This window comes from Capra hircus, chromosome 24 (genome assembly GCF_001704415.2).
Source record: "Capra hircus breed San Clemente chromosome 24, ASM170441v1, whole genome shotgun sequence".
NCBI classification, from domain to species: Eukaryota; Metazoa; Chordata; class Mammalia; order Artiodactyla; family Bovidae; genus Capra; species Capra hircus.
In genome coordinates this window covers 50138470-50210558 of record NC_030831.1, presented here as the reverse complement: position 1 = coordinate 50210558, position 72089 = coordinate 50138470, and the positions used below count along the sequence as shown (strand labels likewise).

Genomic DNA, 72089 nt, shown 5'->3' with positions numbered 1-72089 from the left:
TTAAAGAAATGATGTAACCTCCTAGCTACATTTGAATGTGAAGTTGCTCAGTTGTGTCCGACTCTTTGCGACCCCATGGACTGTAGCCTACCAGGCTCCTCAGTCCATGGGATTTTCCAGGCAAGAATACTGGAGTGGGATGCCACTTTCTTCTCCAGGGGATCTTCCTGACCCAGGGATCGAACCTGGGTCTCCCGCATTGTAGGCAGATGCTTTACCGTCTGAGCTACCAGGGAAACCAGCTACATTTACTACTTTTCAATAATCTGCCTGCCAATGCAAGGGACATGGATCTTTCCAGACCATGCCATGCAGTGACTAAGTCTGTGCGCCACAACTATTGAGACTGTGCTCTAGAGTCTGCAAGCCACAGCTACTGAGCCTGCACACTGCAGCTTCTGAAGTCCACACGTCCGAGAGCCCATGCTCTGCAACAAGAGAAGTCAACGCAGTGAGAAGCCCTCACACTGCACTAGAGAGTAGCCCCCACTGCCACAACTAAGGAAAGCCCGAGAGCAGCAACAAAGACCCAGAGCAGACAATAAAGAATAAGAAGTTTTTTAAAATATTCTTTAAAAAGGAACAGGGCAAAAGAGTGCTCACAATGAAGAATTTGAGGTGCAACTTACTAAGCACCATAATTTCTGATAAACACTTCTCTTGCATGTTCCTTAGACTTATCTTCTGTCAACCTAACTTGAACAAAGTTCAGTTGACATTGTGTTGAATTATTTCTACTTTCTAATCATGAGAAATCTGTATGCAGGTCAGGAAGCAACAGTTAGAACTGGACATGGAACAACAGACTGGTTCCAAATAGGAAAAGGAGTATGTCAAGGCTGTATATTGTCACCCTGCTTATTTAACTTGTATGCAGAGTACATCATGAGAAACGCTGGACTGGAAGAAGCACAAACTGGATTCAAGATTGCCGGGAGAAATATCAATCACCTCAGATATGCAGATGACACCACCCTTATGGCAGAAAGTGAAGAGGAACTAAAAAGCCTCTTGATGAAAGTGAAAGAGGAGAGTGAAAAAGTTGGCTTAAAGCTCAACATTCAGAAAACGAAGATCATGGCATCCAGTCCCATCACTTCATGGGAAATAGATGGGGAAACAGTGGAAACAGTGTCAGATTTTATTTTGGGGGGACTCCAAAATCACTGCAGATGGTGACTGCAGCCATGAAATTAAAAGACGCTTACTCCTTGGAAGAAAAGTTATGACCAAACTAGACAGCATATTCAAAAGCAGAGACCTTACTTTGCCGACTAAGGTCCGTCTAGTCAAGGCTATGGTTTTTCCAGTGGTCATGTATGGATGTGAGAGTTGGACTGTGAAGAAGGCTGAGTGCCGTAGAATTGATGCTTTTGAACTATGGTGTTGGAGAAGACTCTTGAGAGTCCCTTGGACTGCAAGGACATCCAACCAATCCATTCTGAAGGAGATCAGCCCTGGGATTTCTTTGGAAGGAATGATGCTAAAGCTGAAGCTCCAGTACATTGGCCACCTCATGAGAAGAGTTGACTCATTGGAAAAGACTGATGCTGGGAGGGATTGGGGGCAGGAGGAGAAGGGGACGACTGAGGATGAGATGGCTGGATGGCATCATGGACTCGATGGACGTGAGTCTGAGTGAACTCCAGGAGATGGTGATGGACAGGGAGGCCTGGCGTGCTGCGATTCATGGGGTTGCAAAGAGTCGGACACGACTGAGCGACTGAACTGAACTGAACTGAATCATGCATATATATACTCTTGGCACCAGTTTGAGTAACACTGTTGGGAATATATCCAGGAAGAGTCCTCAATATCTTGAGTAACCATCCCTTTATGCCACTTGTATTAGTAGATGTATTTATGCAACAATGACAATGGTTATTAGGAGGTGGAATGTTTCATAAAAGAAATCCTTTAATATCATGAAACAAAACTGCATTCTATAACACGTAGGTCTATTCAATGTACCACAGTAGTTTCATTTATGATTATGTATAACATTTATAAATTATGGAATCCTAAAAGTATTTTTAATAAGCAAGATTAGAAAGCTAAAGATGTTGGCTGAAAAAAGAAAAAACACTTTTTTGTAAGTGTCCTTAGGCAACAGTGCACAGCGTTAGTCTATCGGTTGTGTTTGGCTCTTTGTGACCCCATAAAACACGTGATTCGTTGTTTTGTTTTGTTTTCAGAAGTGTCCATTCCTTAGTCAGTGGGGGTCTTCCCTGATGGCTCACATGGTAAAGAATCTGCCTGCAGTAGAAGAGACCCAGGTTCAGTCCCTGGATTGGGAAGATCCCCTGGAGAAGGGAATGGCTATCCATCCAGTATTCTTGCCTAGAGAATCCCATGGACAGAGAAGCCTGGCAGGCTATACAGTCCATGGGGTTGCAAAGAGTCAGACACGACTGAGTGACTAATGCTTTAGTCAATGAAAGCTTCTTTTTATTATTTAACTAGTAATTAGAATTTCAGTATTTCTTGAAGCTTAATACTTTACAGATTCTTTGGTTAAAAGTTGATGTTGTGGAATCCAGAGTCGCAAAACACACCTCAGAAGACACTCAAGACAGTGGAGTACAGTTTATTACACCAGCGGGTGCAAGGGAAATCAGTTCCCAACAAGGACCCTAATGTTTCTGAGAGGCCCAGTTTTATACCCCCCCCCCACGTGACTGGTTACATGGTAGCAACCTCTTTGTTGTATGTTTGAGTTTTACAACAAGTAGGTGCTAGGAGAACAAACAACTAAGGTTAAAGGTGGGGAACAGTGATTATATGTCGAGGGGTGATATCTCCATGGTTAATCTAACAGCGGCAGCGTGACCTCAAGTACAATCTCCGTTGTCATCCATTGGGAGGGAATTCTCCAGGAGACCTGGTTTTCACCAGCAACGGCTCCCTCACTCTGGGGAAGGGTTTAGGCCCAGCTCACGTCAAGTCTTTAAGATGGATAACAGGCTTCAAGATGGAGTCTCCCCTGCTTTCCTCACACTGGCCCCAACAATGAGAGCTCCATGTAATTATAGTAAAATGTGCGTGTGCTTAGATGTGCAGCCGTGTCAGACTCTTTGCTACCCCATCGACTGTAGCCTGCCAGGCTCCTCTGTTCACGGGGATTCTCCAGGCAAGAATACTGGAGTGGGTTGAAAAACAATTTTTATAATCCTGCAGAGAGAATATCCTTTAATCTCAACATTAGTATATTTCCCAGAAGTAACTGGGAATGTTAAAATCATAGAATATTAAAACTAGAAGGTCCAGAGAGAAAGTTTTATTCAACCATCTCAATATATACAGAAAACCAAGACCTGGAGAGATGAAGTCACTTGCCCACCGCCACAAACTGTCCGTTACTGGATGCTCAGTAAATGTTTGTTTAGCGCCCTCTGCTGGAAAGCCTTGTTAAAGTGGGGACACTGCAGAGAAATAAGTGAAGTCGCTCAGACTCTTTGCGACCCTATGGACTGTAGCCCGCCGGGCTCCTCCGTCCATGAGATTTTTCCAGGCAAGAATGCTGGAGTGGGTTGCCATTTTCTTCCCCAGGGGATCTTCCCAACCCAGGGATCGAACTCAGGTCTACATCGCAGGCAGACTCTTTACCCTCTGAGCCAGGAATGAGAGGGACAAAAAAACCTTCCGGTCTTAGTAGTTTATATTCTAGTGGGAAGAGAGAGACAAATAAACAGGTAAAGTATATAAACCATCAGACAGACGTATGTGCTAAGAAGGAAAAAAAAGCAGCAAAGGGAAGTGTTACAGCGGGAGCTGTAAATATAATGAAATGTGGTCTGAGAAGGCCTGAAGGAGCAAATGACACTTGATTAGATATAAAGGACGGGAGGGGTAGGGTCACGTGGGTGAAGGATGAGGAACTTTCGCAGAGGCACCAGCCAGTGCAGCGCTCTGGGGAGACTCACACTGGGCCCGTCCAGGAAGAGCGTGGCGGCCACAGTGGCTGGAGTAGGAGACGGTACCACTGAGCGGAGGGACCACCAAGAGCCTCGCAGGCCTTCATGAGGATTCAGCCTTTGCTCTGTAAGAAATGCGGAGCTATTGGAGGGTTCTGAGCAGCGGAGTGAACGCATCACTTTGGTTCATGTGGCAAATAGGCTGTTCAGTTCAGTCGCTCAGTGTGTCCCAACTCTTTGCGACCCCGTGGACGGCAGCATGCCAGGCCTCCCTGTCCATCACCAACTCCCAGAGTTCATGTGGAGAACAGACAGTAGTAGCAGGGCAAGAATTAACGCAGAATCCAGTCAGGAAGCTTTGAGTTAATCCAAGAGAGACTTCTGGAACCAGGGTGGTAGCTTGTGAGAAGGGGTCAAATTTTTGAAGGTAGAACCAAGAGAGTAAACTGCAGAGGTGGGACTAGAACCATGTTTCTGAAGCTTAAGTTTTCTTCCCTTTAAAAAAAAAGTATTTATTTTATTTTGGCTGTGCTGGGGCTTCACTGCCGTGCACTGGCTTCTCTTATTGCAGCTACCGGGCTCCAGGGCACACAGCCTTCAGTAGTTGCAGTGCATGGGTTCAGTTACCCTGTGGCATGTAGGCGCTTTCTGGACCAGGGATCGAACCTGTCTCTCCTGCATTGGCAGGCGGATTCTTATCCACTGGACCACCAGGGAAGCCCCGGAGTGCTTTAAGTTTTCTTACTGATGCACCCTGCTACTGGATTTTTTAAGTTGGAGAGTATCCCCAAGAAATAATTTGATTTCTGAGTCACAGTTAGGATTAGAGTTGTAATTTTTAGTATGCAGTTGAGGCATAGCTGACACTCACTCTACCAAGAAAACTTTTGTCATTAGAATTGCCCGCTTTGTCATATTGACCCATTAGGACAAAGGGAATTTTAATTAGCTGAGCTTTGGGAGTTGGTGCATTGATCTTAGATTTAAAATATTAGTTTGAAATTGCACTACAGTTGTAAAAAAGGCAGGCAAGTGGGCTCCTCATTAAGTTAAACATGCATTTGAAATGAACATCTGTCCACGTTCACTCGTGGAGTAGATGACCTACCTAAGATTCTGTGAAAACATGGTTCATTAAAAGTGACATATTTTCCAGATATCAAGCTTTATACACTGTGCATCATTTCTCCATGCAGAAGTTATTAATAGATGCCCAACACATTGCTTCATGTGTAATCATGATATTTACATGCAGCATAACTCAAGAAATTTCATCTAATGCATTAAACTCAAACACCCAGTCTAGGCTCAGTGAGCAGTGCTAGGAAGCATGGATACAGGAACCTGAATTTCACAAGGATTGCTAACAACCCTTCCTTCCCAGCCCACAAGTTCTTATCTGTGTTTTCATGAAATGTAAATATCTAATCACTGTTTGTTTCACAAGTATTCTAAAGTTTATTAGGAAAAAAATGTTGACACATAAGATTAGAAAGAATGTTATAATGGAATGCTATTTTATCAGATTGAACAATTATTAACACTTTGCCGTGTATACTCTATGTATGGATGTATCCAATTATATTGATTGGCCATTTATAAACATATTGTTTTATCCCAAAATATCTCAGACATACCTGCAGAAAATAGGGATATTCTCCTACATAACCACAAGACTATTATCAGACCTAAGAAAACAGATACTAGTTCTTTCACAACATCCAATATACAACCTAAGTTTCCATACTGTCCCTGTATCTTTTTCTTCAAAAGGAAGCAAGGTTCATGGTTCATGTTGACTATAATCGTAGGCTCTTTTAATCTGGAACTGGATCCCTTTATTTTTTTCTGTTATTGACTTGTTTTTAAGAGACCAGATTACTTATATCTGGATTTGTCTGATTATTTCTTCATGATGACTTTTAACTTGTTTCTCTATCCCTTGTGCTTCCTACAAAAATGATAGAACCAAAGTCTGCATCAGATTCGAGCTGAATCTTTTTGACATTATTTCACAGGCAGTGCTGTCTATTTCATATCGTGTCTCATTAGGAGGCAGATAATGTCAGGATGTCCCATTATTGGTGATGCAAAGGTTGAGTAGTATTTTCATTCTCTCTCATTGTATGATAAATTATGCAAAAATGTAATATATTTAAACTACTATAATCATTTATTTTTCATGATTTCTGCAGGTCTGAATTCAGAGCACAGTAGGGGCAGCTTGTCTCCATTCCTGGATGTCTGGGACTTCAGCAAGAACACTTCAAGGCTGGGGGCTGGAATAATTTGCTCACATGACTGGTAGTCAGTGGCAGTTAATGTGACCTCTCCATGTAGCCTGGGCTTTCTTGCAATATGGTGACAGGGTTCCAAAGGCAAGCATCCCAAGGAAGAGACCAGATGGAATTCATATTCTCTTTAATAGCTAGCTTGGAAATCAGGCAGTGGCATTCCTCTCAATTTTACTGGCTGAAGCAGTTACAAATATATCTCCAGATTCAAAGAGAAGGAACAAAGCTCCTGCCTCCTGCTGGAAGAGTGTTGACATCACACTGAAAGAGCGCATGGGGTGGAGTATGGAATTCTCCCATCATCCATCCATTCCGGAAAATACAACCTGCCACAAGGAGTACAGTCAGATCTCTTCATTTAAAGTTACTTTTCCCCTTTGTAACTAGAAAGTAGGATAGACACAAGATTCACATCCAGACATTCAAACTGGATGAGGCCAATTTGAGGGGACACCCACACAGTCAAGAAATGTAAAAGGGGATAGAGTATTCTCAGGAGAGGTGAAAGGGGACAGGGGTCCTTAGGAGAGGTAAAATAAGACTGAGGTGGTGATCTAGCATGACCACTTTTAGCTAGCCCGTGTTACCTGGGAAAAATGTTTCAATTTACAAATAACCCACTTTTCCAGCACACAGAACCTATAAAGGAACAGATTAAAAGATTTCATCACATAAAAATTTGTAAATCACAAAATTTACAAACAGCTCATGACCCTTAATAGCATCAAAACAAACAACCCAATCAACAAATGTGCAGAAGACCTAAATAGACATTTTTCCAGAGAAGACATACAGATAGCCAAGAGGCACATGAAAAGATGTTCAACATGGCTAATGCAAATCAAAACATTATCACCTTACACCAGCCAGAATGGCCATTATCAAAAATCCACAAACAATAAATACTGCAGAAGATGTGGAGAGAAGGGAACCCACTTACAGTGTTGGTGGGAATGTAAATTGGTACAACCACTATGGAGAACAGTATGTATATACGTGCTAAGTTGCTTCAGTTATGTCCAACTCTTTGCAACCCCATGTACTGTAGCCGGCCAGGCTCCTCTGTCCATGGGATTCTCCAGGCAAGAATATTGGAGTGGGTTGCAATTCCCTTCTCCAAGGGATCTTCCTGACCCAGGGATTGAACCTGCGTCTGTAATATCTCCTGCATTGGCAGGTGGGTTCTTTACCACTAGTGCCCCCTGGGAAGCCTGGAGAACAGTACGGAGGCTCCTTAAAAAAAACTTAAAAATGGAGCTACCATATGATGCTGCAACCCCACTCCTGGACACATATCCAGAGAAAAACCTGATCTGAAAGGATTCATGCACCCTAATGTTCATTATTGCACTGTTTACAATAGTGAAGACATGCAAACAACCTAAAGGTCCATGGATGGATGAATGGTAAAGAAGACATGCTACAAACTGCACAATGGAATATCACTCAGCCATTAAAAAAGAATGAAATAATGTCACTTTCAGCAACTGAATGGCCCTAGAGATTGTCATACTGAGTGGTTAGAGAAGGAGAAATATCATATGACACGCTTTATATGTGGAATCTAAAAGGAAATGATATAAATGAACTTACTTACAAAACAGAAAGAGACTCACAAACTCAGAGAATTAACTTATTGTTGCCGGGGGGGAGAGATAGTTAGGGAGTTTTGGATGGACATGTATGCACTGCTATATTTAAAATGGATAACCAGTAAGGACCTACTGTATAGCACATGGCACTCTGCTCAATGTTATGTGGCAGCCTGGATGGGAGGGGAGTTTGGGGGAGAATGGATACCTGTATATGTATGGCTGAGTCCCTTTGCTGTTCATGTGAAACAATCACAACACTGTTTCGTAACTATGTATGTATTAGTTGCTCAGTCATATCCGACTCTTTGCAACCCCATGGACTGTAGCCTGCCAGGATCCTCTGTCCATGGGATCCTCCAGGCAAAAATACAGGAGTAGCCATTCCCTTCTCCAGAGGATCTTCCCGACCCAGGGATCAAACCTGGGTCTCCCACATTGCAGATGGATTCTTTACCACTGGAACCAACAAGGAAGCCTGTTAATTGGCTATATCCCGAAACAAAATAAAATGTTTTTAAAAAATGAGTATCTCAACAAAGAAGACTGAGTGAGGTCCTCGGTCACTATTGTGAGCCCTTCTTCTACCTAGGCTGGTAGGACTAGAGGGTGGTAAACCAGGCGTCAGCCTCTGCAGAATTCAGCTGGAGACAGTCAGCTGAAATTTGTTCCCCTCCAGGCTGTGAGACCTGCAGCAGAAAGCTGTGACATGAGGTTCAGGGCATAAAGACCAGAGAGGGCCATGCTACGGGGGCACTGGACAACACGGGTGCTTCTGGGCTGTGAGCTACTGATGCTACTGCAGAAGATGGGGGGCAAAGAAAGGGCAAGGAACAGGCCTGAGGGCAAAGAGGCCAGGACCACAAAGTCCTTTCAAAATTGGATTTTAAGAAAATGTTATTTTCAAAAGTAAGTAAGTAGAACAAGCCTGTCATTTTGCTTGAAAATGAAGTTCTGATCACTCAGTCATGTCCGACTCTTTGCAACCCCATGGACTGTAGCACGCCAGGCTTCCCTGTCCATCACCGACACCCAAAGTTTATCTCATGTCCATCGAATCGGTGATACCATCCAACCATCTCATCCTTTGTCATCCCCTTCTCCTCCTGCTTTCAATCTTTCCCAGCATCAGGGTCTTTTCCAATGAGTCAGTTCTTAGTATCAGGTGGCCAAAGTATTGGAGCTTCAGCTTCAGCATCAGTCCTTCCAATGAATATTCAGGACTGATTTCCTTTAGGATGGACTGGTTGGATCTCCCTGCAGTCCAAGGGACTCTCAAGAGTCTTCTCCAACACCACAGTTCAAAAGCATCAATTCTTTGGTGCTCAGCTCTCTTTATAGTCCAACTCTCACATCCATATGTGACTACTGGAAAAACCATAGCTTTGACTAGGTAAGTTTTATGACCAACCTAGACAGCATATTAAAAAGCAGAGACATTACTTTGCCAACAAAGGTCCATCTGGACAAAATTAAACATAGCTGCATTTAAATTAGGGAGAAAGAAAGAATAACAATAAATAAGCCGTGCCCGTAACATATTCTGGGGTCATCACAGTGACTGTTAACCAGGCCACTTTTTTCTCGGCTGCAAGGATCAGCCTGCCGAGCAGATGGCACAGACATAGACTGTGAGGATTAACTGGCCACCAGGCACCCATATTAAACATCATTTCTGGGTGTGTCTATGAGTGTGTTTTGAGATGAGATGAGCACTGGATCAGTGGACTCAATGAAACGACGACTGCCCTCCCCATGTGGGTGGGTGTCTTCCCATCCATCCAGGAAGGACCTGAGTAGAACAAAAGGTGGAGGAAGGAGGGAAGAAAGTGTTCCTTTATTTTCCTGCCTCACTGCTGAGCTGCAGCTTCTCATCTCACCTGCTCTGGCCTGGCTTCCCTGGTTCTCAGGCTGTCACACTCAGACTGAATCACATCACTGGCTTTCCTGGGCCTCTAACTAGCAGACAGCACATCTGGGGAGCCCCAGCCTCCATGATCACATGAGCCAATTCCTCATGATAAATCTCCACTATAGATAGATGGAGAGAGAGAGAGATGGATGCAGACAGATATAGACGCTCAGTTGGTAAAGAATCTGCCTGCAATGCAGGAGACCCCAGTTCGATTCTGGGGTTGGGAAGATCTGCTGGAGAAGGGATAGGCTACCCACTCTAGTATTCTTGGGCTTCCCTTGTGGCTCATGTGGCAAAGAATCCAGCTGCAATGTGAGAGACCTGGGTTCGATCTCTGGGTTGAGAAGACCCCCTGCAGAAGGGAAAGGCTGCCCACTCCAGTATTCTGGCCTGGAGAATTCCATGCACTGTATAGTCCATGGGGTCACAAAGAGTTGGACATGACTAAGTCACTTCCAATTCCCTTCACATAGACAGACAGACAGCCTGTTGATTCGGTTTCTCTAGAGAACACTAAGACACAGATTACACTAACAGTCTCCCCAAGTGTGGAAGTAAAACTCCATTAAATTCTTACAATCCAACCACCCATTTTCCGTGACCACTATCAATCTGCTCGCACATCATATCATCTTTTTCATCTGAATATACTTTTATTGCAATTTCATTACAGGTCGATGTTTACAGACTGATTTACACTGAAGGCATTTCAGGTAAGCTGTCCCTTAACCACATATGGGAAAGCAGAAAACCACATGGAAGAAAGTGAACAAGTGAAAGTCGCTCAGTCGTGTCCGACTCTTTGCGACCCCATCGACGACGCAGTCTATGGAGTTCTCCAGGCCAGGATACTGGAGTGGGCAGCCTTTCCCTTCTCCAGGGGATCTTCCTGACCCAGGGATCAATGTGCTGCCCTCATATCCAACTTCTGACTATAGCCTGAAATATCATCAGTCTATAGGATGGAATATAGACACTAATGACCTTTAATTCCAGAGAGCCTGGCCTTCCTTGGTCTTCTCTTCTTGAACTTTGGCTTCTATCTGCATCCCTCTCACTGGGACTGGCGGCACTGTCACTGAACACAAAAACTAAATAGGAACATTTCTTAGTTCCACTGTATGCCTACAACAGAGGCTCACATGGTAGGTGATTAAGGACTTACTGTAAGGTAGCAGATTTTTAAATATACATGCTTTATTTTTAGAAGAAACAAAAAAGGAATGAAAAAGCTAAAAAAATTATGTATTAAAAAATTACATGTAAGGAAACTATAGGAACAGCCTCTAAACCCTGTTAGCTGGTTCAAAAGCTCACAAGGACGTTATGTTATAACATATCGGGTAAGCCCTTTCCCTCGGACCTCTGATAGCCTCCGGCAGTGTCGTAAAATATTCAGTATCACGTGAAACCTCTTGTCGACTTTCAAAGCTGTGAACTCCTTTATGTCAGCTTCCACTACAAAATAATGACCTGAAAGTAAAGATATTAGTGCTAATTTTTATTAGGACAACTTTCAAGATGAGTCTTTAATATATTACGTTATGACTATGAATGGCATTAATGATTTTGACTATCATCAATGAATCAAAGTGAGAACGGGTATTCTTGCTAAAATAATTATTCTTTCAACTGAAGTTGCATAATGTTTACTATAGCATTTCAGCAGTGCAGCCTTGCTTATTTTATCACTGGCTATCTGCTGGTATCTTTTGAACAATCCACTTTTCAAGAAGCAATATGGTAGTGGTTAAGAGAATGTAACCCAGAAACCCATGGCAGCTTTATCACTCAACTGACTGACCTGGGGCAAGGAACTGAAGTCCTCCCTCATCTGTAAAATAGGAGTAATAATAGTACACAACTCATAAGGATGCTGTGAGGACTAAGGCCCTTAGTACACTCTCTGCCACATAGTAAGTGTTACCTAAGCATCACCAGCTGTTATTACTATTCTAATTCTGAAAACACTGGGCATCATTCGTAAGAGACTCCAACGCAGTATTTCTGAGGCTCGGCACTGCTACTGTTTTAGACTAGATAATTCTAGATAATTACCTAGACTAGATAGACTAGATATTCTAGACTAGATAACTCTTTCTTGTCGGAGCTGCCCTGTGCACTATAGGCTACACTACTGGTGGTCTCTACTCACCAGGCGCCAGGAGCACCCCTAACCCCAGGCGTAACAATCAAAACTGTCTCCAGAGATGGCAGAATATTCTCTGGTGGGAAAAGTGCCCCTCGTTGAGAACTACCTCTCTAGAGTTAGAACTTCCTGGAATTACTTCTGTTTCTCATGATTTAGTTACACTCCAAACAGCTGACATGTACACACACACACACACTGATTTTACCTGTTACACACACACACACACACACACACACACACGCACACGCACACACACACACACACACACACACTCTGATTTTACCTTTGGTTTCCTTCGTTTCTTCATCAATAAATCTGTGATAGAGATTTCTGGCCACAGAACTCATAGACTTTTTTGGCTGATGTAGGATCTTATATTTACTAACAACTGCCTTGTTGATTTCTTTAATAACATCATTAATGTGACAATAGGTTAAGCGGGATTTCATGTACCTGTAAAAAAAGAAAGTGATTAATTTTTTAAAAGAATCATCATACAAAATTGTTTTCTTTGAAGAAAAATATTTACATATGGTGACTTTATACAGTCAACTACTTTATACAAGCTACTAGCACTCTTTGGAAAAAAATTTTATAGCAACTTCCAAATAAACTAGATGTGTCTCAACCACTGAAAAATTAAGTAGAGGCTACAATGTATTAGTGCTTATCTCCCCTACTTATATCTGGATGCAGAAATCTCTATCCCTACTCCTTACAGAATTACTATAACAATTTAACAATTTAAATTAACAATTTAATCTCAAATTCTGATTCCAATGGATTAATTCCAATATAACAGTTTATTTAAATATTTTAAAATGTTTGTAAGCAAGCGGAAGAAATATTTTAGCATTAATAAATTATATAACTCATACCACTTCAGTTTTCTGCAGAAACAGATCTGCTCAGAGAAATAAAGGGAGGAGAAAAAAGGGAGGAGGAAGGGGAAATGACAACAGAGATGAGGAGCCGACAAAGAAGAATTGGTGGTGGAAGGGCTGCAAAGGGATCAGAGGGCCCAGAAGCTAAGCTGCACAGCTGCCTGGCAGAGGAGAAGGTTGGACAGCCTCACTCGTTTTGCATTCAAATGGCCTTAAGTACTGTCTGAAAGTGAATGTGAAAGTCACTCAGTCACTTTGTGACTCCACGGACTACAGCCCACCAGGATACTCTCTCCATGGAATTCTCCAGGCAAGAATACTGGAGTGGATAGCCATTCCGTTCTCCAGGGCATCTTCCCAACCCAGGGATTGAACCCAGGTCTCCTGCATTGCAGGTGGATTGTTTTTTTTACCATCTGAGCCACCAGGGAAGCCTGCAAGAATACTGGGATCCTGCTTCAAGGGATCTTCCCGTCCCAGGGGTTGAACTTGCATCTCCTGTGTCTCTTGCATTGGCAGGTGGATTAAGCATTGTCTCTCTAAAGCCCATTCTTCCAATTCAGTCTCCCTCCTGCCTGTCCTCCCAGTCGCCAGAGTCATCTTGATGTTCAGTCACTGAGTCCTGTCTGACTCTTACAACCCCATGGACTGCAGCATGCCAGGGTTCCCTGGCCTTCATTATCTCTTGGAGTTTGCTCAAACTCTTGTCCATTGAGTCAGTGATGCCAATCACAGTCTTAGAATATAAGAATAGGAGACCTTCAATTTTGAGTGGTCTGTATACACCCAAAACAAAATTTTCATGATCTGCTTCCCTTTTCCCTTCAATAAATTGTGGATTCATTATATTAAACTCTGACCTTCCCCTCTGTTAAAAGGGGCAGTTTTCTAATAGAAAGTTTCTTAATATAAAATAATGTATAAATGTTTAAAGAAAAATATTCATATTGACCAAAACCATTTATTTTCATTATTCTCTTTTCTAAATTCATTTTCTCCACTCATTTTTTTAACCACAATTTCCACAAACAGTTGATGCCACAGCTCAACACAAAGACATTCCTTTAAACTAGCAGTCCCCAATCTTTTTGGCACCAGGGACCAGTTTCATGGAAGACAATTTTTTCACAGACCAGGTCAGGCAGGGTAGGGGAGGATGATTTGGGGGTGATTCAAGTGTGATACATTCATTGTGCACTGTATTATTATTACATCAGCTCTACCTCAGATCATCAGGCATTAGATCCCGGAGATTGGGACCCCTGCTTTAAACCATGTGAACTATCCTCTAATTTCCTCAAAACAAGTGCCAGTGTTTTCCACTTTAAACTGCACCCTCAGTATCAACTTTTTAAAGATAAATGAACCAAAGCCCCATGTTTGGAACACATTCTTCTTATCCTAACCTTTTAACTTCTCTCATTCGTTAAATAATCTCTTAGTTTAAAAACGAATACTCTACCATGACTATTTCAATATCCTCCCTACAAGGAAGCATTTTCTTTTATCTATGTATTTACTCGGCTACACCAGCTGTTAGTTGCACCAGGCGGGCCTTCATTGCGTCACGTGGGATCTTTGCTGTGGCATGCAGACTTTGTAGCTGTGGCACGTGGGTTCAGTAGTTGTGGCACATCGGCTTAGCTGCTCTGAGGTATGTCAGATCGCAGCTCCCCGATCAGGGATTGAACCCACATCCCCTGCACCGCAAGGTGGATTCTTAACCACTGAACCAGCAGGGAAGTCCCCAAGAAAGCATTTTCTAAAGACCTTTCTACTGCACCATTCCTCACAGCCATTTGTTCTTGGCAACAACAACAATTTAGAAAACCAAATAGCATCAAACAATTTTAATCACATAAAGCTGTCAACAAAGGCAATGACTGAGCGGCCAAAACAAACAAAAAAACTAAAATGTCAGCCTCATTCCAAGTCTCAGATTTGTGAAACTGCCATATATTTTTCAAGGGGCAACTATGTATATGAATAGATGCTCAACATCATGTTATCAGGAAACTGAAAATTAAGACAGTGAGGTACATTATACTGACTAGAACAGCTAAAATAGAAAACAACGGACGAAACTAAATGCAGGCAAGGATATGGAGCAACAGAACTCTTCCGCTGGGAATGCAAAATGGTACAGCTACTTAGGGAAGACAGCATCACAGTTTCTCACAAAGCTAAACAGTTTTACCATATGATCCAGCCATCACACTCCTAGGTCTTACCCAAGTGAGCTGAAAACATGTCCACACAAAAACCTGCAGGTAAACGTTTACAGCAGCTTTAGTCATAACTGCCCCAAACTGGATGTAACCAAAATGTTGTTCCACAGATGAACGGATAAACAAACTACTACATCTACACAATGGAATATTCAGTTCAGTTCAGTCGCTCAGTCGTGTCCGACTCTTTGCGACCCCATGAATTGCAGCATGTCAGGCTTCCCTGTCCATCACCAACTCCCAGAGTTCACTCACACTCACGTCCATTGAGTCGGTGATGCCATCCAGCCATCTCATCCTCTGTCGTCCCCTTCTCCTCCTGCCCTCAACCCCTCCCAGCATCAGAGTCAGCGATAAAAAGAAATGAGCTATCAAGTCACAAAAAGACACTAGAGAAATCTTAAATGTGCATTACTAAGTGAAAGAAGCCAGTCCAAAAAGGCAACAGTGTATAATTTCAACTGTATGACATTCTGGAAAAGGGAAAACTATAGAGACAATAAAAAGATGAGTGGCTGCCAGGGTCTCAGGGGAGAGATGAAATGGAGGAGCACAGGGTATTTTTAGGGCAGTGAAACTATTCTGTATAACGGTGGGGACGTGACATCCCACATCTGACAAAATCCACAGACTACACAACACAAAGAATGAACCCTACTGCAAACTACAGACTTTAGTTAATATCTAGTTAATAGTATCTAGACTGGTTTAGCAATAGTAACTAATGTACCGCACTAATGCAAGATGTCAGTAATAAGGGACACTGTTTTCAGTTATGAGAACACTGTTCAGTCTGCTCAATTTTTCTGTAAACCTAAAAAAAAAAAATCTGGATGGACAACTCTCAGGCAAGTAAAATAACTATGCTCTTTGCCCCAGGGAGTCTCCTCCTAGGACTCTATCTCAAGGAAATAATAATAATAAAGGAATTACAAAATAGACCTGTGTAAAAGAAATTTCACTGTACCATTCTTCGTAACAACACAGTCAACCCAAATATTTGATAAAGTCATGCTTAAATAGCTTATAGAGTAGTCACACCATAGAATATTATACAACTATTAACATCCAAGTTTTCGATGACAGTTAATAATGGAAAAATGCTCAATAAAAATAGTAAATTATATTCATAGAATAACTACACTGTTGTAATAACAATCAGAAACAACTTGTTATGGAAATTAAACTACAGAAGGAAATACTCTATCTTGTCTGAGTGGTGGAACTGCAGATGAGTTATCAGTCTCACAACAGGCATTATTTGTATAAGAAAATAAAAAGAAATGCAACAATATAAAGCCAAGATGTGAAGTTAAGCCCTGGAATTATAATAGGGATTTCCATAATTGATTCCCCATTAATGTCTTCTATGAAGAGCAATGGAGTCCTTATTGGGGGGAAGCATCTTGTCCCATTCACCCCTGTATTCTTCTCCTCAGTGACCCAGAGCCCAGAACAGAGCAGACTCAAACAAGTGTGTGGCACAAGTTAATGGACAAACGGAAATCAAACAGAGCTCTCTCTGTGCTAATTTCCAAATCTATACAACATACTCCCTTTCCTTAAAATTGCAGCAAAACTGAGGCTACTTCTAAAATGTAACTGGATAAAATATCTGTATCATAAAATGACCCTGAGAGGACTCCAGAACAAACTGATCCATCTCTAGATCTATGTCTAGATTTTACAACTAAATAAAAAACAAAATTTTAAGCATCTTCCACAAAAGATTCCTGCAGCATAATGTAAAACTATTTTAGAAAAGATCAATACTGGAATACAGCATGTTACAAATAATATATTCAAGGTTTATGACAATTATATATGCTGATTACTAAAGAGCTGAATGTTAAAATTTATCTCAGATACTTACGCAGGAATGCCATTAAACTCATCAGAAGTTATAAATGGCATTTCTTTAATACTTCTTTGTTCTTTGAGAGGCTTCTTTGTGGGTGCAGGTTCCTCAACTTTGACTGGTTCTTCAGGGTCAAGATCTGATCTGTTAACACTACAGAATAGAGACATACAATTGTCAGAATTCTGTGGCATAGTAGGAGGCTTCGCAACGGAGAATGACCAGTATTAAGCACATGATCTTATAATTTTTCCATCTTGTTATAATTTTATAGGCAACATTTTCATTTTCTATCCCTACTGCTAATGCTTTGAAGATCTCAATAGTGAAGGGATTTCCCCAGTGATCCAGTGGTTAAGACTCCAAAAGCTTCAAATGAAGGGGGCACGGGTTCAATCCTGCTCAGGGAACTAGGTTCCCACATGCCCCACAGTGCAGACAAAAAAAAGGGTTTTTTTTTTTGAATAGTGGGGAGAACACTGAAAAATTAAGTTCCCAAATCTTCAGTAACATAATCACGTCATTTATGCACGCAAAACATGGCGCAAATAATACACATGCCTAACATCTTCATCTGTTATCTCACTGGCTCCTCTAAGTCAGTATGTGTGAAGCTGAATTTAACCTCTAAACAACTTATCTTTCTGATTCCCCTATTTCTGGATGTGGAAACATCAATCATCTTATACTTCTAATTTACCCCATTGGTTGCTAGCATCAGTCCCACCTGCTGCAGACTCATTTCAGCTGCCAGAAATGAACGTGGGTACCCTAGGGCCAGTCCTGCTCCATTTTTTGGTGTGGGTGAGAAGCCTGATACAGCTCCTTCTGCACTGGCAGAGTCCAGGAACAGGCTATAGTTTCTGGGCTGTTTAACTGCCAGGGAAGGAAGAAACCCCCGTGCCAGCAGCAAGTCAGGTTGGCTTGACTTCTCCAAACAGAAAAAGGGATACAGGAAAGAAATGATCCAACCCAGGAGTATACAAAGGGAATCCCACAGACAGGGAGGTGAGATCCCAAGATGACAGCTGAGTACCAGACACAGACAGCGATCAGGCCTGACGGAGGCAGTGCGACGAGGAGACGACCGTGTGACAGGCTGTGAAGGTGAAGATGCCCAGTGCTTGTAGCATCATCCTTACATGAAACCTATCCTGAGACTCCACGCTGAGCCTGGTTGGTTCTTACCTGTACTTGCCTGTTCTCAGGCCCTGCTGTGCGCATCAGCTAAAAATAACCTTTTCTGCCTATACAAAGGTTCTGCTGTGACCTGGCCCTGAAAGCTGAACCTAGGCCACAGTGAGTTTAGAAGAAAATCCCCCCTACTCCTTGGGCCACATTCTTGCTGGGTGGCCAGTGTCCAGCCCAACAGACCTGGCAGGTACTCCAAGGTGTCTTTTGTTCCTCCATTCACTCACGACCCTGCCCACTAATCTTCTCTTCCTTTTTTTTTTTTTCCATTTTGGGCCATACTGCTCAGCTTGTGGGGTCTTAGTTCCCCGACCAGGGATTGAATCTGGTCCATGACAGTGAAAGCACCAAGTCCTAACCACTGGACTGCCAAGGAACTCCCTAATTTTCTCTTCTTGGAGGGAAATTCCAAGGTACCCTGGCACGCCAGGGACTCTGTTGAGCTTATTTCCTGGAGACCTTCAACTATCAGCAGCAACATGGCTCTTTTCCTACACAGCAAGATTCGTGCTTTCCTTTTAGTTTTCAAATTTAAGCAGTATATTGTTGGTGGAAACACATACACAAAACTGTGATTATCACAAATGCCAGGGTGATTACCTCTTTGATAGAAGGAGAATCTGCAACAGAAGAAGTGTTGTAGGTACTGGCAGTGTCCTATTTCTTAATCGGACTGGTAGATTCACTGATGTTTATTATTCTCCTTTAATTTGCACTAACAATACTTCAATTACTTTTCTGTATATATGATCCATTTCAAAAGTTAAAATGGTTAAGTTAGTTGTGGTATACAAGGGGAGCCCCTTTTAGAAATACAATTTTGTAAATCAACTATACTTCAATAAAATTAAAAAAAGAAATACAATTTTGGTGGCAGAGGACTGGAGAGATGGCAGTGGAGAAATACTGGAAAGAAAACACAAGGAACTCCCAAATCATAAAGACGAAAGATGATGAAAGATCTCATGGAGGCAGACAATGAGAGGGAGGGCAGAGGCAGACAACACCCCGTAGAGGCCAAGGGGCTACAAGACGGAGAGAGAGGCTGGAGACGCCCTGTTCCCATCCAGGTGATGGGTAGGTGACAAGGAGATAGCCAATTTAGTCTCACATACTTAAACCTGGAGGAGAGAACAGCTCATTTGTGAGACTCCCAGCAAGCAGTTCAAACAGCTGAAACAGGGGTCATGTCAAGACTGGAGTTGGACATCTGAGAGCATTAATAACGGTGTTAAGTAACAGTGTCTTAGGAGACACTTGTAACTTAAAGGAGGGCAGAGAACAGGGGGGCAGCCTAGTCAAAGATGCAGGATGGCCTCTTTTAGGGGCTTCAGGAGAAAGGGCAGGCAAGAACATCTACCAGCAGCGAACAGACAGGCAGGACAGGAGTTCCAGGGTAAAAGTAGAGCTAAGCCTTTGTTCCTTGAGCTATTTTTAAGATAGGAGGCTCATTAAGTTTATTTTTACCCTAAGGCAGTGTTTCTCAAGGGTCAGCTGAGATTTTCCACCCCCACAATGTCTGAAGGCATTTTTCATTGTCACGACCTGGGTGGAGGGTGGCGGTATACAGGAGAGCTACTGATACTCCATTGGAAGAGGGCAGGGATGCTGCTAAATATGCTATTTTTACAAAAAAGAACTATCTGACCTCAAATGTCAACAGAGCCAATGTTAACAAACTCTGCTCTGAGGGACTGATCCTTGGGGAAGAGGCACCACATTTTCCCTAGAGACAGTGGGATAAGAAAACTGGTAAAGATGAGGGAAAGATTATTTCTCGTGTAAGTGCAAACAAAACAAAACAAAACTGGATAATCACTAACAAAACTGCAAGTATATTGAAAAGCAAAAAGATCTAAAATGCTTGTTTTAATAGTTTTATAAGACCAGAGAATAAAAATAATTATAAACACACTTACAAGTTCTGGGTAACTGTTACTTGAGGCAAATGGGGAGGGATGTTTTCTTTGAGATGCTCCACATCTTTACAATCTTCTTCAAGAGATTCAAAGAGTTCCTTTAAAAAAAGAAAAAAGCTCACAAATAAGCATCTGTCCTGCCTATGTGTGTTTTAACATGTTAAAAAGAGCAGGAAAGACTGAGTTCAACTACAATGATGCTGAGTGGAAGGGGTTAAAAAGCACTGAACTCTGCACTATTTAAAAGGAGCCCCTTTGGTTTCTAGAGCTGACTTGGGATAGTGATACATTTTCTCTACTGGATTTGTTCAGAGAACAATTGCTAGAATAACATTACAACAGGCAGGATTGACATGTATGTCTTTCTAAAATACTTCAACCTTGGGAAGCAACTAAAAAGTATATGAAAGATTTATGTTTGTCATTCTGGTAAAAGTGCTTTTGCTGACTTAGCAAGCATTCCCCTGCACCAAATGAGAACACACTCCTGGAATGCAAGGACGAGATATTGCTTAGGAAGGTTTTGTATATTCTAGCTTAATGAAAATTTCTACTTGATCATAACTGCCTTCATTTTGTGTTGTCTTTATTTAACTTTCCCAAGAATCTGAGGTTATGAACTCATGGAAATTCAGTAAGAAAAAATACTCTGTACCTTTGGATCCCTGTCATCTGATTTTCAGTCATCATGTAAATAAAAATTCCAAACAGGCTTTAATCCTGAGTTGGACCGTCTCTAAACTCACACCTAACCCTGGGTCTTATTGGGCAAGGTAGAAATGTAACCATTATTGGTTTGTTTTGAATTTGTATGACATCTTTCTTTTAAAAACCTGGATCATGTTCAGAGATACTGATCTCATTTCAACCAACAGCAGGATAGGCATAATCATGTCCAGTCCTACAGAAAATCCCCTGAAAAATCTTTACAGACAGAGGATTATAACGCTTGAAAAGGACTATAGAAGCCACCTCGATCAATCCAGCTGAACATATCAGTGGCTCTAAGAGCAAGAGGTAATTATGGTACAGATTCTTTTCCCATCCTATCAGAGGCATTTTTATTAGGTAAAGGCTTATTTAGAACAAAATGTGTGTGTCAATGAGGCTCAAGTGTTTTTTTTAACCTGAGAATCTTTACACTACAATCTGTACAAACAGAAAGAAATGCACAATAGAAGGGACCCAAGAAATACTTCAGTATGACCCATTACTTTTCAATTAAGGGCACTGAGACTCCAAGAGTTTCTTAGGGTGGCAGAACACGCTGGGGGAGCCCGGGTGGGAAACCATGTCTCCTCAACCCAGGGCAGGCACTCCTCCCACACCATACTCCCAGGAGACCATTTATTTAAATTAAACCTCCCAAGAATTATTTAGGAAATATTCCCTTCTTACTAAATAAATTGGCTACCAGCAGGGAGAAATAAATACCTCTGGAACTCTGGAGTCCTTTACACTGGGAAAACAAAATGCAAATAGTACTCTTTACTGTTAATAATCAAAGCTAACAACATTATAAATATAAAGAATCCTTATGAATTCCCTGGTGATTAGGTGTTTATATTAACTGCCTTTTTTATTTTGTTTCATCACTAGAAAAACCATTACCTTGAGGGAAATGTTGGTTTGTTCTTGATACTGAATTTCCAATTCCAATTTATTTAGAAGTTCATTTACTACAATGATCTCATCTCCTATTTTATTTAAAATGGTCTTCAAGGTAGGTTCTTTCCCTATTAATAAACAAAGATGAAATGGAAAATAAAACATACAGAAAACCATAAAACCTACATGTAGCCAAGGGAACTCCTGAAACAGAGCCTTACCATAAAGGGACACTGAGGAAAGAACAATGTTTCAGCCCCTAGGACTTGTCTCCATGAAGAATCTTAAGAACTCGTTACTAAGTAATATGAAAAAAAGGAAGGAGGAGGTAAATACTAAGTATCCCCTGAATCTTTTGTTTTTGGAAAATTCTTCCACTATATAATAAAGCACTTAGAAATGCTAGATAAAATAAACACCCTTTTGCATGCATAGTTGAGCTCTTAAGAGAAAAAAGGTAAATCTCCATGAGTTTCAACTTGAAGAAAGAATCACAGACCAGATAGAATGTATGAGCTGATGCTGCAGTAGCCCTAAGGAGAGGGGTGGGGGGCATGCAGAAGTGGGACTCAAGGTGCAGAGAAATGCAGGAGAGAGGAGTTTGTCAACCTCAGCAACCTACTATATTTAGTTTTAATGGGGATAAGAGTCCCGGCTTTGGGCCTTCAAAGCACAGGATGCTGGAAGTGAGAATCCCGAAGGAGGCCAGGACTCTCTTCATGGGATATATCCTGTGAATGTGTAAACCTGAAAAATTCTAATCACTGGCCAGAAAGATAAGCTTACATTCTGGACTGGCCTGCAAGTGTCTGGGGGAGGCAGGGGAGAGTAGCCTGCTCTCAAGTTCCCAGCCCCACCGCCGGGCCCCTCTCCCCAGCTTCATAGATACAAGGATGGGAAAACCAGAGAAACTTCCTCCTTAGAAATAATAGAAGTGAAACAAAAAAAATTTTTTTTTAAAGACACCTCAAAAGCACAAAAGGGAAAACCATCCTCATAACCAAATATTTTCCATCTTCTCTTCTAACAACCAAATCATGAAATATCCCTAAGTGAAAACAAAATGTGACCACACTGGAGATTACAGATGCAGAGTGAAATGGCTAGAGTTTCTAGGTCTGCAGTCAGAGACACCAGCACTTGCCCTCAGAGAATTAATGAGAAGCAAGAAAGTACATAGAAGAGGTGTGGGCACTCTGCTTGCAACCTAGTAAGGCACTCACTAAAGGCAAGCTGTTACAAATCAACAATCTAATAAAGCATTTGACCGTAACAGCTGAAAGAAATGAACAAATAAATGAGAGTACTGATGTCTCTGCTGAGACTAATCTCAGGGGGATTAGTCGGAGATACTGGTATCTCAAATAACCCAGTCACCTAAATTTTAGGGCCTTGTTTGCTGATCTGTAGTAAAATAAGTGCACTAAGTAAATTCACTACTTTTGATAGTAGCGATCTAGTAAATTACAGCAGCCAACGTGGCAAACATATTACTGGGCTTTCCTGAATAGGCTGCGGAACCGAACAGACAAATTATTCTCCCCACGTACAAACGACAGTTACCCGGTGTGTAGTAACCTAACAGGTCAGACTGCTTCTGCCAGGCCTCATGCTTCAGTGGGGCCATTTGAATTCAAAGTTGGATAGTTTTATAATCTCTAAGTTATATTTATCCAAGAGTAATCATGCTCTCAGAAAGAAAATCTAAAGACTACTTATTAAATATTTAAATGTCCTTTTTAGATTATTCAATAAAAATGGCATAGAAATAGACAAGTACTATACTGGGAATCAGGACACAAAAGCTGTAGTCCCAACTGACCACTGATAAGCAGGAGAACTTGGGCAAGTCACGCGACTTCTAGAGCCTCGGTTTCCTCATATGAGACTGGGGGCTACAGAAGAACCCACAGTTGCTTCAGCTTTAACTTTCTACAGAATACATAGCCACCAACTGTAAACTGGATGAGTCTCTTTATTAGTGGTTCTCGACAAGGGAGGGAGAATATGCAAGTCTCAGAAGGACATGTATAATTTCATTTTTGAATTTTTTAAAAAGTATCCATTCAAAATACAATAAAAGTTCAACAGGATCTCCCCTGCAGATGGAATTCTGCCTATCAAATCTTTAGTTCTCCTAGATAAGGCTGGAGAGCACATCATTTTTGTAAATGATTATTTTTCCAGGATCCCCTTTCTCTGCACTTTAAACTAGTTTGGAAGATGGTCACAACCTCCAAGTTTCTGGATGTTTAAATAATTTATTTCATTTTCAATTAGCTGTTTCCTAGTGATATATATTGATAATATTGATATATATTGATAACCTTCCTTATCAAAGCAGTCTGCAATATGAATTATGGGATACTTCTATCGCTATGGGTGTTATCCATTTCTGGTTTTTTCCTTATCTTTTAGTATCTCTGCTTAGCTCTAGAATCAGGAACTCAACATAACCTTAAAATCTTACTGCTCAGCCTTGTGTGTCTCAGAAAAACATAAATAAATAAATGTAATTATTAGCTAGTTCATTGTTCAATGTGATTTACACTTTAGTATCCTCTGCAATATTCAAACTACAGATAGCAGATTGCTTTAAAAATCACTATTCAAAACTGAAAATTAACTTTCTAAGATACATTCACTTATCCACGCATAAGATATCAAAGTGGGACAATAATCAAAATGTATTTTCAATGTACAAAGTCAGTGGAATCTGTTTTACTTACCACAATTTCTCAATGACAGAGTTTTTTTAATATTGCCAATCTTTTCATTAATATGAGAGCATAACTGTTCCAGATCTGAGGCCATCCTTTAAACCTCTGAAGAAAAAAAAATATATAAACACATTTACAAAAAAAAAAAACAAATTTCTGTTCACTTTCAAAACTTAAGAATGATAAATATCCAGTAAGTCACATCTCCTGGAAAACAAAGTACAAAAACTCATGAGTAATATCTTTCAATTCTACAAAATTCAGTTTCTAACCAAGGAGATCAAACCAGTTAATCCTAAAGGAAATCAATCCTGAATATTCATTGGAGGGATTGACGCTGATGTTCCAATATTTTGGCCACCTGATGCAAAGAGCGACTCACTGGAAAAGACCCTGTTGATGGGAAAGATTGAAGGCAGGAGAAGGGGACGACAGAGGACAAGATGGTTGGATGGCATCACTGACTCCATAGACATGAGTTTGAGCAAGCTCTGGGAGGTGGTGAAGGACAGGGAACCCTGGCAGTGCTGCAGTCCATGGGGTTGCAAAGAGACACGACTTAGTGACTGAACCACCACCACCAATGTCCAGTAATGACCCGTCTTAGAGCTTTCTATAGTCAGTTCAGTCGCTCAGTCCTGTCCGAGTCTCTACGACCCCACGAATCGAAGCACCCCAGGCCTCCCTGTCCATTACGAAATCCCGGAGTTCACCCAGACTCACGTCCATCCAGTCGGTGATGCCATCCAGCCATCTCATCCTCTGTCGTCCCCTTCTCCTCCTGCCCCCCCCTTCTCCTCCTGCCCCCAATCCCTCCCAGCATCAGAATCTCTTCCAATGAGTCAACTCTTCGCATGAGGTGGCCAAAGTATTGGAGTTTCAGCTTTAGCATCAGTCCTTCCAAAGAACACCCAGGACTGATCTCCTTTAGAATGGACTGATTGGATCTCCTTTCAGTCCAACGGACTCTCAAGAGTGTTCTCCAACACCACAGTTCAAAAGCGTCAATTTTTCGGCGCTCAGGTTTCTTCACAGTCCACCTTTCACATCCATACATGGCCACTGGAAAAACCACAGTCTTTCTATAGTCAGTGCATCCCAAAGCAAGGTACAGAAGACAAGACTGTGTCATTTCCTCAGAGATTCAGGTGGACAAATATGCTATTTATACAGAAAGACATCAGTATTTTCTCTGAAAACTTAAATACCCGAGAATTTGAAGGAAAAACACAGGAAGTTCAAAGAAACGGGTCCAGGGAAGCATTTCTCCTATACTGTGGGGACTGGGGCTTTACTACTGGGGTCGGTAAGGAGGCGGACCCAGGAGGAGGAAATGGCAACCTCCTCCAGTATTCTTGCCGGGAAAATCCCACGGACAGAGAAGCCTGGCTCTTCTATGGGGTCGCAAAGAGTCGGCCACGACTGAGCACAGCAAAGCCCACAAGGAGACGGAAGGAGGGGAAGGAAAGAAATCAGGTATTGTTCGTTCACTTCAAGGGAGGTGAAAGAAAGTGAAAAAAGAAAGTGAAGTCGCTCAGTCGTGTCCGACTCTCAGTGACCCCATGGACTATATATATAGCCCACCAGGCTCTTCCGTCCATGGGATTCTCCAGGCAGGAATACTGGAGTGGGGCTGCCATGTCCTCCTCCAGGGGAGCCGACCCAGGGTTTGAACCCGTGTCTCCCGCATTGCGGGCAGACGCTTTACCCTCTGAGCCAGCAGGGAAGCCCGAGGGTAGGTGAGAAGGTCTAAATAAAGCCTCCACTCCGGCTAACGCGGCTAAGGCCCGCTCCTCATCCCGGCCCGCGCCGCCCCGGCCCCCCGCCCCGCCTAAACAATGCCCGCTTCCGAAGGGGGGATCTTCAACACCAGACTCTAACCTCGTGCGGGTCCGGGAGCAAAGGGCCCACTCAGTGGGGTCGCGAGGCGCCGAGAACCGCGCCCTCCCCCACCCAATCTCGGTCGGAAGCGTAGGGTCTCGAGACCTGGCTCCAGGAGCGAAACTCAAACTGCCCGCTGGTACTCGGTGCCGCGCAAGCGCACAGCCGCACTCCCGCGCTCGACGCCGCGCAGGCGCGCAGCCGCACTCCCGAAGGCTGCTCGGAGGGATCACGCTTTTCCGCGTTTATCCGGGGCCACAGCTGGGCGGGGCCGGGGCGGGGCCCGGGCTGGGGGCGGGGCCGATCTGGGGGAAAAGGCGGGGCCGGATTGGCTCCGGCGCCGAAGTCTACCAACACACGTAGCAGACCGTACCCCTAGCCAGAGCCCAGCGCTCGGGGGATCAAATCGCGAGCTTCAACACTGGATCACCAAATTGGCCGCACATTAGAATCACCAGGGCAGCTTTTACAAATTCCAGCGCCCAAGCTGTACCCTAAATCAATGAATTCAGACACTGTAAGTGGGGTCCAAACCTTAACATTTTTAAAAGCACACCAGGTACTTCCAAAAAGCAGCCAAGTTAGTGAGCTATAAGACTGACAGATCCTCCCTTCTTTCGTGGAGTTGACAAACTCTGTAAGGGCAAATGCAAATTTAAAAAAAAAGTTTAATTCTCTGACAAAAAGAGGAAAAGTTGCCCAGGGCTGGTGTGGCAGCTACACAGTCATCACGGACCCAAGTTCTGTCTATCTTTTCCACCCATCCCGATGGCATCATGCATTCTGGTGTGAAGTTTTCCTGTGATGCAAAATAACTGTCAGTACCTCTCTCAGTTCTTTGAGAAAGAACTAGCTGAAACAGCACCTTTAAAGAGTATTCCTGGAAACCACACCTAATGAGTTCTATCTGCTTTCCATCGGTCACTCACATCTACAAGGGAGCCTAGAAAAAAATAAAATCATTGAAATTAAAAAAAAAAATCTGGACAGTTACATTGCATCCTCAACAATAAAGGGGTTCTTTTTGTAAGTGAGAAGGAGAACAGAGATTCTGGGGGCAGTGAACAGCTGCCTTGGCCATTTCTACTTATTATTCTCTACAAGTCTTTTATTATTGAAAAATGTGAACATATACAATTAGGAGAGTACAATGAACCCCATGCTCAAGCCATCATTGGGTTTTGACCACTATTAATTTATAGCAAATATTGTTTCAGCTATACTTCATCTCCTCCCACCTCTTGCCTCCCAGAATATTTTGAAACATATCTCAAATGTATCTTTTCACCTAAAAACATTTCCATGTTTATCTCCTAAAGATAGAAACTTTTTAAAAAGTGTTTATTTTTAAAAACTGTTGGTTTTTTAAAGTAGAATTCAAACAAGATTTACAAATTGTTGTTTGGTTGATACATTTCTTAAATCTCTTTTGATTGGGACACACCTTATTTAGAGCTAAAATCCTATAGCAGGATCAAAGCCTTTCATTGTAGGGCTAAATGTACAGCTTAGAATATCAACTCTACAAAAAATAACATAATAACAGAAATTCACCCTGCAGCATCAAGGGCAAACATTATCAGATTATTTCCCATGAAAAAAATGAAGAAGAAGACAGCTTAAAAGTACTGAATACAAGAGAAGGAGGAAATGTGGGGGTAAAATACAGAAATGAGCAAATGGATCATACTATCTACTTCTGATTTCTCTCTGGGACTTGGCAGGACTCTTTCAGCTGCAATGACAGAAACTCAATCCAAACTGACGTAGGCAAGAAAAAGATTTTATTTGGCTTATAAAATTGTAAAGTGTGTGTGTGTGTGTGTGTGTGTGTGTGTGTGTGTGTGTTTAGTTACAGCTGAACCCAGGTACTCATACCTTTAGGAAACCACTCCATCTCTCAATTACGTGTTCCTCTGTGTTGGTTCCATTCTCAGGCGGCCTGTTCCCTATGATGACCACTGGTATCTCCAGATTTATACCCTACTGGGTTAGCAGTTCTCGCTTTCCTTAGAGATCTAGCAAAAACCCCAGGACTGAATCTCATCAGCCTGACTTGGGTTATCTACTCACTCCTGAGTCAATCAGTCTATTTGAAATGGCCTGATTCACTAGACAGCCTGGAGTTGGAAGCCAGGATAGCCTTACCTTACAGAGTCTCAGAGTAGGACAGAGGTAATTTCTCAAAGGAACATCTAGCAACATTTATGAGACAATGGGGACAGGGAGGTATAAAAGAAAACAAAAACCTGTCTTCTTCAGAGTTATGACCACATATATCCAAGAGGAAAAAAAGATGGAAAGAGCAAGATATAATAAATTGCTGGACTGTTCCTTGCAAGAAATATGAGCACAAGTAATGTGAACTCTAGTCTTCAGGGGAAAATAATAACAACAATAACATCAGTTAACATTTATGGGGTACTTATTCTAATTCAGGCATTTTACATATGTTATCCTATTTAACCTTTGTAATAAATGTATGAATACTTATATTATGATCTTCACTTTACAGATGAGGAAACAGAAGTTTATAATTAAGTAACTTGCCCAAGTCAATAGATGGCAAAATGGGACCCTGACCTCAGAATTGGTCCTCTTTCCCATGATGCTCTGCTACTCCCCAGGAGCCAGGGGTCATCTGCACCCATGTTTTGTGTTTCTGAACCTATAGACTTCCATCATCATTTAATTCCCTCATGACATATCACCCCATGAATAATTTTAAATTAGTTATGAATTCCAAGCTTTTCATACCCAATTGACTCTGACAGAAAAGACTTTACTTGTACGTTTTGTACTTCTCTCTGTCTTTCTCTTGCAGTTAAGTGTCACGCTTAACCTCCAGATGTCCCTAAATCAGAATTAATGAAAGTCTTCACTGTAGAATAAAGATCACAGATTTCTTTAAGCAATAGAACTCTGCATTTCTAGGCAGCTTGGGAAATATTTATTCCAGTGACTAGTGACCAATGGGTCCAGTAAGTTTGGGGACAGGTTCATAGCTTTCTGCTGATGGGTCTTCCTTTCAGAAGAGGGAAGGCCCACTGTAACAGGTGGGCTGTGTTCTGAGACGCCTCACTGATCACGCAGGATAGTCTGACCTTTTAAGGAGTTATTACACCCGAAGCAGATTATGTTTTTACATTTCCTACTAAACTACATTCCTTTGACTTCCCTTTGGTATTTATTTACCTATCTATGGCTGCCCATCATGGCTTGCAGGATCTTAGTTCCCCAATCAAGGACTGAATCCCAGGCCCACGACGACCCCATAGACGGCAGCCTACCAGGCTCCACCGTCCCAGGGATTCTCCAGGCAAGAACACAGGAATGGGTTGCCATTTCCTTCTCCAATGCATGAAAGTGAAAAGTGAAAGTGAAGTCTCTCAGTCGTGACCCCATGGACTGCAGCCTACCAGGCTCCTCTGTCCATGGGATTTTCCAGGCAAGAGTACTGGAGTGGGTTGCCATTGCCTTCTCTGAACTTTGAATATAAAGAGTTCTTTAAGCATTAAGGTGATAAGCAAATTGACTACAAGAAAGGAAAATGTCAGGGAAAATAGCCTGGCAAGAATCAGAAGGAAAAGTCAAATTGGATAATTAGAGGAGAATTAATAAAAAGGGCTGTCCACAATGTGCAGTCAGAGATTATAGAAGGTAACAAATGATGTTGAGTTTCCCTAGGGTTCACAACCTCAAGGACCAGTTAGTACCTCTAAGCACAAAGACTAACGGTCATGTGACCCTGGGGTGGAGGCCGTATGGAGGGGTGACCTGGCAGGAGCTGTGGCCTCTGGTTAGGTTCAGAGCATCCCTGTGCAGCAGGAAGGAAGCTGAGAGAGTAAGTACCTACTTCCCCTCTCTTCCTACCTGTGGATCTTCCCACTGCCATTGACCACATCCATCCTGAAGTCAGAAGGCAAAGGAAACTCTTGAAGCAGTTCATATAGTCAGGTCACCTGGCTCCAGGGCTGGATGGAAAACCATGGAGAGTGGATACTGCGGGGCAAGCAGAAGGCAGCCAGGACACGCAGTTAGATTATGGCACTCACGTACTGACATGCTTTGTGAATTTCATAAAATATTTCTTAGAACAGGCATCAATATTTACATATAAATATTTGAAATCAACTACTATAATAAGTTACATAACTGTTTATTTTATTCGACAGATGCTTTTCCCAAAGCTTTTAAAACACTTAATAGATACTATTATATTGATACTTACAAAGTGGGCAGTTGTCCAGTTCTTGAACTGGAGAAGAGTAAGGCTTGCCAAATTTTCCAGGATCAATTAATTGTGGAAATAGCTGCCAGTCAGATCTCATAATAGGTCTAATGAAAGCCAGAAAAGATGTTTGGGTATCATTTATATCAAGGTGTTCATTTTGCTGAATATGTTCTCATTTCCTGGCACTAAGGTGTTTTTCTTGCTTACCTTCTGAAAGTTCTTTTCCTTAAGAAAAACTTAGCAATGAAAAGGAAAACACAGTTAGAATTTCATTTTTTTAACCGTCATTATGATGTCCAAGTCTATATGATGAAGTAATTTCCATGTTTTGGATAACTTCTGTCTGTGTGGATGCAACCAAACACACTGAAGTACATTTGGTATAGCAGGTACGTTTACAAATCTTGTGGAAGATTTGTGCGTGCATGCTAAGTCACTTTAGTCATGTTCAATTCTTTGCGACCCCATGGAGCCTGCCAGGCTCCTCTGTCCATGGGATTTCTCAGGCAAGAATACTGGAGTGGGTTGCCATAATCCTGGGGATCTTCCTGACCCAGGGATCGAACCCACGTCTCTTGTGTCTCCTGCATTGGCAGGTGGGTTCTTTACCACTAGTACCGCCTGGAAGCCCATGTAAGCCTTATTTAAAGCTAAATTAATAATAGTTCATGGCTTCCCTGGCAGCTCAGTGGTAAAGAATCTGCCTGCAATGTGGGAGACCCAGGCTTGATCCCTGGATGGGGAAGATCCCCTGGAGGAGGAAGTGGCAACCCACTCCAGTATTCTTGCCTGGAGAATTCCATGGACAGAGGAGTCTGCCAGGCTACAGTCCATGGGGTCGCAAAGAGTTGGACACGACTGAGCAACTGACACTTTCATACATTTCAAAGGTGCTTTTAATAAATTGCAAGATTTTCCATCATTGCCTCAAAGATTTATCAGAAATCAGAACACATTTAGGATTTACTGTATCCCCCCAAACCTCCAGATAAACTTTCTGGATAATCTAGAAAATGGTCAGATTGCATCAGAAATCTCTCACGATGCATCATGATACTGTTGTAGGAGAGTCAACAAACCCAAGCCCAGCACCTTTACCCTCTCAGTTACTATTGACGTTTGAGACCCTGAGGCCTTCAGGAATTTGAGCCGCAGTTGAAGGCTCCCCGCCGCGTTCACAGTGAGCAACACAATCTGGCCAGCCCACGTGTGCCTGCGCCATGCCAGCGCCTGGTGCAAAGCTCAGCCCTCCACCATCCGCGGCTCAGCCGTTGCCCACATTCTGCAATCGGGTGGCTCTGCTCCCCTTCCCCACATACCAGTGAAGGTGCTCCCAGGACCTCACTAGCCCAGACTTTCCCCTTGGCCTTTCCCCTCGTATCCAGCATAGGTCCCTCTACCACGCCCTTCACCTCAATGCCCAGGCCCAGCTGTTCACCTCCCCTTCCCACTCCTGAAGTCAGAAGGCAAAGGAAACCCTTGAAGCAGTTCGTATAGGTCAGGCCATCTGGCTCCAGGGCCGAATGGAAATTCATGGAGAGTGGGTATTGAGGGGCAGGCAGAAGGGAGCCAGGACATATGGTTACATTTTGGCACTCGCTTATGCTTTTCTGCACTATCCACCCCATTGCTCGTCTGGCCCAGATCTCTTCACCATCATTATGCTCCATGAATCTTGCCCTGATGTTGTCCTGCCCCTTCTATTCTACCCTGAATCCCAGCCATCCACAGCAGCTTTGGGTGTGGTAACAGCATTCTCCTTCCTATCATTCGACTCACACTTGTCATTGGTTACAAAAGTAGATTCAGAATCGTGATTCAGCCAACCGGAGGGCAGCCAAGTCAGGGAGGCAGGGATGAGGTCAGGAGTGAGTGTGGTGATCGAGATGGGTCTCCAGGCTGCCCTGCTGAAATGCTGAAGTTGATGCCCAAGTCCACCCTCGACCTGGGCCCTGCCTGCCCCTCGGCTTCATCTCCTAGCACCTCTTGCTCGTAGGGATGCACCTGGGCCCCGGGGCATGGCCCCTGCCAAGACATGAACAAACCCTGCCAGCCCCTCCCTGTGGTTCATCCCCTCTGTGTCTTTGCTCACAATGGCCTGTCTACATTCCTCTTCATTTTCCACATCAATAATTTTTACTCATTTTTAAAAAACTCAACCAAATCAAAGTTTTACCTAAAATATGGTATATTTTTTGCCTTCTTCAAAGACAGACTTCCTGTTTATTGAAATACTGGTTGGAAACCTCCCATGCCACATGGCCACTAGATGGCAGAGCAGCACCATTCACAGAAAATCAGGCCCCTGTGGCCACAGATGTGCAGTCCACCTGCTCTGAAAGTTGATGAAATTAAACGTCAGTATCTCCTTTGTTAAGCTTCCCTGGTGGCTCGGACGGTAAACGCATATGCTCGCAATGCGGGAGACCCGGGTTCAATCCCTGGGTTTGGAAGAGCCCCTGGAGAAGGAAATGGCAACCCACTCCAGTACTCTTGCCTGGAAAATTCCATGGATGGAGGAGCTTCATAGGCTACAGTCCATGGGGTCCCAAAGAGTGGGACACGACTGAGTAAGGGCTTCCCAGGTGGCTCGATGGTAAAGACCACCTGCCAATGCAGGAGGTGCAGGTTCGATTCCTGAGTTGGGAAGATTCCCTGGAGGAGGAAATGACAATCCACTTCAGTATTCTCACAAGGGAAATCCCCTTGGACAGAGGAGCCTGGTGGGCTACAGTCCATGGGGTCACAAAGAGTCGCACACGACTGAGCATGCCCGCATCATCTTCTTTGCTAGCACTTGTTTTTCCTGTTATAAAAGAAGCACATGTTTTTAATTGAAAATTTGAACACAGAAAAGGACAAAGAATAAAATGAAAATGCTCATTATTCCACCTGTCAGAAATAAACATAGGGTCCAGGTGCTGCTCCTAGAGTAACAGGGTAAATGTGGGCCATTTCCAGTATTCTCTGTAAATACCCGCTGCTCAGAGTTTTCTCTTCCCTCACTCACTATGAGTTTCACCCATACCTAACCATAATCCCAACTCCAACCCAACCTTAACCCCCAAAACACAATCTCCCCTTTAAATGTATAATGGCTATTTTAAAAAATTTGTTAGCACTCTTAGATGAAAAGCTACGTTCACCATTCACAATGTCCACCGTGGAAATCAAATCTTAAGACAACCGCAGCACCAGGTAACGATCGTTGCAAAAGTGATAACCTGTCATTTTAAAATATATATATGCACTGACATCTGAAAAAACGTCACAGAGAAATTAGACTTGGGTGAAATGTCTGTTCAAATCTGTTGCCTGCAGGGCTTCTCTGGTGGTCTGGCGGTCCGGTGGTTAAGAATCCACCTAGCAGTGCAGGGGATGCTAGTTCAATCCCTGGTCTGGGAAGATCTCATACGATGCGGGCCAAGTAGGCCCGAGCACCACAACTCCCGAGCCCGAGGGCCTAGAGCCTGTGGAGCACAGGCTCTCCACACCCAGAGAAGCCCCCGTGATGGGAAGCCCCTGCACCACAGCTAGAAAGTAGAGCCCACGTGCAGCAACTAGAGAAAGCCCACACACAGCAACGAACACCCAGCACAGCCAAAAAAAAAAAATCAGTTGCTTATATTTTAAGATTGGACTGTTTAGTTTTTCTTATTATTGAGTTTTGAAAGTTCCTATGCATTTTGGATAGATGTCCTCTGTTGGATATGTTTTTCTCAAATATATATTTTCCCAGCTTTTGTCTTGCCTTTTTACTCTCTGAACTGTACCATTCACAGAGCAAAAGTTTTTAATTTTTATGAATTTCAGCTTATCTATTTTGTATTTAATGGATCACACTTGATGTCATGTCTAGGAACTGTTCGCTGAGCTGCAGGTCATGAAGATTTTTCTCCCATATTTCTCCTGTTTTCTCTAGAAGCTTTATAGTTCCATGTTTTACATTTAAACATAAGGTAAATTTTCAGTAACTTTTTGTATACAGTGTGAGGTTGGGGTTGGAGTTCTCTCAGTGTCTACAGGTGGGTGTCCAATTGTTCCAACATTATTTGTTGAAAATACTATCTTTTCTCCATTAAATTGTGTTTGTAACTTTGCGAAAAGTCAATTGGTCATATTTGAGTGAATCTATTTCTGGGCTTTCTATTCTGTTGCATGATGCCTGTCCCCTCACTAGCACCATACTGCCTTGATCACTGAAGTTTCCCATTTTAAAGTGAAGTTGTGTGAACCCACCAAATTTCTTCTTCTTTTAAAAATTATTTTAGGTAGGCTAGTTCCTAAGTTTCTATACAAATTTAAAATCAACTTGTGTATATATACACTGAAAATTCTGCTGATATTCTGAATGGAATTGTGTAAAGTGTGTCATTCAACTTTGAAACGCTACTGCTGCTGCTAAGTCGCTCTGTGAGACCCCATAGACGGCAGCCCACCAGGCTCCCCCGTCCCTGGGATTCTCCAGGCAAGAATACTGGAGTGAGTTGCCATTTCCCTCTCCAATGCATGAAAGTGAAAAGTGAAAATTGAAACTGAAGTTGCTCAGTCGTGTCTGACTCTTAGAGACCCCATGGACTGCAGTCTACCAGGCTCCTCTGTCCATGGGATTTTCCAGACAAGAGTACTGGAGTGGGTTGCCATTGCCTTCTCCGAACTTTGGAATGACTGACATCTTAAATATACTTAATCATCTAATCCATACACCTGACACGTCTCACCATTTAACTATATTTCTTTTATTTTTCCATTAGTGTTTTGTAGATTTCAGCATACAGACACAGCACAGTATTTTGTTAGATTTATACCTACGTTTCATTATTTTGAAATTATTTAAATGGTATTATTTGAATTTTTCTGGTTTCAAGTTAGTGTGATGTTCATATGGACATATGATTCATTTTGTCTATTGACCCTTTATCTTGCAGCATAACTAAGTATTTATAAGTTCTTGGAGCTTATTTCTTTTAAGTTTTTCTTTTTTAATTTCTATGTAGAAAATCAAGTTGTTTGAGAATAGGGGAACTTTCGTTTCTTCTGTTCCAATCTGTATGCCTTTTGCTTCTTTCTCTTGCCTCATTTTACTGAGTAGATGTAAGTATCATGTGTAACAGGAGAGGTGAGAGCAAATGTTGAACAAGTGATGTCTGTTGCCTAGCAGCAACAATTCCATGGTTTGCAGGTTTAGGGGAGCAGAGAAAGACATGCCTCACATAGGCATGTGAGGTGCTAAACAGAACACTGCTTTCCTCATGTAGAGAAGAGACAGTGGAAGACCAGCTTCAACAGTTGAGTGTCTGTCCCTCATGGTCAGCAGGGACACAAGAAACTGCTGGCATAAGAAGATGGTCTGCACACTCCTTCTTGTGCTGCAGCTGAAGGACCCCTTTACCTCTCCTCCAGGAACAGATATAGCAATGGGGTTAGCCAGGTGCTATAGGACACACACCCATAAACAGAATGAAGTAGTACACGTTAAGTCTGGATCAGGGAAAAATATTCCCAAAGCGATATGCCTAGCTCAGCCTGTGAGGGCTCTTTGTCTCTTTGCTACGAAATATTCCTGAAGGGTTAATAGGGTAGCAGAGATGTGCCTACAAACGGGTCTTTCTGCTTGGGCTGAACGTGCTTGCAAACGAGGCGTTCTGCCAAAGAGTCTGGACACAGCCTTGAGTTTAATGGTCCCTTGCAAACAAGGGAGCATTCCCTTCTTGTGACAAGAAGGAAAAGAGGGCTTTGGACAGACTCTGCAGTAGACAGGGATTTCACTCCCCTTGCTGTACGATAACATGTATGCACCTGCACTGTACTGAACAGGCTTATTCATGCAGTGTGGAATTCTGCCTAGGGGGGTTTATAATAATAAACCGCAAATTGTTTGCGCAGTTCTGTTCCTCTGGCTGGAGTGTGTATTGTCTGTCTCTTGTGTTTTGTCTTTGTGTCATTTCACTCGCAACATCTGGCGCCCAACGTGGGACTCAAGTGAAACCAAAAGGGTGAGTAACCTGGGGGGATTTTAAATCCATAGCAGGGGAACTTTTGGGAAAATCATGGGGAATTCCTCATCATCATTACGGACACAATACATGGAGTCAGTCAAAGGACTTCTCCACTCCATAGGCGTTAAAGCCTCAACTCGTCGATTGAGTGAGCTGTTTCGCTTGGTGGAGCAATATTGTCATTGGTTTCAATATCAAACTAAGTTACAGTTAAACTTAAAGGAATGGAAAATAATTCAAAAGGAATTGAGAAAGCAACATCAGAAGGGTAATGTGATCCCTTTGAAGTTATGGACTTTGTGTAGTGCTATAACACAGGCTTTGACCTTGCTCTCTACTGATAATGAAACTAAATCTAACGCTTCAAGGAGGGGAGAAATAATTTATGAGGATGTGTCAGACGTTGGTGGGGCTTCTGCATCGCCTCAAGGCAAGGATACAAATGAGCCTCCTCCCGTAAATGGTGAAACATCTGATAGTTCAGAATCAGATTCGGAGGCTTCTTCGGTTTCGTCAGAGGAGGGCAAAGAGATTAGAGAAATGACCCATCTATTCCAGGAGTGGTGGAAATCCCGTAGGGAGGAGAAAAAATCTACACCCTCTGCTCCTCCTTGTGCTTCTCTTTTCCCCACTGCGGTTAATCGGCCCGATGTGGGCAGGGAACATTGTCGGTTCTCCTTTCCTTTGTCTATGCCTCATGATGATGACTTGCCTGCTCCCCCTGGTGGGTTTATCAATCCTCCACAATTATTTCCCATCCAGAGACAGCAAAATGACAATGTGATAAATGTTCAATACACTCCTTTGGAATATAAATATTTTAAAGATCTTAAAGCTGCAGTAGTGCAGTACGGTCCTCAATCTCCCTTTGTTTTGGCTATGCTGGAATCATTGGGAAAAGGCAAATTAATCATTCCGTTAGATTGGGAATCTATTGCCCAAGCTGTCTTGGAGGGTTCTCAATGGTTGCAACTTCATAGCTGGTGGGAAGAAGAAGCTAGAAAGCAGGCTCGGATTAATGAGGGACAGAATCCCCCTGGTCCTCTCCAGGACAAGCTCATGGGACAGGGCCCTTGTCAGGCTTTAAGAGAACAGGCTCAGTACTCTGATCAGGGCTTACAACAAGTCCACCAGGTCTTTTTACAAGCATGGTGCCGTGTGGTACCTACTGGCCACACCCAGCCCTCCTTTGTTAAAACAATGCAAGGCCCCAATGAGCCATATACTGATTTTCTAGCAAGATTGAGGGTAACTGTGGAACGGGCTGTAGGGAGGGATGAGACTTCAGAGATATTATTACAAACTTTAGCATTTGAAAATGCAAATCCTGAATGCAAGCGTATACCGGGACCATTAAAGGGACAGGGTGCATCTATAGCTGAATATATCAGAGCCTGCTCGGGAGTAGGAGGAACTGAGCATCAGGCTAATGTTTTTGCTACAGCCTTGGCTAAAGCTATGAGACCACAAAAGGGAGGTAACTGCTTCCATTGTGGAAAACCTGGTCATATGAAAAGAGAGTGTCAGAAATTAAAAGCTGATCAAGGTGCAATTTCTAAAGACAGATCTCTTGCTGGGAAGAATAAGACTCCTCCTAGACTTTGCCATCACTGCGGGAAGGGGTTTCATTGGACTAATGAATGCAGATCTAAAACAGACAAAATGGGCAACCCGATACCGGGAAACTATCCTGCGGGCCTAAGTCCTTGGGGCCCAGGAACAATACCGGGGACTTCTCCTCCTTGCCCTCCTGCCATCCCACCTGCCCCAACCCTGTTCCCTCCCAGCAACCGTTACGAGTCGATGCCCCATTAAAAGGACCTCAGGTGATGATTTCGGACTTGTGGTCTGCTACTTCAGGGAGTGCTGCTGCTGATTTGCCACTAGCTGATAATGTTCTTTTGTCACCAGGAGGAGGCATTTATAAATTAAAAACAAATGTATTTGGACCACTGCCTAGGGGCACTTTTGGCTTGATATTAGGCCGTAGCAGCACAGCTTTGAGAGGTTTAACCATAATTCCTGGGGTAATAGACTCTGACTATGTTGGGGAAATTTTAATTATGGTCTCTACTTCTACCACGCTTTCATTGTTAGCTGGGGAACATATTGCTCAAATACTTCTCCTACCTTATCACCCCTTTTTGGCTCTTCCTAATGAACGAACAGGAGGATTTGGAAGTACTGGGCAACATATATTTTGGGAAATGCTTATCAGAGATTCTCGCCCTGTTCTCTCTTTGATTATACAAGGAAACAACTTTGAGGGACTAGTAGACACAGGGGCGGATGTTTCAGTCATTTCTTCTCAACAATGGCCCCAAGATTGGGAAAAAGAAAAAAGCCCTTTAATGCTGACGGGATTGGGCTCCATTGCAGATGTCTGGAAGAGTACCCATCCCTTGCAATGCCAATTCCATAATGGAAGATCAGTGTTTGTTACCTTTTATATTGTAAATATACCTATTAATATATGGGGAAGAGATCTTCTCTCTCCTTTGGGGGCTTCTGTAACCATTCCATCGGAAAACTAGTAGCCACTGCTCAAATTCCTCAAGCACTCCCATTAAAATGGTTAACTAATACTCCAAAATGGGTTGAGCAGTGGCCATTACCACAAATGAAGCTCGAGGCATTAGAACAATTAGTACAAGAACAACTCCAACTTGGTCATATAGAGCCCTCTACCTCCCCCTGGAATTCTCCTGTTTTTGTTATAAAAAAGAAATCTGGAAAATGGAGAATGTTAACTGATTTACGAGAAGTTAACAAATGTATTGAACCTATGGGAGCATTACAATTGGGACTCCCCTCTCCAGCTCTTATTCCTCAGAATTGGCCCGTAATGGTGCTAGATCTTAAAGACTGTTTGTTTTTGTTTGTTTGTTTGTTTGTTTGTTTTACCATTCCCCTACAATTGCAAGATAGAGATAAATTTGCTTTTACAGTTCCTGTTCTTAATCATGCTCAGCCTGTTAAGCATTATCAATGGATAGTCTTACCACAAGGAATGATAAATAGTCCTACCTTATGCCAAGAATTCGTAGCTCGCTCTTTACAATCCCTCCATCGAGTATACCCCAATTATATTCTATATCATTATATGGATGATCTCCTATTAGCAGCTCCTAATATTGCTGAACGTGATGAATTATTTTTAAAAGTACAGGAGGCTTTAAGACTATACAATTTGCAAATAGCCCCGGAAAAAATTCAAAAGGACTTTCCTATTTCATATTTAGGGACAATATTGGAACAACATAGAATAAGGCCCCAAAAGTTGCAAATTAGAAGAGACCATCTTAAAACCTTAAATGATTTTCAAAAGTTATTTGGAGATATTAATTGGCTATGCCTCGTACTTGGGATTCCTATTTATCAATTACGACATTTGTTTTCTACTTTAGAAGGAGATACAGCTCTGGATAGCCCCCGGACCTTAACCCCATTGGCTTTACAGGAACTTCAATTTGTTGAGCAACGACTAAATGACGGCTTTTTGACTTACTTACATGCATCTCAACCTATTTCGTTTATGCTATTTCATACCCCTTATTCTCCATCTGGTGTAATTGCTCAAGAAAAAGGATTAATAGAATGGGTTTTCTTACCTAACAGTTTTTCAAAAAAATTGACTACATATGTGGATAAATTAGCCTTCCTTATACAGAAAGGTCGCCACCGTATTTTACAACTGTCAGGATGTGAGCCACACCAGATTGTTACTCAGTTAACAACTGCTCAAATATCTTGATGTTTACAATTTAATGAAAACTGGCAAATTTCTCTTGCCTCATATCCTGGTACGTTTTCTAATCATTATCCATCATCTAAATTGATTGATTTTCTCCAGAATAACGCTATGATATCTCATTCCCCAATTTCAGATGTTCCAGTTAAGGGACCCACTATTTTTACAGATGCAAACAAAAATACTGCTGGATATCGGACCCCAGAAAGTTCCAAGGTTCTCCCCCACTCATTTTCTTCTGTACAGCCTGCTGAATTGTGCACTATCTATTTAGTTTTGCAAGATTTTCCCCAACTTCCTATTAACATTGTTTCAGATTCTCGATATGCTGTTCTCTCTGGCCTACAGCTTCCCCATGTCTCCCTTCCACTGACCCTTAAAACAGCTATTGATAAATTGTTTTACCAAGTACAACAATTGCTCTTGCAGCATTCAGAGTTAATTTTCTTTACTCACATCCGTGTGCATTCTGCCCTTCCTGGACCCTTATCATTCGGAAATGCTACAATTGATGCCTTACTTTATCCTATAGAAGCAGCAAAACAAGAACATCTCTTACAGCATACCAACTCCAAAGGGTTACAAAAATCTCATGATATTACTCGAAAACAAGCTCAAAATATTGTTTGTTCTTGTTCCATATGTGCACCCTTTGCTTTGCCATTTACCCTACCAGGTGTCAACATGAGAGGACAACAAGCAAATCAGATATGGCAAATGGATGTAATTTACATTTCTTCTTTCGGACAACAAAAATGTGTGCATCATACTATAGACACTTGCACACATTTTCAATGGGCCACTGCATTACATTCTGAAAAGGCTGACGCTGTTATTACTCATTTGTTATCTTGTTTTGCAGTTATGGGATTACCAATTGAATTGAAAACTGATAATGCACCTGCCTACCAATTCGCAAAATTAGCTCACTTTTTATCTCAATACCATATAACTCATACTTTTGGTATTCCTTATAACAGTCAAGGGCAAGCTATCATTGAAAGAGCTAATCATACCTTGCATGATTATCTTGAAAAAATAAAAAAGGGGGAACAAGAGAGATTTATGAAACCTAAAGACGTTCTGAATAAAACCTTACTTACCCTAAATTTTTTGAATGTTTGGAGCAAGGGAAATCTATCAGCAGCAGAGTTGCATTTTCAAGGGAAAGAAGAGGATAAGAAGATCTTGAATACACCTATTTGGTATAAAGATAAAGAGAAAGGTTGGATCCCAGCATCATTAATATATTTGGGACGAGGGTATGCTTTCATGTCTGTTAATAATTACAGGTTTTGGACCCCAGCAAGATTGATCAAAATCGACAGTGGCTGATCCCTTTGTTCAAAAATTCGAAGAGCTTACTATGCAGAGAAGCTTTACTTTCCGTACAAGGGAAGCAACACCTCCTACATGGGGTCAAATGAAGAGGTTGACCCAGGAAGCAGAGAAGACGTTAATGAAGGCGGGGCAACCTCTGAATTCTACCAATCTTTTGCTTGCCATGATGGCGGTAATGACATGTCAGGTAATCGGTGTATCAGCAAGTAATCATACATATTGGGCATATATACCTAATCCCCCATTAGTAAGAGCAGTTTCCTGGGGGGAACCAGAAGTGTAGGTATGTACTAATGAGACTGCCTTCTTTACCCCGCCAGCCTGCGGGGGAATAGAAAAACTATCTCATCATAAACAACAATATAATATTAGTAATTTGACCATTGCAGTGGAAGGTATTCCTTTGTGTATGGGGGACACCCCTTTTGTCTGTCCACTAAGGAACATTCTCATCATTCTTATAATACATGGGGGGTAAAGTATAATAGTTACCATTCTGCTACTTTTACAGTGCTTGTTTCCACCAGGGGATTTAACACCTCGACAGAACCGATAGACATTCATAATGGAAAACACATGTCGCTATGTCCTGTTAACTTTTTTGTTCCTTCTCTAGAATCTTTGGAGTGGGAACGTTGCCGAGGTCATCGACCCTTTAAAGTCATGAATTATTCTGGGGCCATCATTGTAGATTGCAGTCCAAATCATGGGCAATTCTTAGAAAAATGGTCAAATAAATCTCTTAGGTGGCATCATGCATATAGCACTTTGATGGGCAATGATAATGAAACGGTTAAATGGCAGCAATTTGCACTTGTCGCTCCTCAATTACTATTGCAAGGATATCCACACATTCAAGGAGATATTTGGAAACTATGGGCGGTTTCTGGTAATCTCACTATCTGGTCAGGAAACTATACTTTGGACAGTGGTGACTCTTCGGGTCCATTCCATGTTAATTTACATGTAAATAAATCTTATTCCGCAATGGCATGTGTAAAATATCCCTTTGCATTGTTATATGGGAATTGGACCTAGAATGATACTGTGGGGTCTGTGTCATGTGACTATTGTAATCTAACTCAATGTGTAAATCAGTCTTGGTGGGAAGAATTTGAAAGACAAGACTTTAACTCCAATTTCTCGCTAGTAATTGTTAAAGCTCGGACAGAAGTATGGTTGCCTATAAATCTGATTCGGCCGTGGTCACATTCTTTTGCTGTTTCTCATCTAGTAACCGCTGTACAGACTTTGCTACACCGATCTCGACGTATGCTTGGCGTGGTCATTGCTTCGATTCTAGCAGTCGCGTCAGTAACTGCAACGGTGGCGGTAGCAGGTCTTGCGTTACACCAAGGAATTCAAACAGTTGATTTTGTTCGGGACTGGCATAAAGACTCTCATTTGTTATGGCAACAACAGCGAGATTTGGATGCACAACTTGCTACCGATGTGCTCAATCTTCAACACACCGTTTCCTGGCTTGGAGATCAATTGGCTGTTTTATCTACACAAAGTGTGTTGAAATGTGATTGGAATTCTTCTCAGTTTTGTATAACACCTGTATCATTTAACATGAGTGAAGGATGGGATAAAGTAAAATGATCCTTGACTGGGCATCAAAATCTCACTACGGAGATTATGGACCTGGAACGACAAATTTTGTCTACTTTTAGCAGGGCTTTACCTGACATTACGGGGGTCTGATTTGCTGAAAAGTCTTCAAGAGGGAATGAATAACTTAAATCCGTTAGGGCATGTATCCTCACTAATTGGGATTACCTTTGGGAACACTGTGTTTATATTACTTTTATGTTGTGTTGCTTTTCTAGTCTTCCAGCGGTGGTGGAAAGAGAAACAACTAAAGCTCAAAGCAGAGAAGATCCAGACCATGCTACAATTTATAAAAGCAAATAAAAAAGGGGGAGATGAAGGGTTAATAGGGTAGCAGAGATGTGCCTGCAAACGGGTCTCTCTGCTCGGGCTGAACGTGCTTGCAAATGAGGTGTTCTGCCAAAGAGTCTGGACACAGCCTTGAGTTTAATGGTCCCTTGCAAACAAGGGAGCATTCCCTTCTTGTGACAAGAAGGAAAAGAGGGCTTTGGACAGACTCTGCAGTAGACAGGGATTTCACTCCCCTTGCTGTACGATAACATGTATGCACCTGCACTGTACTGAAAAGGCTTATTCATGCAGTGTGGAATTTTGCCTAGGGGGCTTTATAATAATAAACCGCAAATTGTTTGCGCAGTTCTGTTCCTCCGGCCAGAGTGTGTATTGTCTGTCTCTTGTGTGTCTCGTGTGTTTTGTCTTTGTGTCATTTCGCTCGCAACATATTCCAGACCCAAGGTCACTCTTATGCAACTGCAAGGGGCAAGAAGCTGCACTTGACTGCCTTTCCCAACAAGTCGTAAGGGGAAAGCATTCAGTCATTCACTATTTAAGTATGATGTTAGCTCTAGGCTTTTTAATGGATGCACTTCATCACATTAAAAAGTTGATCTTGTACTACACATCTTCCAACTTTGGTTAAATTGTTTATTAGATTCCATAGCTTATTTTTGTGAATTATTTGGGATTTTCTTTTTTTAATTAATTTTTAATGGAGTATAGTTAACTTCCAACAACACAAGAGAAGACTCTACACATGGACATCACCAGATGGTCAACACCAAAATCAGATTGATTATATTCTTTGCAGCCAAAGATGGAAAAGCTCTATACAGTCAACAAAAACAAGACCGGGAGCTGACTGTGGCTCAGATCATGAACTCCTTATTACCAAATTCAGACTCAAATTGAAGAAAGTAGGGAAAATTGCTAGGCCATTCAGGTATGACCTAAATCAAATCCCTTATGATTATACAGTGGAAGTGAGAAATAGATTTAAGGGCCTAGATCTGATAGATAGAGTGCCTGATGAACTATGGAATGAGGTTCGTGACATTGCACAGGAGACAGGGATCAAGACCATCTCCATGGAAAAGAAATGCAAAAAAGCAAAATGGCTGTCTGGGGAGGCCTTACAAATAGCTGTGAAAAGAAGAGAGGTGAAAGGCAAAGGAGAAAAGGAAAGATATAAACATCTGAATGCAGCTTTCCAGAGAATAGCAAGAAGAGATAAGAAAGCCTTCTTCAGCGATCAATGCAAAGAAATAGAGGGAAACAACAGAATGGGAAAGACTAGAGATCTCTTCAAGAAAATTAGAGATACCAAGGGAACATTTCATGCAAAGATGGGCTTGATAAGGACAGAAATGGTCTGGACCTAACAGAAGCAGAAGATATTAAGAAGAGGTGGCAAGAATACAGGGAAGAACTGTACAAAAAAGATCTTCACGACCCAGATAATCGTGATGATGTATTCACTAATCTAGAGCCAGACATCTTGGAATGTGAAGTCAAGTGGGCCTTAGAAAGCATCACTACGAACAAAGCTAGTGGAGGTGATGGAATTCCAGGTGAGCTGTTTCAAATCCTGAAAGATGATGCTGTGAAAGTGCTGAACTCAATATGCCAGCAAGTTTGGAAAACTCAGCAGTGGCCACAGGACTGGAAAAGGTCAGTTTTCATTCCAATTCCAAAGAAAGGCAATGCCAAAGAATGCTCAAACTACCACACAATTGCACTCATCTCACATGCTAGTAAAGTAATGCTCAAAATTCTCCAAGCCAGGCTTCAGCAATATGTGAACCGTGAACTCCCTGATGTTCAAGCTGGTTTTAGAAAAGGCAGAGGAACCAGAGATCAAATTGCCAACATCTGCTGGATCATGGAAAAAGCAAGAGAGTTCCAGAAAAACATCTATTTCTGCTTTATTGACTATGCCAAAGCCTTTGACTGGGTGGATCACAATAAGCTGTGGAAAATTCTGAAAGAGATGGGAATACCAGACCACCTCACCTGCCTCTTGAGAAATCTGTATGCAGGTCAGGAAGCAACAGTTAGAACTGGACATGGAACAACAGACTGGTTCCAAATAGGAAAAGGAGTACGTCAAGGCTGTATATTGTCACCCTCTTATTTAACTTATATGCAGAGTACATCATGAGAAACACTGGACTGGAAGAAACACAAGCTGGAATCAAGATTGCCGGGAGAAATATCAATAACCTCAGATATGCAGATGACACGATCCTTATGGCAGAAAGTGAAGAGGAGCTAATTACTAACCTCCATGAACCACTCCCTCCAGAGCAGAGAGGAGATGAGATAACTTTGAAGGTTGGGAAATAGTTCTTCCCCCAGGGCACAAGGCAGAGGAATTAGACTTTCTTAGCTTGAGTGCCTAGGAATTGATGCTTTTGAACTGTGGTGTTGGAGAAGACTCTTGAGAGTCCCTTGGACTGCAAGGAAATCCAACCAGTCCATTCGGAAGGAGATCAGCCCTGGGATTTCTTTGGAAGGAATGATGCTAAAGCTGAAACTCCAGTACTTTGGCCACCTCATGCGAAGAGTTGACTCATTGGAAAAGACTCTGATGCTGGGAGGGATTGGGGGGCAGGAGGAACAGGGGACGACCGAAGATGAGATGGCTGGATGGCATCACGGACTCGAAGGACGTGAGTCTGAGTGAACTCCAGGAGATGGTGATGGACAGGGAGGCCTGGCGTGCTGCGATTCATGGGGTCGCAAAGAGTCGGACACGACTGAGCGACTGAACTGAACTGAACTGATAGTTAACTTACAATGTTGTGTTAATTTCTGCTGTACAGCAAAGTAAATCAGTAATTTGTTGTTTCGTTGCTAAGTCATGTCCAACTGTTTCATGACTCCATGGACTGTAGTAGCCAGGATCTCTGTCTGTAGGGGAGAAAATACTGGAATGGGTTGCCATTTTCTTCTCCAGAGGATCTTCCTGATCCAGGAGTCGAGTCTGTACCTCCACTGGCAGGCATACTCTTGACCCCTAGCACCACATGGGGAGCCCAGAGCTTTGCGTTGCCCCCTCTGAGGTTCGAACTCAGGACCTTCAGATTATGAGACTGATACGCTGCAGGCAACTTAGTGGTAGAGAAAGAAATCCTCTTCTCCCATATTTGTCAAATCAAAGGAAAACATTCATGAAATCAAAACAATAACCTTTGTATTTGCCATTCTTCTTTGTAATACTACAAGTGATTTTTCAAAAAATCCTTTATATAATGAGCAAATATAGACATATTGTAAATTCATAAAGATTACATAATACATTTGAAAGAAACTAAAAGTCACTGCTGACCCTTTGCAACTCCATGGACTGAATTCTCTAGGCCAGAACACTGGAGTGGGTAGCCTTTTCCTTCTCCAGGGGATCTTCCCAACCCAGGGATCAAACCCAGGTCTTGCGCATTGCAGGCAGGTTCTTTACCAGCTGAGCCACAAGGGAAGCCCAAGAATACTGGAGTGGGTAGCCTATCCCTTCTCCAGCAGACCTTCCTGACCCAGGAATTAAACTGGGGTTTCTCACATTGTAGGCAGATTCTTTACCAACTGAGCTATCAGGGAAGCCCCTATGAATATATGTATAATATATAAAATTATATATTATATGTATAATGTATAAAATTGTATATTATATAATATATAATTGATATAATATATAATATATAAATATGTTATAAATATATGCATTATAATATTAATATTATATTATAAAATATATTATATATTATATAATTAAAATTATATAAATAATAAATAAATGATTATATAAATTGTTATATATATTTATATTCATACCATCTGAGCCACTGGGGAAGCTATAATATAATATATATTATATGATATTATATAATATCATATATAATATATTTATATAAATATATATTTATTTAAATATATTTAAATAATTTAATTTAATTATATTTAAATATAATTAAATATATTTAATTTATTTAAATTATATTCATTATAAATATATAATATATTTATATGCTTATATTTATATATCTATATATTAATGTATATATTTAATTTATTTATATTTATTAATATATTATTAATATATTTATATTTATTTATAGATAATACATTATTATATTATATAATAGTATATTATAACACATAATATATGAATATATTATATATAATATAATATATTATTACATATAATTAATATAATATATATAACATATATAAAATTATATATTTTACATATATTCATGGGGTTTCCCTATAATATAAAATTATATATTATACATTTATATTTTATACATATAATATATAATTTTATATATTATATAAAGGAAAATCCTTTATATAATGAGCGAATGTAAACACATATATTATAAATTCATAAACATTACAAACACACTTAAGAACAAAATATATGTTTTATAGGTACATTTGTTTTTTGAAATGTAAACAAAAACACTGTCCATATTAAGGTAAAACACGAAAAAATTATTTAAAACAATTTCAAAAACACAAGAATTTGTGGGCTGGTTTGTTTGTTTTGTTTTCACACAGTTCCCTCCTATGCTTGAAACCAAAAGAATGCTGGGACAATTACCATTTCTAAAATAGCACAAAACAGAGCCATAACATGGTAGCCTACCATAAGCATCTTGAAAATTGCAAACATTGGTTTTATCTTCCTAAATCATCAGGAGGAGGAAACGGTAATTTGGGGACACAGGAAGAAAACAAAGTCATATCCCAATACTAGGGAAAAAAAACCCACAATTTGGCAAGTGGTGGTGATGACTTCTACTTCAGTTGTGGTGTGAAAGGCCATGCCTGGGAGAGAACAATTGTCACACAAAGGCCTCCAGCATATCTCCCGATGCTGGAAAGATTTCTCTATCGATCCTAGTACTGAGGACCCACAAAGGCAATGAGGATACAGGCTGACAAACAGTCAGATACCTGAGACAGCAGTCTCAGGTCCTCTGGCTGTTAGGGGAAACATGGTTGAAACTGCCCACCCTGGCCAGGCATAACAGTAACCATTTGCATGAGTGATTTATGACAGGAGATCCTGGTAAGGAATATGCAACTAACAAGCCACCACCAAGAGGAATAATTCAGGAAAGGTCAAAAGGAGACAGGAGACACCAGTCCGCCTGTCCTACCAACCTCCCAGAAACCTTCTGACTAAACTCTATTGTGCCTGAGAGATGTGCATGCCACCAGAAAGGACCCTGAGTCAGAATGATTGGCCAGAGACAACCCGAAACTAATCTCATCACCATAAAACCTGAGACTGTGAACCACAAGGCAGAGCGATCCTCCTGGGTTGCCTCACCCTCCCGCCTTCCTCCCGGGCACCCCTTTCCAGTAAAGTCTCTCGCTTGGTCAGCACGTGTGTCTCCTTGGACAGTTCATTTCCAGGTGTTAGACAAGAGCCCAGTCTGGGCCCTGGAGGGCAAACTCCCTTCCTGCAACATGTCCAGGTGACCCTTGCTCCTGATAAGCTGCAAACCCCAACCTGCCAAAGCAGCAGGTTTTCTCAGACTCCTGCTCCTCCTGGTGTCACGGTCCCCAGGGGCCCATGATACACTTCCTGGCTTACTGAGGGTGACCCAGTTCCCAGGCAGCATGCTCTTCACGCCTCCTGTCTCCGGACATGAACTGGCTGGACCAGGGCTCTGTGATCTGGCTCTTCCTAGGTAGAGGTAAAGGGCTGAGTCCTTGAGGAGGAAGAGAGTGGTTTGACCGTGGGCTTCTGTCTTATGCCACAAATCTTGTGACTTTATTAAATTAACATTTGTTAAGTGGAGTATAGGGCTTTCCGGGTAGCTCAAAAGGTAAAGAATGTACACATTGTGGGAGATGACTGGGTTGGGAAGATCCCCTGGAGAAGGGCATGGCAATCCACTCCAGTATTCTTTCCTGGAGAATCCCATGGACAGAGGAGCCTGGTGGGCTATAGTCCATGGGGTTGCAAAGAGTCAGACACGACTGAATGACTAACACACACACACACACACACAAGTGGAGTATAGGAGCAGGATGGTGGCAACAGGACCACAAGAGTAATTAAAATAGATAAGCTTATTACTCACGGGTCCTGGAGAAGGTACACTTCGTCTCTCCAGTGGTCTTCAAGTCAAGACGGTGCAGAGAGGCCGGATGCCTTTATCATAAGGGTCCCTGGGTGGAGTGCTTTGGGCTTCCTAAGATAGGGTCCCAGTGATCCATTCAGACCAGAGTTTTGGTAAGCCACAGAAGGTCTATCTAAGGAGGTGCATAAGGCATCCAGGCGCTGGGATGCAGGAGAGACTGTTGATCACAGGAGCTGTTGGTGAAGGCATTTCAGGAACTTATGTTTGCTTGTGACTCCGTAGCGGCCATAGGGGGTGCGTGCTTGTGTGAGGGGGCTGATGTCAGTTTAAGGTCTCTGCAAACCGCTTGGCCAAACAAAATGCACGAGGAGGCAGCAATACCCAGGAGTAGCTTAGTTACATTCTCCACATGTCGACACGGGTTTCCCCGCGGGAGTGAAGGCCGCCCGGCAGCAGTTTTCAGACCCGGCCAGAAGGCGCAGAAGCCCCACCCCGTCCCCGGGCACGGCTGAGAGTCACCCTGGCGGTGGGTAGCTAAGGCGAAGTCTCTCCAGGGGAGTGCCGGGCTTTGGGACAGCACGGGCCTCTTGTTGCTGAGCTGAGGCCCCTCCAGCTCCTGGCGCGCCCTGATCGCCGAGGGATGCAGGATTTCCATTATGAAAACCCTCCCTCCCAAGAACGGGTTCCGAGGTTGGACGACTGCAGAGGGCGGACGGACCTCACGCGGGACTCGACTTCCAGGGCTCCTTGGCGGGATGAGGAGCTCTAGGAGTGCCCGGGGTCTCCGGTTGGGGCCCCTGCAGCCGATACCAAAGCCGCGGCAGCAGCAGGCAGCAGAAGGGACCCGGCGCGGGCGGGGCCGCGGCTGCTGCTGGAGGCAGCGGAGGGGCCACGGCCACTACCATAACCTCGCTCTCCTTTGCCTGATCTGGAGGGGCACTCCTGCTTCCCCCCATTTTAAGCCAGTACAATAAATAACAAAAATCACAAAAGTCTTCCCGACGTGCTAAGAAAGCCTGAACTGTGCACTCTTAGGATCAGATGGCATGTAACCAACCCTTTATTCCCATTATAAGATACAACTAGCTGTATAAATTAGAGTTGTATTTTGGCCTTCAACTTCTCCAAGAGGAAAGGCATACTACATAGTTTGCCTTCCGAGCAGAAACTGGAAAATATCCAGAGAGGTGGAGTAGAGAATCTCGAAGCCTCAACCGAGAGGAAGTAGCTGGTTTCGGCGTCCTACGTTGCCATGGTCACGCTGCCCTTTTCCGGCCAGGTGCAAACCGCGCAGAGTGGGTAGCCCGGGGCAACCAGAATGCCGCTTCTGGAAACACTCCTCACTAGTCTCTGCGATTTGAGGCATCCTGCCAAGGCGGCGGCTGCTGAAGGTACCCGGTACTCTGAAAATGTAAAAACAACTTCCTGGCTTTCTGGGACACTGGGAGGTGAAAGGCATAACACTCTCTCTTGGCGACCCGGGCAACTGAGGAGTTGGAGGGCAGGGAGCTGGACACGGGAGGAGGAAGGGGAAAAGGAAGGGAGTTAATGACTTGGGCCCTAGATTCCAGACATTTGTCCAAGCCGCCTCCAGTTCTTAGGCCCAGCCTAGCCCAGCTGGACCTGCAGTCAGGACTCATATGAAGAGGAAAGATGACATCCTGTGTTTGTAAAGGGAAAAACTTAAGTCATATTGGACTCTTTCGATCCCATGGACTGCAGCCCACCAGGCTTCTGAGGAAAGAATCCTGGAGTGGATTACCATTTCCTTCTCCAGGGGATCTTTCAGACTCAGAGATGGAACCCAGGCCCCCTGTGCTGAAGGCCATCTCCCTCATTGCAGGCAGATTCTTTACCAACTGAGCCACCAGGGAAGCCCCTGGTAAGCAGGAATTGTGAGTCAAACAATTTTTTTATTCATTCAAAATTGCTTTGGATATTCTGAATTCCTTAAATTTCCATAAGCTTGTTTAATTTTTCAAATAAATAAGGTAGGATTTTTGATAGGGTTTGATAAGGGTTGTGTTGGCCTGCCCAAAATTGATCTACCAGTTGAACACAACCCCTGACAAACACATAAAAAGATCATATATAATCTTTTATTCCCACACTCAACCATGAGGCTGAGCTTTCTATCCGTTGGAGGTATGCTTCTAGAATTCCTACATTACTGCCTATCTTATCGTGTGCTTTGCTGGAAAACTGACTTTTGATTGTTCACTTGCTTAGTTTCTCTTTTTAGAGTCCATTCCACTCCAGTATTCTTGCCTGGAAAATCCCAAGGATGGAAGAGCCTGGTAGGCTACAGTCCATGGGGTCACAGAGTCAGACACGACTGAGCGACGTCACTCACTCACTCACTTACACTCAAATAAACAACCTAGTTATTCAGCTTAAAATAAATAGGTAAAGGAAAGAAAATTAAACCCACTGCAATCAGAAGGAACACTAATAAAGATTAAAGTGCAAATTAATAAAGATTCAAAAAACAAAGAGTTAGGTCTTCGAAAAGATTTTTTAAATGATGAATTAGCTAGAATGACCAGAAGGAAAAACACAGAAGATTGATTCAAATTACTAAAATCAAAAATGAAATACCGACTTTACTGAAGTAAATGATTTATTTTAAAATAGTGTAAATCACTGCCAATAAATTAGATAACTTACATGAAATGGACAAGTTCCTAGAAAGACACAAATTACAAAATATGACTATAGCAGAAATAGAAAATCTGAGTAGACCTATGACAAGCAAAAGGATTAAATTAGTAATTTTAAAACTTCCCACAAAGGCCAACCCACATGACTCCATTGGTGAATTCTATCAAATATTTAAAGAATAATTAATATCAAGCCTTCACAAACTCCTAAAAAAAAAAAAGTAGAAGAGGAAGTAACACTTCCAACTCATCAGAGGTAGAGGCTAGCATTACCCTGATACCAAAACCAGACAAAAATATCACAGGAAAATAAAGCTGCAGACCACGATATCTTATGAGTACAAAGCAATATCCTCAATAAATTACTGGCAAATCAAATCCAGCAACATATAAAAGGATCATACACAATGATCAAGTGGGGTGTATTCCAGGGACGCAAGCGTGGCTTAACGTTAAAAAAAATCCATCTTTATAAATCAATATTTATAGAATATTAGCCTCATCTACAGACACTGAAAAGCACTTGACAAATTCAATAGCCTTTCATGATTCAAAAAACGAAACACTTAACACACAAAGAATAGTAGGGAACTTCATCATTGTGATAAAAAGTCCAAAAAAGCCCATAGCTCACATCATACTTACTGGTAAAAGACTGAATACTTTCCCTCAAGGGCAGGAACACAACAAGGATGTCTACTTTATGTTTCTACAGATTTGCTTTTTCTAGACATTTCATGTAAATGAAATCTTATAATATGTGACTTTTTGTGTGTGTTTCTTTTATTTAGCAGTGTTTTCAAGATTCATGCATGTTATAGCATGGTATATGAGTACTTCACTCTTTTATGTAATGGAATAAGATTACATCTTACAAATATTACAAAAGAGTCAACATGACTTAGTGACTAAACAAAGAGAGGTCTGCCTTCTTCCCTACTTGGCTTTGGGTGGCAATATCTAAGCCCCATCGTGTTATTCCTCACAGGAGTGTCTTTGTTTGCCTGGGGATATTTTAGTCACTTATAGTCAATATAGGTCCATCTAGTGAAACCTATGGTTTTTCCAGTAGTCATGTATGGATGTAAGAGTTGGAGTATAAAGAAAGCTGAACATCAAAGAATTGATGCTTTTGAACTGTAGTGTTGGAGAAGATTCTTGAGAGTCCCTTGGACTGCAAGGAGATCCAACCAGTCCATCCTAAAGGAAATCAGTCCTGAATATTCACTGGAAGGTGAAGCTGAAACTCCAATACTTTGGCCACCTGATATGAAGAAGTGATTCTTTTCAAAAGACCCTGATTCTGGAAAAGATTAAAGGCAGGAGAAGGGGACAACAGAGGATGAGATGGTTGGATGGCATCACTGACTCAATGGCCATGAGTTTGAGTAAACTCCGGGAGTTGGCAATGGACAGGGAGGCCTGGCGTGCTGCAGTCCATGGGGTTGCAAAGAGTCAGACATGACTGAGTGACTGAACTGACTGAACTGATAGTCAATATAGTAATTCAGGTTGGGGCTGGCCATGTCACAAAGTCTAACAATGTCATTTAGGATGAGGACTTTGGGTCACATGGTATTATCTCAACCTCCTAAGGGGTTAAAAACTGAGATCAGGCACATGGGCAATTAACAGTGTCTATGTAATGGAACCACAGTAAAGATTTTGGATGCCAAAGCTCAGGTGAGCTTTGGTTGGCAATTCCATGCATATTGTCCCTGGGAGCAGCTAAGCCTGTCCATGATTCCTCAGGGAGAGGATAACTGGAGGCTCTGCATTTGAAACCCTCCTGGACTCTATCCTATGAATGACTTTATCTGTATCTTCTTCCTGGATACCTATGGGTGTAACAACTTTCAGTGAGTTTGGTAAGTCCTTCTTGCAAATTAGTTAGGGATCCCCAGATTTGCAGTTGGTGTCAGAAGTAAACATGGTCTTCAGCTCAGTTCAGTTCAGTCGCTCAGTCGTGTCTGACTCTTTGTGACCCCATGAATCACAGCACACCAGGTCTCCCTGCCCATCACCATCTCCCAGAGTTCACTCAGACTCACGTCCATCGAGTCAGTGATGCCATCCAGCCATCTAATCCTGGGTCGTCCCCTTCTCCTCCTGCCCCCAATCTCTCCCAGCGTCAGAGTCTTATCCAATGAGTCAACTCTTCGCATGATGTGGCTAAAGTACTGGAGCTTCAGCTTTAGCATCATTCCTTCCAAAGAAATCCCAGGGCTGATCTTCAGAATGGACTGGTTGGATCTCCTTGCAGTCCAAGGGACCCTCAAGAGTCTTCTCCAACACCACAGTTCAAAAGCATCAATTCTTCAGTACTCAGCTTTCTTCACAGTCCAACTCTCACATCCATACATGACCACAGGAAAAACCATAGCCTTGACTAGATGGACCTTAGTCGGCAAAGTAATGTCTCTGCTTTTGAATATGCTATCTAGGTTGGTCATAACTTATCTTGCAAGGAGTAAGCGTCTTTTAATTTCATGGCTACAGTCACCATCTACAGTGATTTTGGAGCCCCCAAAAATAAAAGTCTGACACTGTTTCCACTGTTTCCCCATCTATTTCCCATGAAGTGATGGCACCGGATGCCATGATCTTTGTTTTCTGAATGTTGAGCTTTAAGCCAACTTTTTCACTCTCCTCTTTCACTTTCATCAAGAGGCTTTTTAGTTCCTCTTCACTTTCTGCCATAAGGGTGGTGTCATCTGTGTATCTCAGGTTATTGATATTTCTCCCAGCAATCTTGATTCCAGCTTGTGTTTCTTCCAGTCCAGTGTTTCTCACGATGTACTCTGCATATAAGTAAAATAAGCAGGGTGGCCATAGACAGCCTTGACGTACTCCTTTTCCTATTTGTAACCAGTCTGTTGTTCCATGTCCAGTTCTAACTGTTGCTTCCTGACCTGCATACAGATTTCTCAAGAGGCAGGTGAGGTGGTCTGGTATTCCCATCTCTTTCAGAATTTTCCACAGTTTATTGTGATCCACATAGTCAAAGACTTTGGCATAGTCAATAAAGGAGAAATAGATGTTTTTCTGGAACTCTCTTGCTTTTTCCATGACCCAGCGGATGTTGGCAATTTGATCTCTGGTTCCTCTGCCTTTTCTAAAACCAGCTTGAACATCAGGGAGTTCACGGCTTCACATATTGCTGAAGTCCTGGCTTGGAGAATTTTGAGCATTACTTTACTAGCGATGTGAGATGAAGTGCAATTGTGTGGTAGTTTGAGCATTCTTTGGCATTGCCTTTCTTTGGAATTGGAATGAAAACTGACCTTTTCCAGTCCTGTGGCCACTGCTGAGTTTTCCAAACTTGCTGGCATATTGAGTTCAGCACTTTCACAGCATCATCTTTCAGGATTTGAAACAGCTCCACTGGAATTCCATCACCTCCACTAGCTTTGTTCGTAGTGGTGCTTTCTAAGGCCCACTTGACTTCACATTCCAAGATGTCTGGCTCTAGATTAGTGATCACAACGTCATGATTATCTGGATCGTAAAGATCTTTTTTGTACAGTTCTTCCGTGTATTCTTGCCACCTCTTCTTAATATCTTCTGCTTCTGTTAGGTCCATACCATTTCTGTCCTTTATCGAGCCCATGTTGGATAACCCTTAAACCCTGCAATGATTTCAGAAATAAAGGTGGTTTCTTGGACACCATTTCTCAAATTTTGCAGCATTTATGTTCATGGGGTATATTTGTCTATTATTTTTTCTTGTAATGTCTATTTCTAGTTTGGTGTCAGAGAAATGATTCCCAAAAGGAATTGGGGAGTATTCCTTCCTCTTCTGTTTTCTCAAAAAGTTTATTTAGGATTACTATTTTACACCTTCAATATTTGACACAATTTGCTGGTGAACTAATCTGGACTTGAAGCTTTCTTTGTGGGATGGTCTTTAATCATAAATTCAAATAATTTTATATCAATATGGCTACTCATATTTTCTATTTCTTCATTTGTTAGTTTGGTAAATTGTCTTGCTAAAGACAAGAAATTTGTCCATTTTATCTAAGTTGTCAGATATATTAAGTTGGTATGAAAGTGAAGTTGCTCAGTTGTGTCCGACTCTTTGCGACCCCATGGACTGTAGCCTACCAAGCTCCTCTGTCCATGGGATTTTCCAGGCAATAGTACTGGAGTGGATTGCCATTTCCTTCTCCAATTAAGTGGTATAGACAAGTGAATAATATTCTCTCATCAGTGTCTGTTGGATCTGTACTGATGGCTCTTTATTCATTCATCATGGGGGTGATTTCTGTTTTTTCACTGTGTTTATTAATTAAATTAAATCATATTTAAATAAATATTTAATTTATAATTAAATAAATATTTTAATAAAATATACTTCAAAAATATAGAATTGACTATAAATTTAGTTCACTCAATGATATTAAATTTGTTTAATGAGTTAATGTGCATTTGAATTAAAATTTAAACGTAAAATTAAATTAAACCATATTAAATAAAATATATAATAAATTGAACTAAAATTAAATTGAAATTAAATATGTAAGACACTGAATTTCATACATTAAATTAATGTTAAATTATTTTAAAGCAAATTGCCTGCATGAATAAATCCAAGTTCAATTATGTTAAATTAAATTTAGCTTGAGTAATCAAATTTAGGACTTCTCAGGTTACTCAGTGGGTAAAGAAACAGCCTGTAATGCAGGAAACACAGGAGACATAGGTTCAATCCCTGGGTTGGGAAGATCCCCTGGAGGAGGACATGGCAATCCACTCCTTGCCTAGAGTCCTATGGACAGAGGTGTGTGGCGGGCTACAGTCCATAGGATCACAGAGTTGGACACAACTGAAGTGACTGAACATTCACTTCAGTTCAGTTCAGTTTAGTTGCTCAGTCGTGTCCGACTCTTTGCAACCCTGTGGACCGTAGCATGCCAGGCCTCCCTGTCCATCACCAACTCCTGGAGTTTACCCAAACTCAAGTCCATTGAGTTGGTGATGCCATCCAACCATCTCATCCTCTGTCATGCATGCATACAATTAGATTTAATTTAAATCTGAATTATAATCCCTTATTTTTAAACTGGAAATGAATAAAGTCATTCTGGCTTTGAATGTGGACATGAGGACATTTATAATGACCACAACCTCCCCTTTCAGTGTGTGTATGTGTGTGGGGCATGGAGGGGCTGTACTGATACTTTGTATCTTATTTGATTTTCAGGGTGGCCCACGTTAGAGCATTACCCTGAGGAAACTCTGGCTCTCCAGTCAGAGGATTTTTTTGTCATACATAATATAAATTTAAAAAAACTTTAAAATTAAATTTATGGGGGAGAAAAGTGAATACTTATGAAACAAGAGAACCCAAGTGGACATCGCCAAGAACTGACACTCTGGTGGTGGGTGTTAGCTAGGGAGCAGCAGGGATACCATGGGTTTAAACCAAAGTGAGTTTTGTTTTGCAGAAAGGTGCAGCCACTAGATGTTACCAAAAGGTTACAGTGTATTCCAGTCAACAAGATACTACAGTGAGAGCAAGTAACCAAGTGCCTACTTACTTGCAGTTTTGGGCAAATTAGAGTAACCTTTGTTTCATTATAATGATCATGCCTCTTGTCGCTTAACTTAAAACACCCCCAGGGACACAGTGCTTTGAGAACTATCTCCTTGTTTCCTTGTCACAAGTAGCAAATAATAAATGCCTCTGCTTTATTATTTATTACTTGTGACAAGGAAGTTCTTGATGTGTTTATTGGCTAAATAACCCAAATGACAGACCCATTGTGTCTGCTCAAGGGAAGACTTGATGAAGCTGGTGGTTGCTGATTTAAAAATCTACTTTGGTTCCAGCCATTCTCACCAGAGATGGTCAGGTCACTATCATGCATGGCCTTCAGTTGTTGCCTAGTTCTGATGGATGAGTGCTCTTGTAGAGGCCCAGAGGCTGAATCATCAGGTAGGCCTGGCTAAGGCACTGCTGGGAGGAGTGACAGCTGCAAACAGTGGTGGGAGGTGTCAACACAGATAATCAATAAACAATCTATATTAAAGAAGAGAAGAGAGTTTCATTTGAACCAAGCTGAGGACTGGCCCAGGAGTGCAGCCTCCACCAAGGAAGAAAGCACTCTAGAGAAGCATAATTTTCAATAGTTTTATACAGCATCACAGAATAACTGTACAAAAAAGATCTTCAAGACCAAGATAATCACGACGGTGTGATCACTCAAGAGCCAGACATCCTGGAACATGAAGTCAAGTGGCCCTTAGAAAGCATCATTACGAACAAAGCTAGTGGAGGTGATGGAATTCCAGTAGAGCTTTTTCAAATCCTGGAAGATGATGCTGTGAAAGTGCTGCACTCAATATGCCAGCAAATTCGGAAAACTCAGTAGTGGCCACGGAACTGAAAAAGGTCAGTTTTCATTGCAATCCCAAAGGCAATGCCAAAGAATGCTCAAACTACCGCACAATTGCACTCATCTCACATGCTAGTAAAGTAATGCTCAAAATTCTCCAAGCCAGGCTTCAGCAACACGTGAACCGTGAACTTCCAGATGTTCAAGCTGGTTTTAGAAAAGGCAAAGAAACCAGAGATCAAATTGCCAACATCTGCTGGGTCATGGAAAAAGCAAGAGAGTTCCAGAAAAACATCTATTTCTGCTTTATTGACTATGCCAAAGCTTTTGACTGTGTGGATCACAATAAACTGTGGAAAATTCTGAAAGAGATGGGAATATCAGACCACCTGACATGCCTCTTGAGAAACCTATAAGCAGGTCAGGAAGCAACAGCTAGAACTGGACATGGAATAACAGACTGGTTCCAAATAGGGAAAGGAGTACGTCAAGGCTGTATATTGTCACCCTCTTATTTAACTTATATGCAGAGTACATCATGAGAAACGCTGGGTTGGAAGAATCACAAACTGGAATCAAGATTACCAGGAGAAATATCAATAACCTGAGATACACAGATGACACCACCCTTATGGCAGAAAGTGAAGAGGAACTAAAAAGCCTCTTGATGAAAGTGAAAGAGGAGAGTGAAAAAGTTGGCTTAAAGCTCAACATTCAGAAAACGAAGATCATGGCATCTGGTCCCATCACTTCATGGGAAATAGATGGGGGAACAGTGGAAACAGTGTCAGACTTTATTTTGGGGGGGCTCCAAAATCACTGCAGATGGTGATTACAGCCATGAAATTAAAAGACGCTTATTCCTTGGAAGGAAAGTTATGACCAACCTAGACAGCATATTGAAAAGCAGAGACATTCCTTTGCCAACAAAGGTCTGTCTAGTCAAGGCTACGGTTTTTCCAGTGGTCATGTATGGATGTGAGAGTTGGACTGTGAAGAAAGCTGAGTGCCGAAGAATTGATGCTTTTGAACTGTGGTGTTGGAGAAGACTCTTGAGGGTCCCTTGGACTGCAAGGAGATCCAACCAGTCCATTCTGAAGGAGATCAGTCCTGGGTGTTTTTTGGAAGGACTGATGCTGAGGCTGAAACTCCAATACTTTGGCCACCTCATGTGAAGATTTGACTCATTGGAAAAGACTCTGATGCTGGGAGGGATGGGGGCAGGAGGAGAAGGGGATGACAGAGGATGAGATGGCTGGATGGCATCACCGACTCGATGGACATGAGTTTGGGTGAACTCTGGGAGTTGGTGATGGACAGGAAGGCCTAGCATACTGCAATTCATGGGGTCGCCCTAAATCTGACACAACTGATTGAACTGAACTGAACTGATCTGAACTGATACAGCATCAGAAAAAAGAACATATTAATACATCAAACATGGCAAAGGTACGTTCCTTCCAGGTTTCAACAGCGATGTGTAGTTACAAACTAGCAGACACATAGTGAGTGAGCATGACCTTGGCATGTGGGACAGGAACCTTATCCTCCAAGAAGTACTGCCATTGGTGTCACAGGAATAATAAGAAAGAATGAAGGGACAAAATAGGTGATTAAGTAGTTAATCCCCCTTAGGGGATAGATTCTAAGTAGAAAAAGATGGGAAACTCCCGTAAGTTAACAATTACTGGAGAAAGCAGGTTTGCTTAACCACAAAAGGGAGGCGTTTCTCCCTATCGGAAAGCGGGCATTCTTTAATCGCAGTGGTTAGCACAAATGTACAACGTGTACTTGCTGCTACTGCTAAGTCGCTTCAGTCGTGTCCGACTCTGTGCGACCCCATGGACGGCAGCCCACCAGGCTCCCCGGTCCCTGGGATTCTCCAGGCAAGAACACTGGAGTGGGTTGCCATTTCCTTCTCCACTGCATGAAAGTGAAAAGTGAAAGTGAAGTCGCTCAATCGTGTCCGACCCTCAGCGACCCCATGGACTACAGCCTACCAGGGTCCTCCGCCCATGGGATTTTCCAGGCAAGAGTACTGGAGTGGGGTGCCATTGCCTTCCCCACAACGTGTACTTGACAGATCATAAATCAGGCTGTTCCAGTTTTACATAAAGTTTAGGCCAAATGAGATATAAGCCTGACTGGGCTTCCCCTGCCCCTAATAGGCAAAAATTACCTGTCAGAGGTAATGTGGGACGCATAACGAAGGGACTGCTTTCCTTCCCAGCATAAGGCACACAGTATACGGACGTCCATTAGTAGACGCGGAAAGGAAAAACGACTGAAGAGTGGAAAGAGCTATCTTAGGAACACTTAGCTACTACTTTAGGAACACTAATCCAAAGAGGATCCCCTTCCCTACAGACATCTAGGCAATACCAGCTACCGGCGCCAGAATCCACCGGCAAGATGGCGGCGCCCTCTGGGTGGCCGATTAGGACGCTGCTACTGAGCGTACGATTCCAAAATGGCGGCGTCAGCATGGAAGTCGCGCAGTAGGCGCGACCATATTGCCTAAACATAGCGGCCGTACAGGTAGTGACTGTACGGACTAGCCCAGCCAACAAGATGGCGGCGCCCTTGGTAAAGCTGAACTATAGGCGCCGCCCTGTTTCCCGAGAACACTTGAGAGCACACGAGCTCGGCTGCCGTACGGTGTCTGTAGTCAAGATGGAGGCACCTCGGAGACAGTCAGAGCTCTAGCCGGGAGACACCAACTTGCGTGTCGCGGAACCGACGCACTGGGCCTGCGCAGTAGGAGTATGGTGCCTGGGAGGCACCAGGAAAAGCGGAAGTGCTTGTGGGCGCCTTTGCAACGGCCGCAGACGCCGCCGAGTGGTCTGTGCAGGTTCGCGGGTCACTGGCGGGGTTCGCGAACGGGTGCGTCGGGAGCCAAGAGATGGTAAGTGCGCGGTCCCAGGAGGGAGTCGGCGGTTAGAGGTCAGTGAGGTAGGAAATGGTGGAGTCCATTGGCAGGCTCGTGGGGGTCTGTGGTGATCCATAGCCAGGGACTGTGGGCAGAATGGGGGAGGGGGAGGGTCTGTTGTGAGCCTTAACCCGGGTCCCTGGGTGGAATGACGGGGGTCTGATGGTCCGAATTTTTGCTCGTGGGGGAACCATCGGGGAGTTCTCTGATGAGCCATCATGGGGGTCTGTAATGGAAGTTTAGCGGGGATCCCTGATGGCAGTGCCTTCAGGGTCCCGATGGGGGATTCTTTGTGCAGAGTGGTGGGGAGGTTTTCGAAGAGTTGTGTTGGGGCAGTCTGGAGGGAGCCGTGATGAGTCCGTATCAGGGATCCAGGGGGGCGGGGCCGCCGGTGAAGTTGATCACTCCAGAACCTGAAGGGCACCGTGGTGGGAAGTCTGCCGAATGAATAAAGTGGTACCTATGAGAGCCTGTGATGGGGGGCCCATGCAGAGCCATGACAGGGACAAAATGTGGCGAGTGGCGGGGTGTTTGCAGCGAGCCATTTTATGAGTGGGTGCCTAGTGATGGGGTGTCAGTGGGGTAAGTGATTGGAAAGTCTGAGACAAGAGTGAATAAGCCGATAAAGGAGGTGTCACGGGTGAGCGACGGGGAGTGGTCTATGGGGACCACGACGGAGAGATTTAATGAGGAGCCATGGTGGGGAGTCTGCACTGGGAGACCTGAGATGTGTGGTGAGCTGTGATGGGGCTGTACTAGTCGGATGAGGTGCCATGATGGGGGGCGGGTCCCGCAGGAGGGCGACGCTTCAGATCCAGAGCCTCCAGACGCCGGGGAGGACAGCAAGTCCGAGAACGGGGAGAATGCGCCCATCTACTGCATCTGCCGCAAACCAGACATCAACTGCTTCATGATGTGAGCCCGGGAGAGGCGGGCGGGACGGACACCTGGCTAGGTGGGGTGAGGCTGGTGGGTCCCGCCCCTCACGTCTCCTATCACTCGCCCCGTCCTCCACAGCGGGTGTGACAACTGCAATGAATGGTTTCACGGGGACTGCATCCGGATCACTGAGAAGATGGCCAAGGCCATCCGGGAGTGGTACTGTCGTGAGTGCCGAGGTGAGGGGCAGGCAGCTGGGGCTTCGAGGGAGGAAGAGGAGCCTTCATGGGAGGGTGGGTCATGGGGAGCAGTGGATGGGCGGCTGTGGGCAGAGTGACTGCGGATTGGTGCCCTGTGAGCTGTGATAGAAGGTGCAGCTCTGCCCTGGAGTAGGGAGACAGAGCCTGTGGGTGGGCCAGAGGAGGAAGAAAGAGTTCTGGGGCCCCTCCAGGTCCCCCCAACCAACCCCCACTGGCCTTGCCCTCTGCCGCACAGAGAAGGACCCCAAGCTGGAGATCCGATATCGGCATAAGAAGTCGCGGGAGCGAGACAGCTCCGAGCGAGACGGCAGTGAGCCTCGGGATGAGGGTGGAGGGCGCAAGAGGCCTGCCCCGGATCCGGACCTGCAGCGCAGGGCAGGGGCAGGGACAGGGGTTGGGACCATGCTTGCTCGGGGATCTGCTTCGCCCCACAAATCCTCTCCACAGCCCCTGGTGGCCACGCCCAGCCAGGTGAGTGGCAGTGATGGCTGGGATCAGTGAGGGGCTCCCCTGGGAGGCCCTGCTTGGTCCCTGAGTTCTGTTCTGGGCCCCTCTGTCAGCATCACCAGCAGCAGCAGCAGCAGCAGCAGCAGCAGCAGCAGCAGGTCAAACGATCAGCCCGCATGTGTGGCGAGTGTGAGGCCTGCCGGCGCACGGAGGACTGTGGTCACTGTGACTTCTGCAGAGACATGAAGAAGTTTGGGGGCCCCAACAAGATCCGGCAGAAGTGCCGGCTGCGTCAGTGCCAGCTTCGGGCCCGGGTGAGCATGGGCAGAGCTGGGCGAGGTCAGGTGGGGGTCCAGCGTGTCCAGGAAGAGCCGCCGGAAGCTAGGCGGGGTGGGGTCTAACCGCATTCAGACAGGTGGCGAGCAGCCTGTCCTGTCCAAATGAGCGGGGTGTGACCAGATGTGCCGAGCTGGCAGGGGAACCTCCAGCTCCAGGTGGACAGGGTAGGGCCAGGCATTTCTAGGTGGTCGGGCCTGGCTGGGACAGGGCTGAATGTGTCCTGCTGATGAGCTGTGGGCAGGCTGGTGTGTCTGGGGAGGTGAGGCAAGGCTGGTGGGTGGGGTCAGGCACTTGGCAGGGCGAGGGCAGGGCCCCCCTCCCTCCACCTGGGGCTGACCTGGGCCTTCCTCCTGCCGGCACAGGAATCGTACAAGTACTTCCCTTCCTCGGTGAGTCCAGCCCCCCAGGGCGGGCGGGGCATGCGGGCCGGGCGGTCAGGGCCAGTCCTGAGATTCTGCCCCGCAGCTCTCGCCGGTGACGCCCTCAGAGTCCCTGCCAAGGCCTCGCCGGCCCCTGCCCACCCAGCCGCAGCCACAGCCGTCGCAGAAGCTGGGGCGCCTCCGAGAGGACGAGGGGGCAGTGGCATCTGCGGCAGTCAAGGAGCCACCGGAGGCTACGGCAACACCCGAGCCACTCTCGGATGAGGACCTCCCACTGGACTCTGAACTGTACCAGGACTTCTGTGCAGGGGCCTTCGATGACCACAGCCTGGTGAGCAGGCAGAGCGTCCCACGGTGGAAGGGTCAGCCCAGTTGAGTTCAGTTCAGTCGTTCAGTCACGTCTGACTCTTTGCAACCCCATGAACTGCAAAATGCCAGGCTTCCCTGTCCATCGCCAACTCCCTGAGTTTACTCAAACTCATGTCCATCGAGTCGTTATGCCATCCAACCATCTCATCTTCTGTCGTTCCCTTCTCCTCCTGCCTTCAATCTTTCCCAGCATCAGGGTCTTTTCAAACGAGTCAGTTCTTCGCATCAAGTAGAGGTTACAGAAGCAGAGAGTATCCGTAATGAGGAGAGAGGAGGCAGAGGGTATGGAAGGTTGATGTGGGGACTGAGTAGGTCGTGGGGAGGTCACCAGGAGCACAGGACAATCAGCGTTTGCCTCACTGGCAGCCGTGGATGAGCGACGCGGAGGAGTCCCAGTACCTGGACCCAGCGCTGCGGAAGAGGGCGGTGAAAGTGAAGCACGTGAAGAGGCGGGAGAAGAAGTCTGAGAAGAAGGTGACAGGGTGCAGTGGGTGTGAGGAGGGAAAGGTCGGGGCCTGACGGGCTGGGGCACCGGGGCTGTCAGGGGTCCAGAGACGCCTTCAGCCCTGCCCTGACCCCACGCGTGTCGTCCCACAGAAGGACGAAAGATACAAGCGCCATCGACAGAAGCAGAAGCACAAGGACAAATGGAAACACCCAGAGCGGGCTGACGCCAAGGACCCCGCGTCGCTGCCGCAGTGCCTGGGGCCTGGTTGCGTGCGCGCCGCCCAGCCCGGCTCCAAGTATTGCTCCGACGACTGCGGCATGAAGCTGGCGGCCAAGTGAGTCATTTTGGGGGTGTCGGGGAGGACACGGTAGGGCATGACCGGAGCCCCCAGTCGGTCACGTGGCCACCGTTCAGTCAACCAAGCACCCACCTGTCCGTCCACCTGCTCACGCACCCATCCTCTGTCTGCCCGTTCATTCCCCTGGTTACGCACCCTTTCACCCTTGAGTCCCCTTCCATCCTGCATCGGAGCACCCCGCTTACCCGCCTCCTTGCTGGCTTCCTCCCCTGTGCACCGAATTCCCCACGTCCCTGCAGCCGCATCTACGAGATCCTCCCGCAGCGCATCCAGCAGTGGCAGCAGAGCCCGTGCATCGCCGAGGAGCACGGCAAGAAGCTGCTCGAGCGCATCCGCCGGGAGCAGCAGAGCGCGCGCACCCGCCTCCAGGAGATGGAGCGCCGCTTCCACGAGCTCGAGGCCATCATCCTGCGCGCCAAGCAGCAGGCGGTGCGCGAGGACGAGGAGGTGAGGGCCGCGGCCGCCGCAGCCCGGCGCGGGGCCGCGTGCCTGGCCCTGTCCGGCCTCATGGTCCCCTCCACCCGTGCAGAGCAACGAGGGCGACAGTGACGACACGGACCTGCAGATCTTCTGCGTCTCCTGCGGGCACCCCATCAACCCACGCGTTGCCTTGCGCCACATGGAGCGCTGCTACGCCAAGGTCAGGGTGTCGGCCCAAGGGGGTGGACGGTGTGGGGACATCGTGGGGTCCGTGGGGGGCAGGTGGGCCGTCTGGCGAGGGCCCGCAGCGCACACCCACAGTTCCCTCGTTTGTGCTCGCCCCTCCAGTACGAGAGCCAGACGTCCTTTGGGTCCATGTACCCCACCCGCATCGAGGGGTGAGTGTGGGCGCGTGCGGGGTGAGCGCGGGGTTACGGCGGGGTCGGTGGCCGCCGCCGGTGCAGGCGGGGGCGCTGCTGTCCTCCTCTTCCACGCCCTCCGCTCCACACCCCCAGGGCCACACGGCTCTTCTGTGATGTCTACAACCCTCAGAGCAAGACGTACTGTAAGCGGCTCCAGGTGCTATGCCCCGAGCACTCACGGGACCCCAAAGTAAGGCTTTCCCATCCCCGCTCCCTTCCTCCGCCCATGTTTGCCCCTTCCGCTGCCCGGCCTCCTCACCGTCATCCGTCTCTTTTCTGGGGCACCCCTTCCTTGCATTCCTCTCTTCCCTCTGCCCGCCTCTTGGTTCCTTCCCACTCTCCTCCGAACTTGCAACTTCCCCCACCCACCCCGGCCTCCCTGCAGGTGCCAGCTGACGAGGTATGTGGGTGCCCCCTCGTAAGGGATGTTTTTGAGCTCACGGGTGACTTCTGCCGCCTGCCCAAGCGCCAGTGCAACCGGCACTACTGCTGGGAGAAGCTGCGGCGCGCTGAGGTGGACCTGGAGCGTGTGCGCGTGGTAGGTCCTGACCGCGTGCTAGGCCCTGACCGTGGATGTGTGGATGCCGATGTGGATGCGGCCGCGGTTGGGTGGAGCGGGGCGGAGCCGCTTCTTAAGGCTTCTGCTCCCCACGCAGTGGTACAAGCTGGACGAGCTGTTTGAGCAGGAGCGCAACGTTCGCACAGCCATGACCAACCGGGCGGGCTTACTGGCCCTGATGCTGCACCAAACCATCCAGCACGACCCGCTCACCACCGACCTGCGGTCAAACGCCGAGCGCTGAGCCTCGGCGGCCCACACGTCCTCTCTCCCTGCGCTGCGGGCGGGCCCGGCCCTGGACCCCCGTTTGTCTGGTCTGCCATTCATGTTTCTCCGACGGTCCCCGAGTCCCTGTGCCCATCCGTCCACCGTCTGACTGCCTGTCTGCCCTTACCAGAGGGCATCGGAATTTCACATCTCTCCGTTCTCTGTGCCTGGGTGGGACTGTGGAGTCTGCTCACCCGTGCCTCCCCGAACTCTGGTTTTGTTAATAAAATTTTGATGAAACAAAAAAGATAACTGTTGGTGGTTTCCAAACTTTTCAGTTGCAAATACGTTCCCACGGTCCTAGAGTAGAGGGGCGCACCTGTGTATCAGAGCGGCTCTGTACAGGTGTAGACTGCACGAGGCTGCACGTATTCAGCTGGCGCCCATTCGGTGCTCTGCAGGTCCCACCTTGGGCGTGGGGATCTGGCTTGCTGAATGAGAGTCCAGTGACCTCCACTGCCATCCTGTTATTGTGATACTAGGTGTTTGATCAGCATTCCTTCCATGAATGGCTGATTTATTATTCCTATGTGAACAGGAATCTTCTTACTCTTACGCATATTCTCCAGACCAGAGTTGTATTAAATGATGGACACAAGGCCTTCCTCTTCCCTGCAAAGCCCTCTCTTGGGGTGCACATACACCAGGAGCGCCCCCCACACCACCCCCAATGTCAGGGCCAGTCAGCGCCAGGCACTGCCTTTCCAGGATGGATGCACCCTCGTGGGTTCCACGGACCTGGCCTTTTATCTGCAGAGCAGTATTGCCATCTCCCACTGTGGGAGAAAGAGCTGTGGCCATCAGGGGGCGTGACTTTTCTGGGTGCTCCAGTGACTATTCATCTTGGGAAGTGGTGGGGGGGTGGTGGTGCGGTGGCAGGGAGAGAGGGAGGCAAAATTGCTGTGGAGGAGATCTTAAGTTTTAAGAGAAGATAAAATTTAAGCATAACATGCTGCCTGCCTGTATTGGGCCTTCCTAGTGAGCAGTGTGCGCCTGCCTTATACATTAACCAGACCTCCCCAAAGGCAGCAATGTCTGCTCAACCATAAAGATCAACGTTTTTTCCCCCTTCTTTTGATGCCAGCAATGTAATCCTTAGATTATAACTTTCTTCTTTCCTAATTTTGTAACCTGCAGCTGCTTCCTATGTGTAGATCTGGACTATGTATCTTTGGTGAACTTTATGTAAAATGTCAGTGTGTCATTTTGATACATGATCCTTTGTCTCAAATATATATATGACTGTGCCTTTGACTTCTGTGCTTAGAGCTTTCTGAAAGACTATTTCTAGGGTTGTGATTCTCAGGTTGGCTCAAAGAAAATCATCTATTTCTCCTTTAGATCGACTATTGATTAATTTTTCATCAACGTAAGTCTTCCTCTGTTCTGTGCCTCTCGTTGAAGTGGATATGGCTGACTATTAGGTAAAGAAGCTTGGAGTTGTTGGCAGTCATTTTAATAGGAGTGGCTGACACGGGTATATGGTGATAGGGAAACATTTTATAGGCTACACGTGTTATCAGTCATACTGATTTGTTGCACAAACATTGTACGTGTACTTTTAGAAGTTGAATTAAAGCATGCAGTGATGCACGCCATGAGTAGCTTGAAATGATAATACATAAAATGAAAACGATAATCATCTGTAAAACTGAGTGAAAAAAATACCTAGTCCTGAAGGGAGCCAACTAAACAGATCATTAAAAGGATCTCTTTTCTTTCTTTCTTTCTTTTTTTAAAGTCTTATAACCATTTTGTCTTCTGGGGACTTTATCTAGGACCATCTATACTTGTGCAGAGGTATTTATATAAGTGCAGCAAGCAGGGTGAGTGATAAATAGCACACCTTATTTAGCCAGTAGGAAATGAAAGGTAGGGAATTCCCTGGTGGTCCAGTGGTTAGGACTCTGAACTTCCAGTACAGGGGCATGGGTCTCATCCCTGCTCTGGGAACTAAGGTCTTGAAAGCAGCATGGCCAAATAAACAAAAACATCAAAAATGAAAAGAAAATGGAAGGAAATTGTATTATCCAGTACAACTGAGTTAAGGGATTAAAGGATATTATACTGTTTGGAGACTCTTTGGCTGGCCAATGGTAGCTGATAGATGTACAACTATATCTCTCTTTATTTATACTCCTGCCCTAGGGATCAAGAGTCTCAAGAGACTTTGCTACCAGGTATCTTGGTGTACTGATAACACGGGTCTCTTGATTCCTTAAAGGAGAGAGAAATGCAGTCCAGCTGTCACTTTTATATAGACATAACATCCCAATAAGCATAGACCTTATAACTGCCAGCTCTTAAGATATTTATGTGCCATTCATGGACAGGCCTGTCAATTCCAACGCCACATGTGAAGACAAAACCTGAGGGAGCTAAAGTCATCCTCCCAAGAGAGCTCTCATTGATGGACTCATCAATTGGAAATTTTGCTAACATGTCTTTAAACCATGGGTCACTTCTCTTGCAGGCTTTCCAAGAGCCATCTGTATGGTATTGGACATAGGGAATTGCTGTCACAAGTTACTTGCTTTCTCTCTTCGAGACATTTGTTAAGGGATGGAGCAAAAGGGTCCTAGGCTAAGTCATGTTCAATCTCTAAGGGCCAAGGATAGTATCAGATAGGGGATGGACACATTGACAGGCTGGGGAATTTGAACCTGAAAGGGTAAGCCAGAGGGAGACGGATCCAAGTAAGTGATAATATTAGGAATATCTGAAAGTTCAGTGACAGGAATTATGAGGGGCTTGTATCAGTCTTGTATTGACTGAGGAATTTGGTGACAAATCCGACAGTTGGTTAAATGACCCCCAATATCTATACTTTGTGACAACTTGACTAAAGTATTTTCTTTCCATCCTAAACACTGGGGCAAAAGGATAGCTAGAGGTAAAACAATAATACTCAGTGTTGACAGAGAGACAGACAGCTGGTAAACAGTTCAATTGAACTAGTAGATGAGTCCAACAGGGCTGGTCTGGACTCTTGGGTTAGCTATCTGCTGTTGTTAGTGACGTCTCAATCCAGCTTGTCTTAGCCAAAGACAAGGTGTCAGAAATAGGAGTCACAGTCCATGTAGGAGCAGAAGCTCTTTTTGAAAAATGCGAGATAGGAACCCAGGGTTTACTCCTTTCAGCTTTACAACACAGATGTTATTTAATAATACCTGATAGGGCCCTTTCCAAAGCAGCAGCAAAGAATCTTGTATTTGATACCTTTTCCAATGGACAAAATCTCCAGGTTACAACCCATGATCCAAAAGGTCTTCATTTTCCAGGAGCTCATTGTGAAAGGAATTAGTTACCAGCTTTTCACTTGGGGCTTCCCTGGTGGTTCAGAGGGTAAAACATTTGCCTGCAATGGGGGAGACCTGGGTTTGATCCCTGAGTTGGGAAGATCCTCTGGAGAAGGAAATGACAACCCCCTCCATACTCTTGCCTGGAAAATCCCATGGACAAAGAAGCCTGGTAGGCTACAGTCCATGAGGTCGCAAAGAGTTGGACATGACTGAGTGACTTCCCCTTCTTTCACTTTTCATTTTCCTTAAGTGCCTTAAGAAGTCCCTGACATTCCTTAAAAAACTGGAAATAGAACTGCCATGTGACCCAGAAATCCCACTACTGGGCATACAAACCAAGGAAACCAGAATTGAAAGAGACACGTGTACCCCAATGTTCATCACAGCATGGTTTACAATAGCTAGGTCATGGAAGCAACCTAGATGTCCATCGGCAGACAAATGGATAAGAAAGTTGTGGTGCATATACACAATAGAATATTACTCAGCTATTAAAAAGAATGTATATGAATCAGTTCTAATGAGGTGGATGAAACTGGAGCCTATTATACGGACTGAAGTAAGTCAGAAAGAAAAACACCAATATAGCATATTAACACATATATATGGAATTTAGAAAGATGGTAACGATAACCCTGTATGCAAGACAGCATTCAGCTTTAGCATCATTCCTTCCAAAGAAATCCCAGGGCTGATCTCCTTCAGAATGGACTGGTTGGATCTCCTCGCAGTCCAAGGGACTCTCAAGAGTCTTCTCCAATACCACAGCTCAAAAGCATCAATTCTTCAGCACTCAGCTTTCTTCACAGTCCAACTCTCACATCCATACATGACTACTGGAAAAACCATAGCCTTGGCTAGATGGACCTTTGTTGGCAAAGTAATGTCTCTGCTTTTCAATATGCTATCTAGGTTGGTCATAACTTTCCTTCCAAGGAGTAAGCGCCTTTTAATTTAGGTAGATGGTATTTGTGACCAACACAGGACATGCCCTTTAGAGAAGTAAGAAGCATCATTGTGAGAATTTGCAATAACTTTACCATACATCATACTGAAATACAAAATAGAGAAAAATTTCCTGAGTCGCCTGATAGAAGATAATTGAGGTGACTGAAGAGAATTCTAGCTTCCATTGATGGAAAATAACAGTGCAGGAATGAAAAATGTATGAATCCGGTACAATAAGAAGCCACTATAATCATCAAAAAATAAGAGAAGTCCCTGACAACAGCACAGCATATCGTCACCCTTACGCAATATTGATTTGTACACGCCTTCGTCTGGTGCATAGGCCGTCCAGAGGTTATTTGAAAAAGAGACTGTTGATGCTTAGCAAAATGGCAATCCAGTCCAGTAGTTTTCCCTGGGAAATCCCATGGACAGAGGAGTCTGGTGGGCTGCAGAAGAGTCAGTCGCGACTTAGCAACTAAACAACAACAAAAGGAGGGGACCTAAGACAGAAGCACCAAGGGGAGAGCTTTTGGCCACGAAAGGTTAAAAGCCCCTGAGAGTTTTGTCAGTTGCACTTTGATAGTGCTGTTGGTTCTTTCTTTCCATCCTTAAGATCGGGAGTGATAAGTGCTTTGAAAATGCTGCACTGTTGGCTAAATGTCACAAATTAATTTAATTATTTGTCCAGTAAAGTGAGTCCCTATATAACTGCATCACTATATAACTTGAAAGTGATTCCCCAAACAGGAATTATTCTTTCCAGCAGTGATTTACCTGCTGCTATAGCCCTTGCTCTCCTGCAGGGAAAGCTTCAACCCAGTGTGAAAACATACAGATCATCACCAAGATATATTTATATCCTTGAGATATAAATGGCCATACTTCAAAGGGTCCCTTAGGAAGGGGAACGTGGCCTTCTGACCCATGTAGTGGTTTTCTGGGATTGCATTTAGGGCATAGACTACAGCGAGTACATACTTTACAAGTCTTCATGGCAGAAAGTTTCCAAAACGGTTGTTTTCCCCATGAAACTGCCTCTCAGTTGCCCAATGAATTAAAGAAAATACACGCTGCAGTAATGGCCATTGCACTCTTACAAGCACTGTCAGGGTCTTTTTTAAAATCAGGTCCAAACCATATTTGTGTGATGGGGTAAAAAATTCCCCCTTTTTTGTGGTCACATCTGTTTATCTTCTTTAGTGGTGATTTCTTAAGCCTGTGGAAGAAACTCTCCCTGGGTTAGCAGGGTTCACAGAGGGCAGTGGACATTCTCAAAGCTGAACAGGAGG

General features: G+C 43.9%; 2 protein-coding genes and 1 long non-coding RNA gene across 4 annotated transcripts; 1 reads left to right on the top strand and 2 right to left on the bottom strand.

Annotated features, from left to right (window-relative positions):
- SKA1 (spindle and kinetochore associated complex subunit 1) lies at positions 10349–26367 on the bottom strand. Its single transcript, XM_005697211.3, has 7 exons — positions 26157–26367; positions 24285–24380; positions 21559–21683; positions 19948–20045; positions 16853–16990; positions 12151–12320; positions 10349–11188 (listed from the first exon to the last, which is right to left on the bottom strand). Exons 2-7 carry the CDS (start codon positions 24367–24369, stop codon positions 11040–11042), a joined length of 765 nt encoding a protein of 254 aa, XP_005697268.1. The 5' UTR covers positions 24370–24380; positions 26157–26367; the 3' UTR covers positions 10349–11039.
- Positions 50507–60869, bottom strand: LOC108633780. Its single transcript, XR_001917144.1, has 2 exons — positions 60650–60869; positions 50507–50872 (listed from the first exon to the last, which is right to left on the bottom strand). It is a non-coding gene; the product is annotated as an uncharacterized LOC108633780 (long non-coding RNA).
- CXXC1 (CXXC finger protein 1) lies at positions 61137–66794 on the top strand. Of its 2 annotated transcripts, XM_018039715.1 has the most exons (15): positions 61137–61375; positions 62196–62314; positions 62417–62517; positions 62774–63009; positions 63099–63299; positions 63687–63713; positions 63790–64035; positions 64440–64547; positions 64671–64855; positions 65119–65326; positions 65409–65519; positions 65648–65697; positions 65815–65911; positions 66107–66259; positions 66378–66794. In XM_018039715.1, exons 1-15 carry the CDS (start codon positions 61373–61375, stop codon positions 66522–66524), a joined length of 1992 nt encoding a protein of 663 aa, XP_017895204.1. In that variant the 5' UTR covers positions 61137–61372; the 3' UTR covers positions 66525–66794. The 2 variants fall into 2 exon arrangements, with proteins under 2 accessions (XP_017895204.1, XP_017895203.1); XM_018039714.1 differs by having other exon boundaries at positions 65815–66259.

Coding starts and splice junctions, on each gene's coding strand:
- CXXC1 (XM_018039714.1), top strand. Junction 63,010..63,098: donor TGGTGGCCACGCCCAGCCAG/GTGAGTGGCAGT, acceptor CCCCTCTGTCAG/CATCACCAGCAGCAGCAGCA. Junction 65,520..65,647: donor TGGAGCGCTGCTACGCCAAG/GTCAGGGTGTCG, acceptor TCGCCCCTCCAG/TACGAGAGCCAGACGTCCTT.
- SKA1 (XM_005697211.3), bottom strand. CDS start 24,369: ATGGCCTCAGATCTGGAACAGTTATGCTCTCATATTAATGAAAAGATT. Junction 20,046..21,558: donor AAACCAACATTTCCCTCAAG/GTAATGGTTTTT, acceptor CTTTTTTTAAAG/GAACTCTTTGAATCTCTTGA. Junction 16,991..19,947: donor GTAACAGTTACCCAGAACTT/GTAAGTGTGTTT, acceptor TCTATTCTGTAG/TGTTAACAGATCAGATCTTG.